Genomic DNA, 56,086 nt, shown 5'->3' on the forward strand with positions numbered 1-56,086 from the left:
TGGATCATTCTCACAGACCAAATATTTTGCAAAACAGTTATCCACTCCATGGAGAGGAAACTGCATTGTGAACAGCAAATATGGTTGACGAAATTGAAATAAGTAGAAGTAAATTGTTGCTTCCCATGGAAAGAGTGTTTGGGACCTTGGACAGAGAAGAGAAGGTAATAAAAGAGCATGATCATTGTCGATTGAATGGGAAAGTATCAAGGAGGCTGGAGAGATGTTAGGAGTGATGGAGGAGTGGACCCAGGTGTCATAAAGGGAACGGACCTGCACAATGCTGACGAGGTAGGGGGAAGGCATGTTTGGTTGTGACATCATGTTCGAAAAGGATTATACTTTGAATGCAGAGCCTGGTGGTGTGGAAAGTGAGGAACAAATAAAGACGAGGTACAGGGCATGCTGGAAATCTGGAATAAAAACAGAATGCTTTTGTAACTCAGGTCTAACAGCATCTGTGGAGAAAGAAAGGTGAATGTTCAAATCCAAAGGCTGTTTTTCAGAGCTGAAGAGGGGGTTTACGCTGTTGACAAAGGGCAAGGATGAACAAATGAGGATGCGCAGAACAAAAGACAATGGGAATGCTAATGGTGGTAAAAGAGAGATTGAGATGTAAATATGTAAAATAGGTGTGAATGGTAGATTTGAATAGGAGAAAACAGGTCAGCTCTTCTGATAGTGAAATTAATAAAACAAACAAAACGTGTTCGGAGGAAGGGTCACTGGACCCAAAACGTTAACTCTGACTTTTTCTTCACAGGTGCTGCCAGACCTGCTGAGCTTTTCCAGCAACTTCTGTTTTTGTTCAAAACGTGTATGTGTTTGGTTGAGGGTGAAGTTGGGGGAGGTGAAGAGTCAAAGTGGAGAACAGTGCTCATGGTCTGAAGTATTCAAACACGCTACTGAGTCCTGAAGGCAGTACAGTGCCTACGCACATGATGAGTTGCTGTTCCTCCAGCTTGTGTGAGCTTTGCTGGAACATTGCAGCAGGCCTAGGATGAATTGGTTGGCATAGGAACAAGATGAACATAGGAGCAACATTGAAATGGCAAGCAACGGTAAGGTTGGGATCATTCTTACAGACAGAGCAGCAATGTTCCACAAAGTTAAAATGGTGGACAATGTTTATGTTCTGAAGATGACGTACTCACTGTCGAGTCATGAATGCTGTAGTGCATAAGCAGAAAAAGTGAAGGCGAGGAAATGAGGGTAGAAATGCAGGAACTGAATCAGACAAGGGTGAAAGCCCTGTTAACCACAGTGGGGAGTGATCCTTGGTTGAGGAACAAGGAAGCTTTGTCAGAAACTCCCCTTTCGAAGCCCCACCACTCTCCATCATTGGAACATTTGCAACAGGTGGAGAAGAGAGAAGAATGAAGTTGAGTCCTTACCAGAAGCAGGGTGTGAGAAAGTTTAGATGAGTTAACTGTGGGAATAGATATTTGGTGGGCAGCCTATCTCCAGAAATGGAAGCATAGAAATGAAGGAATGGAAAAGTCAAATGCAACCTAGGTGAAGATGAGAGAAGGATGAAAATTGGAAGGAAAAATGATGAATCTTTCCGAATCTGGACAAGCAGGAAACAAGACCGATAATGTCATTGATGAAAGTGGGCAATGTTCCACTTAGTTCAAAAGAGACAAGCATGTCTGGGACTCGGGCAATTGTCCATAAGTCCCAGCTTTTACTTAGAGAAAGTGAGATGAGTTCAAAGAGAAAATTGTTCAAAGTGAGAATGCACTCAACCAGGTGAAGGAAGGCAATTGTGGATGAGCACTGTTGAGGCCTTCTTTCAAGGAAGAAGCAAAGAGCCTTCAGACCTAATGTGGGTTGGACATGTAATGGGATTGTATGTCTATTGCGAAGACGAAGCAGCTGGGAGAAGGAAACCTATGGAAAGCATCAGCAGTATCAGTATCAGAAGTGCAAATGGGAAGAAACTGCATGAGGGGAGAAAAAAGTGTCAAGATGGGAAGAAATGAGTTCAGTGGGGCAAATTGCTTGTATGAAGCTAATGCTTCCTTATTGAATAATGACAAGCTGTGATTTTATAGTCGGCATTGGGGATAAGGTAGCGCTGACTTAGTGCGTGTTCTGATGAAATGTAGCTACAGACAGATGGAAGTGTGTGGTGTGGTGGCTAACCAGTGACTAGGGTGATAGTATGAGATTTTATGTATATGGGAGTGTCACCCATGTTGCTACATGCTGTGGGTCACATAGCTTTGTGTCTGCTGTAGCACAATGTTATCAGTGAGGAGCAAAACTGGATTGGCAACATTTTTCCAGATACACAGCTTCTTTACAAAGATGGCATTGCTGCAAGGTGTGCTTGTCTATTGCAGGATATCAGCTGAGTGGTGAATTGTTCCGGGATTGCATGTGGTAAGATGGAGCCAGAATTAGACTTGGCAGATGCGAGAGAGTGGGATAGTTTGGGAAGATACAGCAAGTAACCTTGTCAGGCCTCGTGGAGGAAATACCTCCAAAACACTGTTTGGAATTTGGATAAGCTAAAAAAAAACAGTAAAATTCAGCCCCATGATCCTACACTCTGATCACATTGTTATGTGGTCTACATTTTGATGCCTTTGTTAAAGTCATAAAGCATCATCAAATTGATCTAAGTGGACACCAGGCTTTTTCTCGACTAGTGCTTTCAATGTGTGGTTCTCTTTCCTGAAGGTTCCTTCACACGACAATGTAAGTCCCCACCTTCAGAGAACATAGAACTGTACAGCACAGGAATGGGCCCTTCAGCCCACAATGTTCTGCCGAACATGATGCTATATTAAACTAATCCCTTCTGCCTGCCCTTGATCCATATCCCTCCATTCTTTGCAGGTATGACTATTCTTGTCTGAGCCCACATAAATAATTTCAACCATATAGGATTATAATAATAATATAGTAGCATAATAATAATAATTTAGAATCACAGTTAAATTTAGTAGTTTTCCCATCTGAAGTCTGTGTGTTTTTGTTAGTAGGCACCTAATAGTAATCAAGTGGGGGCAATCCTGATTAACTTTATCCCTGCTATAAGCTCATAACAGTGAAATAAGTTTATAGGTTTCAATGTCTGTCCTGGTCACTATAACTTGACTCAAAAGTTAGTTGTTCAGGGAATTCTTTTAATGTACAGAGTTTTAATTGTGTGCCTGCTGAAGCTTTAATTTCTGAAAAACGGACTTTTTTTTAACAGTTATTTCAATTGGGGCACGTTAACTTCTCGGATTTGATAGGTCTATGCAATCCTCATTAAAAATATAGAGCCGCAGCACATTTGAGTTCCAATCATAGTTGAACTTGTAGAGATTCAAAGTGGATGGTATTTTAGATGAAACATTATCTTTTAGGATAATTTTGATGAGCTCCTGAAACTAGGTCAGGTTTTAAAATAAATCTGCTTTACTGTATCAGGTAAGATGGACCAGTGTGTGAGCCAGGCTCATTTGGCTCAGATTATGACAACCTGAATTTCTGACAATGTGGAAGTTTTTGAGGATGTTCAGGTAGCATGGAGAAGTTGACCTAAGACCCATAAAAACATGATTTACCATTTTGACAGTAAAAGGACAATGTGTGGTAAAGCAAGCAATGTCCAGTGAAAATAATTAGTACATCAGGGTAATTCAACATTGATTATAATCCACTTAGGGAGAAGGTATTCTGATTTAAAAACTCTGAGGAAGGTAATGGGAAACAAACTTAACTATTCTTTGCTGGTAAATATATGTGAGACTTGAGTTAGGACCTGTGCTAGAGAAGAACACATTGGGTAGCTGGAGGAATGTAAAAGGAGATATCAGCGACTGGTCCGGATGGAGTCCCCAGCCCGGCTGTCAGATCCTGTGCAGTCCAGCTTGCGAAGCATTCGCAGACATCTTTGAATTCTCCTTACTCCGAACTGGGGTTCAAATTTGTATTAGCTTTATTATTGAGTTGGCTTTATTGTCACATGTACTTAAATGAGTACAGTGAAAAGTTTATAAGTCACCACTTACAGTGCCATCATAGGTACAAAGGTGGCTAGATGCAATCCTTAGTTACAGAATAGGGAAACTAAGAAGAAAAAGTTACATTACAGCTATATATGGATAACCATAGGTCAGAAGAATAAGAAGCAAAGTTAAAAACACAAACATCACAGCAGGTTCCCACCTGCTTCAGGAATACCACCATCATCCTGGTGCCAAAGAAAAAATCAGGCAGTGTGTCTGAATGACTGCCGCCCAATGGCTCTGACATCCATCACTGTGAAGTGCTTCGAGAGGTTAGTAATGGCACACATCAGCTCCAGCCTCCCAGATTGCCTTGATCCACTGCAATTTGCCTACTGTTGCAACACGTCCACAGCAGATGCCATATTTCTGGCCCTACACTCATCCCTGAACATCTGGATAACAAGTTTACGTACGTTAGACTCCTATTCATTGACCTTCGCTCTGCCTTTAGCACCATAAGTACACCCAAACTCCTCTCCAAACTCCGAGACTTAAGACTCTGCTTCCCCCTCTGCAACTGGATCCTTGACTTCCTGACCCGCAGACCACAATGAGTAAGGCTAGTTGACAACACCTCCTCCACAATTATCCTCAACACCGGTGCCCTGTAAGGCTGCATTCTTAGTCCCTTACTATTCTCCTTACACACTCACGACTGTGTGGCCAAGTTCTGCTCTCACACCATGTACAAATTTGCTGATGACACCATCGTAGTGGATTGGATCTCAAATGCCAACGAGACAGAGTAGAAGAAAGAGATAGAAAGCTTAGTGGCATGGTGTAAAGACAACAATCTCTCCCACAATGTCAGCAAAACGAAGGAGCTGGTCATCGACTTCAGTAAGCGGATTCAAGGTCATGCCCCTGTCTATCAATGGTGCTGAGGTGGAGTTGGTCGAGAGCTTCCACTTCCTAGGAGTAAATATACTCTACTTCCTCAGAAGGCTAAGGAAATCCAGCATGTCTGCAATGACTCTTATCAATTTTTATAGATGCACCATAGAAAGCATCTTGTCCGAATCCATCACAGCTCAATATTGCAACTGCTGTTCCCAAGACCGCAATTACTGAGAGTTGTGAATGCTGCCCCTTCCATCTCGCAAACCAACTTTCATTCCATCAACTGTGTCTGTACTTTCCGCTGCCTTGGGAAAGCAGCCAGCATTATCAAAAACCCCTCCTAACCTGGTTATACTGTCTTTCACCCTCTTTCATCAGACAGAAGAAAAAAGTTTGAAAACATGTACCAACAAGATTCAAGAACAGCTTCTTCCCTGCTGTTACCAGACTTTTGAACGGTTCTCTCAAATTTTAAAGTTGATCTTTCTCTGTAACATTACACTGTATTCTGTTCTAATACCTTAATGTACTTATGTAAGGTACGATTTGCCTGGATAGCATACAAAGCAATACTTTTCACTATCTCGATACATGTGCCAATAATAAATCAAATTAAATCAAAGTTTTTGAGTACTATATTTACAAATAATTGCTGTTGTTATGAGCAAGACTGTAAATATAATTTCACAGAATAGTTGACGTCTGGAAAGTAAGTTTTATCAATTGAGTTTTGAATATTAATCTGCATTTTCCATTGTAATTTCCCTCCCCATAAACCTTAGAGAAAACCTGCAGTTCTTAAAGGAATTCCCCTCGGCTCGTGCACATCAAAATGGACAGTTGATTACCTGAGTACGACTGGAGGAAGGCAGGAGGTCAAGGTTCATGTTGCATCAGTACCACAGATGGATTTTATCAACAAAAATTTTAGCTACAGGTACTAATTTACTTGTGTTGTCATAGATTGCTTTTTTTGAATTTAAATTTATTTTCAATCGAGTGCATCATAGTTAGTTTCAGGGCAATATTTAATGTAATGAAAATGTTTACAGAGTTATGTTTCTGCTCTGATTCAGTATTTAATTGTACGTGTGTTTGACACCAACAAATGCTAGATTATAAAGATTTTGATGTTGGATTTAGATTATGTAGCTTCATATAAGCTATTGAGCATGATTCAGTGATAAATTGTGGAGTTCCTAATTTTAAATCATGTTACCAAGAGCTCCCAGTAGAGAGAGATGTGGAAAACAATATGGTTGGTCTTCCTGAGTTTTTCCTCTCACCACTTAGAGTTTTTAATGAGACTCAATTGTAGCAGAAGTTGTAGCACTGGCACTATCAGTTGCCATCATACTTATTCTGTCATGTATGCTACCCCAGCACCCTTTCCCTCCTTCCTTTCTATCTTTTCAGAAAGTCATATATCCCTGAATATGTAGTTCTTAGCTTTGATATCCTTATGATCATACCTCTGAAATGGCTATAAGATCATGCCTGTTAACCTGTATTTGTGCAGTTAATTCATCTATCTTTTCCCAAATACTACAAGCATTCATGTAAAGAGCCATTATCTTTGCTTTTTTACCATTATTTTCCCTTTTGACCCTATATACTGACCTTATCCAATGTTTGTCGACTCTGTCCCTTCTTTACGACTCTGTCCCTTCTTTACAAGTCTGGGCATCGTTATCCACATAGCTGTCCATGTAATTCTGCCATTTCCTCTTGTTTTGTAAACCTAAACTTCCCCTCTTTCAAACCTGCCTCCACCTCCCCAATTAAGCTAAAGCCCTCTCTACAGCCCTAGTTATTTGATTTGCTGCAACACTGGTCCCAACCTGCTTCAAGTAAAACCCATCCCACTAGATCAATTCCATTTCACGCCAGTACTGGCGCCAGTGCCACATGAACTGGAAGCCATTCTACCCACACCAATCTTTTAGCCACGTTTAACTCCTCAATTCCTTAATAATGGATGATAGCATTTTCCCAATGACAGATGTTAGGCTGACTTACCTATAGTCTCCTGCTTTCTGTTTTCCTCCCTTTATGAGCAGGAGTATCACATTTTGCCAACCCACTGGAACCCTCCAGGAATCTAGTTCTGAAATGTTTTGACTAATGCCTCCACTATTTCTATAGCCACTTCTTTTAAAACTCTTGGTTGCACATCATCAGGTCCTGGCAACTTGTCTGCCTTTAGTGCCATTAGTTTGTCCAATACACTGTCTTTTGTAATAGAGACTACTAGAAGACCTTTCCTCCCATTAGCACCTTGTATCTGTTAACTTGAGGATGATAATGCCCTCCAGCATGATGATCAATGCAAAATATTATTTTAAATTATGTGCCATTCCCTAATCCCTGTTATTTATTCCCCAGTGTCATCACCCAAGGGTTTCACATTTACTTTGGTTACTCTCTATTCTTGCTGTTTGGTTTTATATTTCTTACCAGTTTAGTTTCATAACCCATTTTCTTCCTCATCAGGTTTTCAATCATTTGCTGCTGGTTCTAAAATAAAATTCCAGTCCTCTGGTTTACCACTAGTTTTTGACACTTTGCATGCCTTAGGTTTTGCTTGAATACTTTCCTTGACTGTCTTTCTTAACAAGGGGTTGTTCATCCTTCTCAGTGAGCCCTTTTTTTACCAGAATAAATTTTTGCTGAGCACTATGAAATATCTTCTTAAGTGTTTGCCACTGCTGATTCACTGATTTGCCCCTTAGTCTATTTTATCAGCTTGCTTTAAAGATCTCTTTCTTCATACCAATGTAATTGCCCTTATTTACATTGAGGACAATGGTTTCAGACCTGAGTTGCTGTCCCTCAGAATGCATTTGAAATTGTACCATGTTGTGATTGCCACCCTCTAGAGGATCCTTAACTATGAGATCTCTTCTTAACAAAAACAAAGTTGCTGGAAAAGCTCAGCAGGTCTGGCAGCGTCTGTGGAGGAGAAAACAGCTTTTCCAGCAACTTTGTTTTTGTTGCTGATATACAGCGTCCGCAGTTCTTTTGGTTTTTATTTAGATCTCTTCTTAATCCTATCTCATTGTGCATTACTAGATTTTAAATAGTCAATTCCTGCTGAGTACTGCTCTAAGAGACAATCCCTGATGTACTCTACAGATTTGTCTTCGATGTTACCCTTGTCTGCCTTACTCTGGTTCCAATTTCTGCTGCACTCTTGTATATGTATTTTCTACCTTGTTCTATCATAGTTTGATTGTTGTCCATTTCTTCACCACCCTGTCCCACTGCTGTCTCTCATTTCTTTTTGGATTTTTTAAACTTCCCTTCAATAGAATTGTCTCCCATCCATTAATTAGTTTAAAGACCTATCTAAAACCATTGTTTTACAGTTCACCAGAATACTGATCCCAACATTATTCCACTGAATAAAAACCAAAAGAATGGCGGATGTTGTAAATCAGAAACCAAAACAGAAATTGCTGGAAAAGCTCAGCAGGTCTGGCTGCATCTTTGGAGAGGAATCAGAGTTAACGTTTCTGGTCCGGTGACCCTTCCTCAGAACAGTTCTCAACGGAACAGCTCTCTCTTTCTCTTCTCTGCCACTGCGTTCTCACCCCCAAAAACAGTTGCTAGTGCTCCAAGAATTGAAACCTATTTTGCCCTATGAGTTCTATAATCTTATTTACCCTAGTTCAATTTGCACATAGTTCGGGTAGTAGTCCTGCCATTATTAGATTTGTGATTCTGCTTTTTAAAGTTTTTGTAATAGGCAAGTTATAATGAGCAGTGTTCCTCCGGGATCAGTCCTGGGCCCTCAAAGCCTTGTAATTTATATAAATGACCTAGATAAACAGACCGAAGATATGGTATGTAAGGGGTGACTTGACTGAAACATACAAAATCCTAAGGGTCCTTGACAGGAAGCATGTGGAAAGAATGTTTCCTCTCTTGGAAAATCTTGAACTCTGGATCACTGTTTCAAAGTAAAGGGTTGCCCATTTAAGACTGAGATAAGGAGATTTTTTGAGACTATTGAGAATATTTGGAAGCCTCTTCCTCCAAAGGGTGTGGGAGCAGAATCCTTTAACATTTTTAAGCAAAGGAAGATTCTTGATAAGGAGTTGAAAGATTATCGGGTAAGTGGGAATGTGAAGTAAGCAGGTCAACCATGACCTTATTGAGTGATGGAGTAGGCTTGAGGACCAAGTGGCCTGTTCCTGCTCCTAATTCATACGTTTGTATGTACTGAGATGAGAGGGAGCCAGTGAGTATCCTGCCCAAATACAGATAACTTCGAATGCTGCAGCAGGGTTCAGACTCATGACTGCCTTGTGGAGCAAGGTTTGGGCATTAAAGGTGCATAATTAGTTTTACAAGCTGTCACACAAGTATGAGGGATTAAAGCTGTATTGTTCAAACAATTAAGAGGTTAAATTAGAAGTGCAGTTTTTTCATTGTACGAAGCCTTAGACTGGCCGCATCTGGAATACCATGTCTTAATTTGTTTCTCTCACATTATGAGCGATATCAAGGATCTAGAAAAGGTTCAGAGCCACCATTCAATATAGCACATAATTTAACCACTTGTGGTTAACAAGCAAGGTTATAGAACTAGGACTTTCTAAGTTGAAAATATTAGCTTGTAGGAGATATAATTGAAATCTTTAAAACTGTACAGGGATTAGATGCTGCCCGTGGGGAAATGGAGAACTGATAGGATGTCAGTACAAATTGCGAAGTGGAGATAGGTTCAATGCCAGGAATGAACAACCTCTGTAATAACCTGGTACTGAATACATTAAGTGTGAGTTCACTGCAGACAATTGAACAAGTTCCTGTGAATGACGAGTATCTTGATTATTAGCAAACAGGTAATTAATGGATGTTTGTGATACTAGCTGCTACGAATAATTACCTGGAACTAACTTGATCACCTCCTTTTCACTCTGTCAAGGTGGAATAAATTCATGGGATTAATTGGTCTTTTGCTGTTATTTCTTGTACGTTCAAATGTTCTTGGTCTCTGAATATTACTGGAAATGACTTACTTAAATGATTAGTTCATTGTTTGTGGCTTCAGAATCTAGTTTAATTGCTTTTGATTCTTGTTTACAGAACTTTACCATTTGATGTTTTTGTGAAGCGAGCAGCGGAGTCAGTCCACACAGAATATTTCATATCTAAGGTATTAATTCAACCATTCCTAAAATTTGCAGAAACTCAACATCTCTAATAACACCTGTGGAGAGAGAAACAGAATTAACGTTTCAAGTCCGATATGACTTCAGAACCAAGGTTGGTTATGGCAGTGTCATATCAATGGATTAAAGCTAATTGAAAATTGTTGCCAACTGATGAGGAAGTTACATCTGATGGTAACAAAAACATTTCTAAACTTTTTTAACTTTGGCTACTGCAACTTTGCAAGTTATACTGTGCTTGGAAAAATGAAAAATATTTCAAGCAAACATACTGTTTAGTATTGAACATACCTAATTATATAGAATCATAGAATCCCTGCAGTGCAGATAGAAGCCATTTGGCCCATTGAGTCTGCACCGACACTTGGAAGAATATCCCACCCAAATCTACCCTATCCTGTAACCCCACATTTACCATGGGTAATCCACCAGCTTGCGCAGCCCTAGACACGATGGGGCAATTCAGCATGACCAGTCCACCTAACCTGCACATCTTTGGACTGTGGGAGGAGACCGGAGCACCCAGAGGAAACCGACGCAAACATGGGTGGAACGTGTAAACCCCATACAGACAGTCACCCAAGGCTTGAATTGAACGTTGTGTCCCTGGCACTTTAAGGCAGCAGTATTTTTGGTTTGCATTGGCAAAGACAGAAAAAACATCACAGTAGGAAATTCTATCAACTTGAAAGTCCTAGTAGAGCAGTGAGATACTCTCTTGATATATATATATATATAAACAATATACACTTGTGACTGAATCACGGTTAGCAGAATCATAAGGTACATAATAACCAAGAGAAATGAGATATGTAGAAGATCTGGATGATTAAGTTGGTGGGGGGATGATTAAAATAAAACAAAATTATTCTGTTTGCAAGTTCGTGGAGGGGCATATGGTGTTAACTGTCACGTTAGGTACACAAGAATGAACTTTTGAGTCAGACATGTTTGCTTCAATATGGATAGGGGAAAGAGCAACTTTGTATATGCAGCCCTGTTCTATATCTGTACTTCGCTGATGTCAAAAAGAGATACAAAGTAAGTTATGAGAGGCAGAATCTTGGCAGATGAAGTATAATGTGGCAACCTGTCTACTTTGGCAGGCAAAATTTAAAAAAATATGTAAATGAAGAATTATTGCAGAAAGTGGAGGTACAGAGGAATCTGGGTGTCCAGGTACATGAATCACAAAATTATTTTGCAGGTACAGCAAGGCAAGTAGAATAGTGGCGTTTATTGTAAGACGAATGGAATATAAATTTGGAGAAATTTTACTGCTGATGTACAAGACCTTGGTGAGACCATCTGGAACACTATACAATTTTGGTCTCCATATTTGGAAAAAGGAGATAGCTATTGCTAGAAATAGTTTGGATAAGATTCATTTGACTTATTCCTGGGATGAAAGGCCTATTTATGAAGAAAGTTTGAACATGTTGAGCCTTTACCCATTGGAATTTAGAAAAATATGAAGTGATCTTGTTGAAAGTTAAGATCCTGAAGGGACTTGACAGGGTAGATTCTGAAAGGATGTTCTCCCTTGTCAGAGTGATTATAACTAGAACATAATATTTAAGGAAAGGAGATTCTGCATTTATGATGTCAGTATTCTGTGGATTCTTCCTCCCCAGGATACACTGGAAGCTGGGTCATTGAATTTATTCAAGGCTGAGTTAGATTTTGGGGGTTAGACAGGAAAAAGGAGTTAAGAGCACAACTAGATTAGGTAGCCCAGACTCAAAAGAGCCAAATGACCTAATTCTGCTCCCAATTTCCTATGGTATGTTGTGATGAGTAAGTCTTAATATGTCGTCTTGAACTTAGCTCATGCCTCTTCCACACTGCAAACTTCTACGATTGAAATTGTTATCTATCCTGTCTCCAAATCTTTCTCTGTTCTTGCTCCTGTCCAGAAAATACATGCTGGAATATGAATGATGAATGGGGCAAGAAGTCATTTTTATCTGGGCAGTGAATATTAGTGGACAGTTCTGATGTACTGGTCCATCAGAACCAAACATGAATAGAGATCTACACAAATGCTCTATCAGCAACAATGCTTGTTTCTCCTTGTTTCTCTAGCCCAGTCCCAAAAGATAAAGCCAGTTGAATAGCATCACTACAGAAACCCTGGTTGAGATCTGTTAGAATGAATAGACATTTTAATCTACATGACTCAGCATGTGGTGCTATTATTTTCTGTGCTACAGGAGAACTGTTAAGATTTCAGATTGAAGGATATCAAAATTGCAAAGTAAATACAAATACGAATGACCTTTGCTGATGATTGTATGCAAAAATTATTTAAGTCCTGAAACTTGATCAAAATAATTTATTATACAAATACAAAAGCAATTAGTTTGACTGACTTTTCAAGATATGTCGCAGACAGAAAAATTGCTATTGTCTTACCTTAGAATTTTTATGGCTTGTGTATTAGTTTGTATGGCTGTGATCATCTACATAATTCAATTGATTTAGCGCTTCAACAGACTTGGTTGAAGTTGAAACACATTTGGTTTAACCTCTTTAGGGATTTGCTTTACACCCATTTGCCTCGAAAATAAGCCTGTATATTTTCTAATGTATTTTTGAGAACTCCGCAGAGAGCAATCATTGAAGAGCTAAGACTATAGATGAGTTTATTCCAGAACTTTTGTTAACATTTGATTGTACGACAAGTTTAATGACTCCTGTAACTTGCACAGATTTATGAGCTGAATGCTCTTGTGACTAATTGAATGATTGTTTCTCATTCAGGATGAAAAATATTATTTAAGATCATTAGGAGTAGACCCACGGAAGGTGAGTGAATAGACAGTGAAGTGTTTCACAATCTACAGCTCCCGAACCACTACCTTTGCTTATTTTATTTATAGTTTTCTCTTTTGCTGTCATGAAGTCATGTTTGGTTCCATTCAATGGGCTCTGGTATCTATTAATATCTCACACAAGTGCTCATGCTGTCAACTGACACATCCAGTGGTTTGAGGTTATTTATCTATTAATTAACAGCATCATCATCAGGTCTGATCCCATCCTTACTGACTTCCATTCATGGAGAATATCAAACCAATGTCATTGAATAGGGTGCAGTGCTGACTTTATCCCTCTGGGAGCAGGTGTGGAATCCGTACCGTCACCCAGCTGTGAGCCATTTACCACATAGGCCATGGCTACAGCTGTGACCTTCTGAGTCAGTATATTCATTGAGTTGGCAGGGCAATTTTTACGAAAGGACCACAACTAAATAACTGCTGGTAGTTAGAAATCACTTATGTTATTTACTTTTGACCGTATCCTGTTAAATAGACTCGTTGTACAGTTGTTTGTAGTAAGCCTTCTGCACACTGCAGATAATTTAGCATTTCTTTGAATCCATATCAAATGCAGTAATTAAACAATACAATTAGCAAGCTCTCAAATATCACAGGTAATTAATCTGCTGTTGTTTAAAGATGCATGAGCACAAAGGAAATACAGAAATATGGACTTCAGGTCTCACATTTAATATTATTAATAATACACTTCATAACAGGGAACTTTGTAATTATAGGACATTTGAAAACAACAATTTCATCACAAACTCTAGTTTATTGCAAAACTTTAATATGCTATATATTAGTGCAGCAACTTGAGTTCATATTTTAAAAATTACTTTAGTCACTTGTAAAATTATATATGTGATACTTCAGGAATTATAAATGATCTAATAACCATGATGCTAGAGCCCTTGCTGATTTTTCACTTTTTAAAGTTATTTAATTAATTTTAGTTTGGAGCTGTGAACTGAAAATGACTTTTGGACTGTGGGTAGCAGCTAGTGTTAAAAGGCAAACAGACCAACATGCTTTGATTTATTTGTGAGGGCAGGCCTGGAAGTTAAATGTGGGTTGGTTCCTGATCAAAAGGCTTTCAGACACTTCATCACCAGGGAAGAGCATTTTATTTAAACAGGTAACAAGGTCATTACCTGGGATTTGATACCAGCAAGTCTAGAAAAGACTTTATGCTCAAGCAGATGGCAAATGTTGAATGGTAACTGGGATCTTGTGGAGGAGCAGTCTGTCAATGAGTGGTCAGTGTTGGAATTAGTTTTTGGACTGTTTTTCAATGGAAAAAGAAACCTGACTATTGATGCTACAACATGAACATTCTAAAGCTCCCTGCCTAACCTCCCATTACCTCTGGAAGCTCTAAGAAGGGAAAATTAAGTAATCAGTATTGCTGCCTTTGTCTGAGTGAACTGTAAAGGTGACTTTGATCAACATCTTCAGAAAATCAATCAAGGAATGATCATCTGTGCCTGTAGAACAACACATCATGAAAACCACTTAAGTAATCTGGCCAGTTTTGTTATTTTCTTTTAGATATCTCTTAACTATGTTTGTTTGTTTGTTTGTCTCTTGTGTGAATAGGGCTGTAAATAAAGGCTATTGAGCTTAAAGCACATGCCAGTTAGATTACTTTGTTATTTAATTTTTGCTCTGCTAAGGTTATGAAATTGTTACCAAATCACTGGGTCTTTCATTTAAGATAGAACCAGACCCTGAAATTGATTATTCACAGAGTCTGGGTTTGGTTGTACAGTAGTCTAGTTGAGAACTATTAAGGTCAATTTTGATGGTTTTTGAAGGTCTTAATTTTATTACATTGCAAATACAGAGATAGGAATGCTGATTTGGTTTGGCTGTCTGTCTGTATCGCAACAAGAAAAATGAAGTCATTTTTACAAGTGGCTCAATAAAAATTGAAGTATGTATTTCTGTGGAAAAAGAATATCTAAACTTTGATCTATGGTAAAAGTTGCATCCTAGAATATATTTATATGAAACAGCAATTCATTTGACCTGACTGACATTTTAGTAGGCTAAAAAAAACTATTCCTGTAAAATGTAAACTTTCAATGGCCTACATCTTCATTCATTTTACTGAAAATTTGTGTTTTTTTGAATCAGTGGGCTTGGTGTTGAGGAACCCTGAATGGTTTTAAACCTGTGGTCACAAGAATCCTCAATTAAGCTCTGGTGAAGATCACTGTAATATGTAAATTCTCTATGTAAGTTGAAATGATCAAGTAAAATTTACAAAAATTGGGGGAGGAGAAATTACAATAAGCAATGTTACCTTGTGAACATTTAACAGCTTGGATTGGATTTCCCTCTCCTACATTGATTTCAGTCTTGACTTTAAAATTTTTGTCCTTGTTTTCAAATCCTTGCAGGCCTCACTCCCTATCTCAGTTGAGTCCTTCAGCCCCTGAAATAGCTGAGCTTCCTTAATTCATACCTCTTGTGCTACTTCAATTTTAATTGATCCACCATTGGTAACTGCAGATGCTGAGGCCCACAGCTCTGGAATTCCCTCTGTCTACCTCCCCATCTTCCTTTATCCTCTTCTAAGACACATCCTAAAATCTACCTCTTTAACTAAGCATTTGATCATCTCCTTATAAGGCTCAGTGATCCCTTTGTTTTATCATTCTCCTGTGAAGCCTTTTAGAGCATTTTATTATATCGAAGGCACTATAGAAGTACTAGATAACACAGTGTGGAGCTGGAGGAACATAGCAGGCCACAGCAGAAATTTTTTTGAAGAAGGGTCCCGACCCGAAAGGTCAGCTTTTCTGCTCCTCTGATGCTGCCTGGCCTGCTGTGTTCCTCCAGCTCCACACTGTGTTATCTCTGACTCCAGCATCGGCAGTTCTTACTGTCTGTATAGAAGTACTAGTTGTTTTATCAGGAATCAGTTTTTCTAATACTTTAACAAAGATGTCAAAGGCTCATGTAAATTGTTCTCATTTACAAAGGGTGTGAATCTAGTCAAAATAAAAAGATTAATGTTGCTGTCAAAGTAACAGAGAATAATTTATTGAGTGTTAAATCGGACAACTGTCACAGGATTTTCAGGTTTTGATACAATTCAGTTGATTTCTAATCCTACATACTTCCACTACACCTGCAAGTTTGGAATGGTATAATAACGACATTTGTATACATTATCAAATTCCAATGCTATATCATTTCCTAAGGTAGCCATTTTATACAAAGCTAGTTCTATTAGTTTTTGGATGAAAGAAGACCTGATTACATCTTTGTTGATTTAAAAACAGGATGTAGCAGATATCAGAAAACAATTCCCATCTCTGGCTGAGGACATCAATATCCCGGAGTTTTTTGAGAAGGATCAGTTTTTCTCCAGTGTTTTTCGAATCAGCTCACCGGGCCTGCAGCTCTGGACTCATTATGATGTATGTAGCATGACCAATATACCCAACATAATGAATAATATAGTGTGTTTTTGCAGTAGATATTCATTTGTCTGACAGTTGAACGAGCATGTGTTCATGCAGTGAATATGTTGATGGACTGTATGAATTTGTATTATTCTACAAGCGTGTTAAAGATTTCCTAGGTTAAGGCTGTTTCCGTATTTGAAACCATGTGGTTAGCTAGCTAAATAATACCTACATGATATAGATTTTCAAAACAAGTGTTTAATCTAAACTTAAGTTATATGTTACCTCACCTGCTTTAATATCTGACTGTTAGGCATGCAAGATAGCTTAATATCACCTCAGCTGAAGGCAGAATTTTTATTTCCATCATAACCTTACGTTCTGAAAGTCACAAAGCACTTCACAACCAAAATACTTTTGTAATGTAGACAAAAGCAAGAACCAGCCTGCACACAGCTAGGTCCCACACAGCAATGAGAAAAATTTCCACAGTAGTTCTGAAACATTGGGGCCACAGTTCCCTGGAGGGTCATAGGGACTTCCCAGAGGCTTCATGAAATAAGCAAGTGAGCAGCAGATGTCCCTGGTGCTGTGAGACAGCAATGCTAACAACTGAGCTACCATGCCACCCACTAAGTGCTCAGGAAATGGGACTTAAACCTTCTAACTGAAGGAGAATGCAGATCAAAAATAAAGTAGAATTTTCTTTACTCCAAGAGTAGTGCATTCAATGAATTATGTACCCCAGAATTAAAAAAGCATGGAATAAGTTAATTTTTTAAAAACTCTTTACGATCTCATAAAGTGAGGCCTTGTGACTTTGAAATTGCCAACAAGATAAAAGGGATGTAGATTGCAATCCCAGGTGGCTGTGAAAGCTCAGTCGTGGAGTATTTTTAGAGAGTAACAGATTTCTAAATACCAGTGACCAAAAGGGTCATAGGGATATTGTGGGAAAAAGCACTGAATTGGTTGATTAGCCATGATAGTATTGAATGGCAGCGCTGAATGGCTTATTCCTGTTCCTACCTAATAGTGCTGCATGTTTGATCAAATTGAGGTGAGGGTGAAATGCTTTGACAAATGCAATTCTGAGACATTAAAAAAATGTATAAAGTATTTGAGCCATCTCCTGGAAGACCCAGCACAGTAGTTTCATTCTAACATAGCCAGTGTCCCAAATAAGCTGAATCAGTGGCCGCAGGTCTAAAAGAGGATCGAACTTACAACTTGAATAATAGGTCAGTCTGAGCCAGGAAATGACTATTTATCTTGAAGCATCCCTGGATTTTCCTGGCTTAAGTAATTGTTGATAGCAGCTGAGAGAGTGAAAGTGACTTCTACTCAGTCTCAAACGCCATATCTCCTCTGTGTGTTTGCACAATACAGTAGTCCCATCCTTCTAACAGAATTTTATAAAATAAACTGCATGTGACAAAGATAAAAGAGCCTAAGCAGTTTACCTTGAAAGTATTTTCCTGTACAACATTACTCCCTACTAATGCATACTCATTACTGAATATTATTGTATATATACTGAATATATCAGATTCCTTGCTTAATGATGCTGTTAAAGGTAGGAAACCAGTAACAAGAAATGGATGAGTCATGGTGCCCTTTCTAGTGCATCTATCATATTCAGCTGACCACGTCATATAGCTGTAAACCCACCTTGGGTTTAACAGGTTTAACACTCATCATGCTTTATATTATTAAAGAAGCATAAAATAAATTAAGTTAAATAACCTTTATAACCTCATAAAATGAGGCTTTTTTAACTTTGAAATTGCAAACAGGATTAAAGGGATGTAGATTTCAGATATAAAAATTGCTGTGATCAAAGAAAAATGTCGACCTTGTGATTCAGCTGTTGTTTCTGGCTGTTGGCTATAAAACACCTCTGTTATTAATACTATTCTGTGGACACACTAAGAGTTCATAAAATACATGTTCATAAAATGCATTGAAATAACGTATAAGCTTGTTTATGAAACAAGTAATTCAGTAAAACCGGCTTTGGGCTTATGAAAAAGGACTGTGTGGAACTGTTGAAAACTCAAGTAATTCCCATATATTTCAGGTTACTGCTGCCGCCAGAGAAAATTGGATGTTATGTGAATTGCCAGTAGTTCCACATGGTCCTTTGGCCTTGCTGATGGGAGACATCAATGCCTGGACAAAGTTACAATCTGAAATAGTCAGGTCATGTGGAGTACTTTCATAAAGCAGCATTAGTCCCACTGGATGACTTTTTGCTAATTTAGTAATATGTGGCTACATAATAATGCAGCAAAATCAGATTGAATCGAATTCAGATCATCCAAAATTCCAGTTGTTGAAGTTGTCGGCCATTCCACCAGCAGAATAGCAAATTCAGTAAGATGCTGTTCGTGATAAATTTAAGTTCTGGACTGGTAACTCTGGATCGTCTGAGCTCTTGTCATGTGACCATCCCAAACAGTCAGATCTGAGTTAAGTAACGTAGGACCGTGAAATCACTGAGTTCTTGGAACACCACCATTTGATATCAAGAACTCCTTGTGAAAGAATGTCCAAAGCCTGAAGAATGGCTATTTGCTGTTTTGCTGCATTTTTATTTGGAACGTTTTTTGACATGAAACATGTTTGTAAAGAAGTCAGGTTACATAGAAGCCCCTTCAGTTAATTCATAGCTGCACTTATGTGTTAATGCTCATTTAAAATCGAATTATGAACATGAATATTTGTCAGATCTCCAGCATTTTGACTCGTCTCAATTTTTCAGTAATATTAGCAAAATGATCGTGTTAGGATTCAGATGTCTGTTGCCTGAAGTCTGTTGCTCTGGCAAGTTATCAGTTGTGGTATGAATTGACTGGTATCAGTGAAACAGGTACTCCAGTGTCTGTATGAATGAAGGTTCAAGAAGAAAATCATTTTGTGTGCATTTTAAGGAGGGCAAACAAGTTTTTACTCCTGAGAGAGAAGAAGGAGATATAGCAGACTTAACAGTTTTCCCTAAACCATGGACTCTTCGGCAGACTTTCCTTCCTGATTTGGTGAAACTGTAGATGCCAAGATCCACATTTTACAAATCTTGGCACAAAAAGCAATGGTTTTCCAGGCTGCAGCAAATCTAGTCTTAGTGAGAGATGTACCAACCTGCAGATTTTTGGAGGACGATACTTAAATAAGTTGGAATCTAGAGGTTTCTCATTTGTGCAGGGCTGGCTAATCCAATTAGAAATCAGAAATCCAATTGGAATGTAACAGGGGAATATTTGGAGTGGAAAATCAATTAAGGCTCCCATTCCTGCAAAGAAAGTATAAATATGTGGAGACTTGAACCATTCTTGGGTATGATGGTCCCGTGGTCAAATAGTTTGCCAGTACTTACTCGCTAGACTGTCATAGTTTGGTGAAATTCTAGTGAATTTCTGACAACAAAGTGCTGCCTTTCACTCAATACATTAAAAGGAAGGGGAGAAAACTGGCAAAAAAAAAATAGGGAAAGAATTAGCAGAGCAGTATTTAGGTGTGGTTATGTATAAACAGTATAATGTTATTTTCAGTTTGGATAATGTCTGTCATTTATAATTTTGGTACTGGAGTTCCTAACTAGTTCCATTGTGAATTCATTTGTTCGAAGGATAATTGTGCAGCTGCATTAACTATCATTACATTTGCTTCAGTATTGTACCAGGGCTCTCTTGGGACAATGATAATGTCCTTGTCCCTGAGCCAGGAGGCCTGAATTCAAGTCCCACCTGTTTAGAAGCGTGTCTTAACATCTCTCAACAAGTTGATTAAAAAATATCTTCAGCGTTGTATCAGCATCGTTTGGTGGCTGACTTCCTCCCCTCCCAGTTCAGGTTCTAGTCACTGCTTGTTAAATGTCAGATATAGCTACCTGCGCTTGTAGCTGTCTTCCCAAACAAACCTGCATGTTTGATTATTCCTCTGCCTATTTCTTTAACCAGAATTGCTGCTTGAAAATCTTCAGCAGTGACATCACAGGGAACATCTTCTAATTTCTGACTTCTCAGCTGCATTTGCTGAACATTGTCTTCATTTCTCAGCAGATCTTTGGGTGATCATCGTATCCTAGTTTGTTAGAGAATGGCTTTTCTTTTCATTTTAAAAGCAGGAAAAGTCACAGCAAAATACAGCCTCCAAGATACTGTGAAAATCATTCTCCACGAATACTAAATATACAATTTATCTAGAAACTCAGTGGACAGAACCTTCTTGAAGCTGCAGTCACAATGAAATAAAACTGAATCTCTATCTTCCTAAAATAATTATTTACAATGTGCTGTTATCTGCTGTAGGTTATGGATAACCTTTTGATCCAAATAACAGGCAGGAAGCGAGTGATACTCTTCAGTCCTCAGGATGCACCTTATTTGTACCTAACAGGTAAGACATGTAGTAAGACATTAAAAGGAATACATTCTTGCTCTCTGTTTGGAAGAGTTCCTGGCTCTGTGCACCCAACCTTTAAAAGTGGCTGCCAGATATCAGATTTTCAGTCAGAGGGTAAAGTTTAGATTAGAAATCAGGGTGGATGACCTTAAAAGAACAGAGGACTGCCAGGTATTTAAGTGGGACGGGCAGAAAGCCTATGTCAGGACCTGGCACTATGCCTAAAAATTAAAACAACAATAGAAAACATGAAACATTCCTCCAACCCTAACTCCCCTAATTCTCGCTCAAACCCCATGCACAGCTATGCCCCTCATACCCTCCATGTCAACCCAAACCCCCAAATTAGTTTCAAGTCATGGTAACCTGTGCCATCCACTGTCCTTTGCCCTTATATGTACCATGCCAACTCCCCTAGTATCCACCATGTTATTGGATAGTTATAGATAAAGATTGGACTGGTCCTTGGGTGAAAATGCTAAAGTGGGGGAAGGCTAACGGCAACAGTATTATGCGGGAACTGGAGAAATTAGACTGAGGGCAGCTGTTTGAGGGTAAATCCACACTTGACATGTTGGGTCAGTTGACCAGAGTTCAGGACCAGCATATTCTTACGAGGATGAAAGATAAGGATGGCAAGATTCTGGAACTTTGGATGATGAGAAAGAAAAAGGAAATATATTTAAAGTTTAAGAAACAAAAATCAGAAAAGGCTCATGGGGAATTTAAAGAAATCAGGAAGAATCTCATCAGGAGAGCTAAAAGGGGCCATTAAATGTCCTTAGCAAGGAGGACTAGGTAGAAGCCCAAGGCATTTTATACATCTATTAGGAGCAAGAGATTAGGTATGAAAAGGGTAGGTCCGCTCAAAGACAAGAGTCAAGAGTATTTTTTTCCCCAGGATGGAAATGTCAAATACTAGGGGGCATAGGTGAGAGGGAAAAAGTTTAAAGGAGATGTGCAAGGCAACTTTTGTACAAAGAGGGTAGCAGATACTTAGAATGTGCCGCCAGGGAAGGTGGTTGAAGCAGAGATATTAGCAACGTTTAAGGGGCATTTAGACAGACAGACAAAAGGGGCAGAGAAGAGAGGGATACAGATGATGTGCAGGCAGAAGGGACTAGTTTAGAATGACATCGTGAATGGTGTAGACGTGGTGGATGAAGGGCCTGTTCCTGTGCTGTACGGTTCTATGGTCTGTGTGCAGACCTCAGTACAAATTACGTTTTAAACGCCTGTTGTCAACATAATTATATTGAAAGAAAATCTCATTTGTTTGTAAATGACCAGCTGCATTTTTTCTCTTTATGGCCTTATGATAAAAAAATATCGCATTCAAATGTACAATCCTTTATTTCAGGCATTGAAATTCAAAGCACCACATCAAAGAATGTGTTATCACTTGTAACTGTCAGTGAAACTGAGAAATTGCAGGCAGTCTACTGTGATAAAAGATGGTTATGAAATCAGTGAAGCAGCAGTAATCCAGTAAGGAAGACTTCCAGCTTCTGTCAGACAGAGTGAATTAACAAGCAACTGTTTTATCTAACATTTCAGGTTTTTTTTGGAGATTTAAAGAGTAGGACATTTAATTAACTTGATAGTTCCTTTTCACAGGTCTTCCTGACAGTTTTTACAGCTCCCTTAGACTGATCCTGTTGAAACTTTTGACAATACCCTTTCACAGGTCCTGTTAACAGGTGCTTCAGACATTTTGACGGGTTTATGCACAGTTTACGTACATTTATGAGTACTTTTAACAATTCCAAAGGGCATCAGACTGACCCCAAAGGGCACCTAAGGGTGACCTCCACCAAAGAGTACTACCTCTTCTCTTCTCCTCCTCTGCCTCCTCTCTCACTCCACTCCAACTCGCAAAAGTATCCAGATCAACGGGCTATCCAAACAAATGCCAAAGTTCAGAACTACCATTATTCAGCACACTCGGCATTTCACACTCCTGGGCTACCATAATCCCATTTCCATGAAAACAGCTGATGATGTAAATTGTCCACTGGTGCTGTGAATTCGGCATGTACAAATCCAACCAGACCCCCACAAGAATATGGAGAGCCATGCTCACGGTGGGATCTCTGAATTCCAGCTCATCCTTGACGGTAAACTGGACCACTCTATTTTCTCAGATCTTGCAGGGGCTGTTAAAAACTCATCCTAAGTTAAGTATCATCAAGTGTAATTTACATATCTTGCCAGAACTAGAAAGTTTAATGATTGTAGCTGATGCTGTAAGGGATAATTAGTTCCATCTGCTTAACATGCATGATTTTTGTTGAATATTCATGTAAAAGTCGAACACCAGTTATAAGAACAAAGTGCTTGTCAAGTGTTTTCAATTCACTGTTACTGAGACAGCTGTTCTCATTCTTTAATTTTTTAAAAAAATTGCTCTAATTTTCACTGCCATGCAATGACAGTAATTGATAATGATCAATATAAAGTTGTGTATTCTTATATAATTAGAATCTACTAAGAGGAGCTTATCCTCCTATAAATACAGTTACATCATCACATAATCCCCTTCGTTTGCAATGAAGCAAATTTGATCAGAAGAAATATTTCTGATAAAATATTTACCCTAAGTGGATTTTGTTTGGGAATCTAATTCACCTGCTAGCCCTAAAAGATGCATTCAGTATCTTTTTATACCATGTGAAGACAGAACCTATCCTCTGTACTGGTTTTACTCCTAATGCATTGTTTCTGTTTTTTTCTCTGTTCACTCCTCCAAATCTAACTTATTCAGCTACTTTTGTTCAGGATATGTGTCTTTTGGATATCAAGGATACTATAGAGAATCATACAGAGGATGGCATCTTTTTTTTTCCCCAAAACATTTTGAATTCAAAGTGTATTGCTATAATTTGGGGAATTATTTGACTGGCTCAGTTTCTGACTTCTTCTAAAACTTATTTGCTGAATCTCTAGTCCACAAAGATCTGTGCTGGGGCATCAGTTATTCACTTTTTTTAATTAATGACTTGGGTAACCCAGTAACATATCACAGCATGAGTAAGTGGTATGAATGCATAAAATTACAAAGAAATGTTAATGCATTGAAAGAGTGAACAAGACTATTGCAGGTGGATTTCAACACAGATATGGATGAGGTCATCTATTTTGCACTAGAAAAGACAGATTCGAGTACCTTTAAATGATGAAAAGTTAGGAAAGGTGGTAGTTAAAAACAATTTAGGAATCCATGTACACAGTTCATTAACATGTAACAGGTACAAAACTGAAATTACAAAGGCTAATGGAACGTTAAACTTTATAACTAGGCTCAGCTAAGTGTAGAATATAAAGGAAGGTGATGTTTTGTTGCATCTACATAAAGCACGAGGAGAACTGTACACAGCATCACATCTTTGAAACAATAAGTTGGCCTTTGGAGGGTAATGCAGATTCATCAACATGTTATCGGACTCTAAGGGCTAGGTTATTTGAAGACATTATGTCAACTATGCTCGTATGCACGAGAATATTGTACAGTTGAGGAATGATTTTGTCTAGGATTTTGAAAGAAAATTATAGGGTAAGTAGAGAGGAGCTTTTCTCCCCCCAGCGGTGGGGGAGTATTTAGGTCAATGGGACCTTAAAGTCCAAGCCAGGCCACTGGGAAGTGAATTTAAGAAACACTTTATCACACAAAGAGTAATATATTTTGAGCTCTTTCCCATAAAATGCATTGGATGTCGGCTAAATATGAATTTTAAATCTGAGATCAACGGACCTTTGCTTGGCAAGAGTATTAAAGAATATGGAGCAAAGGCAGACAGATATGTGGAGTTAGGAGGCAGACATGGTGAAACAGGCATTAAATGCAGAATGGCCAAGTTCTTTTGGTCATTTTTTTTAAGCTATTGTTGTTTATTAACAGTAACAATTGGCAATGGTGATAAAATCATTGCATAACTTTATCAGGACTTTGTCTCTTTGACTCAGTGGAAGCATTTTTAATGAAATGAACATGGCAAAAGAATGAGTAGCAAAAGAAAGGGAAATAGGAATACATTTCTTACAAGCATTGAATGTTAGAGCCAATAAGATCATTATTTAAAGCAGGCCAAAAGATATCCCAGCAATCTAAAAAAATCACAAATGCAATCTGGTAAATACCATTGAGTACATAGACAAGAAGTATTTCCCTCTTAAGGATTTCCTAACCCACATTCATTTATGCAACTTGCTGCTTTCACAATTGATATGTGATGCACCAGTAATGATATCTATACAGTTCTGATATTATTTCCTGTTTCAGTGGTAAAATGTACAATCTATGAGATCAAAATCAATCCATGCGTAGACTGAAATTTTAAAATGTTAAAAATTCCTCAAAATAAATAATTGATTTTTAAATTGATTAATTGATTGTTATAGTTTAATAATACACTGCCATCATCACTTTGTTTCCTAATTTTGCACAGGGGATAAGTCTGAGGTCTTGGATGTGGACAATCCTGATCTAAGAAAATATCCACAATTTGCCAAAGCTCAGTGCTATGAATGTCAATTAGATCCAGGAGATGTGCTTTTCATTCCAGGTATTTTGTCTCAAAATCAACTACCACAACATTAGTGAATCCTTCTATCATTATTATTAACAGTAGATGATAGGAAGCATTGTACTGCTGTTAAAATTAACTAAATAATGAAGATGTCACTCTTGTCTCTGATTCAAAAGATCAATGGGTTCAGCTCATTCCAGAGGCTTGGGCATCCAGGATTACATTAGACTACAGGATTGTTTGAGGAGCTGTCAGAAATGCTGTCATTCAGGTCAGGTATTAAGCTGAGGTCACATCTGCTCCCATAATTGGATGTAAAGAATCCTATGGCAATATTCGAAAAGATCAAGGAAATTGGCTAATTATCATGCCCAATGATTATTCCTAACTAACACAAATAAACATATATTGTCTGATCATGTCCTTGCTATCTGCAAATTGGCAGCGACATCTTCCTACACTGCAGCATGACAACACTTCAAACTAGCATCCATCTTTTAGAGGATATTGTCTTGTAAACATGTTACACTAAATCAGGTCACATGGTGCCATTCGGTCCTATCTCTGAACACTTTCACTGACACAGGTGGAAAATTTCAGAACCTTTGGCCACCATTTTATTTAAACTTTAAATAGGTTACTCATATTTTTAACATACTGCATTTTAACATACTGCATTTCTTCATTTGCAAAAATCTGTTAGCCTTTACGTTGTTTTCTCTCATATCAAGTAAAAGAACCTATTTTCTCAGTTCTGTATGAAAGAATCTGTCTCCCATTTATCAAATCTAACATTGCCCGTCAAGTAACTGGCTAATTCAGAGCTTCTGAACCAAACTCTTGGATTAAGAAATAACAGTTCCAAAGAAGAGTCATATCAGACTCAAAACATTAACTCTCCACAGAGAAAACATGAAAAACAAGGCTTTAGAGGACATTTTATTTTACATTATAGTGTTTGCTACTTTAGAAAAGTACTGCAATGCACAATTACACCATGCTGGGCAATATAAGGGTCAACGTACCTTTGCAGGACTAATTCCAATGATGCATCACTGCATTAAAATCCCACCTATATTACAACATAGCACTGGAATAATGACATTTAAAAGTGTCAAAACATCTCACAGTTACCTTTCAGAATGTTCCTGATTCCACAGCAGGCTTTACATTTTCTTTATGAACTCTCAAACCTGATGTGCTTTTAATAGGTTTCCAAATGGGTTTCTGCCCCACCAGATAAAAGTTTCCAAGACGAAATCTGATTTTCATCCCCACTTAAAATAGGGATCCCAAACTCAATGGTGGCAGCTGAGCCTTTTAGACACTAGGCAGTTCTGAATGCAAAAGAATACTGGTGAGAAACAGTGCAGGTCAAAGAACGAAGAAATTCCTCCATTTAAAAAATTGTTGCCATTCACCAACTGAAACACACCTTCACCCCTAGACAATAATTGGATTTCAGAAGTTGGAACAGACCTAATTGTATTCAGATTTCATGGAAACATGAATTCCTGTACATGTGAGCAGGAGTAGGGTTCTTGTGGTGCGTCCGTAGTCTCCCTACCTCTGAGGCCAGATTCAAGTCACATTTGTTCCAGAGCTGTGTAATAACATCTCTGAACAGGTTGATTTTTTTAAAAATGCAAGCAGAAGTAGGCTGTTCAGCCCTTTGAGCCTGCTTTTTCAGTCAATATGATCATGGCTAATTATCCAACTCGGTACCATGTTCCTGCTTCCTCCCCATATCCATTGATCTTTTTAGTCTTCAAGCCATATTTACATCTTTCTTGAAAGTCGTCAGTGATCGGCCTAAACAGTTTTCTGTGGCAGATAATTCCCCAGGCTCACTGCTCTCTGGGTGAAGAAATTCCTCCTTATTTCTGTCCTAAAACACCTATCCTTTATCCTTAGACTGTCAACCCTGATTCTAAACTCTGTGATCATCAGGAACATTCTTCCTGGATCTGCCCTGTCTAATCTTATTTTCCAGTTTCAATGAGATCTCCCCTCATTCTTCTAAACTTTAGTGAATATAGTCCTAGCCAATCCAGTGTCTCCTAGTATATCAGTCCCAACATCCCAGGAATCAGTCTGGTAAACTTTTGTTGCACTCCCTCAATAGCTAGAACATCCTTTCTGAGATAAGGAGACCAATACTACACAATACTCCAGATATGGTCTTAACAATGCCCTGTACAGTTGCAGCATAACATTCCTACTGCTGTATGTGAATCCTCTCGCTATGAAGGCCAACATACCACTTACCTTCCACAAATTCACAATGCAGGTGCCCATTTTATCAGGCACATATAAGAGAACTTCGTTTATATTTGTTGTTGTCTGACAAAACAGGACCTTACTGCATTTTATAATGGTTATATAACTGAACCAATACATACCACTTTAATGATTATCTTAAAAAGAATTTAATATTGGGTATTAATTTGATTCACAGTTCATAACTTATACTGATTTAATATGCTTTCATGTGAATTGTTCTTTGTAATTTTCATGTAAATAATCATCTGAATTACTGATTGCATTTCTCTCTCAGCACTGTGGTTTCATAACACTATTGCGAAAGAGTTTGGAGTGGGAGTGAATGTATTTTGGAAACACCTTCCTGTAAACTGCTATGATAAAACAGACACCTATGGAAACAAGGACCCTGTGGCAGCCTCAAGAGCTATGCAGATTTTAGACCGAGCCTTAAAAACACTGGAAGAGCTTCCTGATGAATACAGAGACTTCTATGCAAGGCGAATGGTTTTACGAATTCAAAGTAAATCATACAGCAATCATTATAAATAGAATATAGAAATAAATAAGTTTAGCGTATTTATTTGGCAGTGTAACAATTTATAATAAAAATAGTTTTTGTATTTTGAAAATAGTTTCTAATTACTACAAGTTGCTAATTTAAAGTTATGATGAGTAACTACATTAGCAATAACCAGTTATAACCTTCATACATAACTGTTTAGTTTGCAGTTTGATACTTAAAGGATTTATTGCCCTAACATTCATTTTCCAAAGCACCACTGAAATACAAAATACATCAAGCAGTGTTTTCATTTGGCATCTAAATACCTTACATAATCGTTATGGCAGTAAAGTCCATGGTGTACATATCAAATGGTGTAAAAAATATCAGATTTATTATCTTGTGTAAATAACTGGCCAGTTCTTACATGCAAAATTATATTTCAAATTGAGAATATTTATATTAGAACATCTCTCTAGTATATTTAACCAAATACTGGGATAATATTTCTACAAATGTATTAAGATCTCTCTCTCTCAATATATATTTCCAAAGGTATAGAAAATAAGCAGTTTTAAAACATTGATGGTGAACCTGGCTTGCTCTTTAGTAATGTCCAAAAGAGATGTTTCTAAAAGGTGAGAATTCTTTCTGTAAAATGAACTTGTAATTTATGCATAAGACATAATGAGACAGTAAACTGTCATACCTAACATTAAAGGAAGATGGTTGCAATTATTGTGACCAATCACTTCCTCTGTTAGTTTTCCTTTAGTGGCTGGCAATAGAAGGTGAAATCATGTAAACCTCACCTGGATCCATTTTATCTATTCAGCCAGAGCCAATTGTTCCCCTGCAGTGTCTTCTTGCCTAACTTTTATGCTACTATCTCTGGCATACCCCAAGCATCTGTGCACGGTGTTTCCTACCTGTGACCATTGTATATGCCATACTTCAATTGCATTGTCTGCAAACAGATTCCGCATTGATGACACACAACTTTACCTCTGTCTTGACCCTGCCTGGTCCCCCTCATGTATATGTTTTAGCCCATTTATCCGATTTCCATGAATAGACAACTTGTCCTGTTAAACGTGGGAGAGAGGAGCAACTTGGATCCTCACCACAAACTCTTCACTCTTAGGTCGAAATTCCAGCACTATATTCTCTTTATTGCAAAGAAAACCTACTTTCTTCCATAACATCCAACTCCATCCCACTCTCGAACTGATGTTAAAATCCAATCAGGGGTTCATCCTTTCCTCATCCCTACAATATTTATAATACTACTATTTATAACTCTACTTTCCTGTTATTGTGGCCTCTTACAAACAGACATGTCCATTTGCATCACTGCCCACTGTGCATTCAGTTCTCTGTACTGACAGCAATGCATTTTTCTCCCTAAACTTCTCTGTCCCCCTCTCCTTTAAGATGCTTACCAAAACTCATTTTGTAATTTTTGGTCATCTGTTCTCTACTCTCCCCTTTGACTTGATGTCAGTTTATTGCTGATTCTGCTTTCATGAAGTTTCTCAGGATATTTTACCATGTTAAAATTCTTGTAAAAATATATAATTTTTAAGTGGCTGCTAACAATGTAATTGAAAAACTAATGACAGTTTAAATCTGGTAGCTTCATCTGGTTGTTGACAGAGAATGAAACATACAGATGTACAATATCTGTTTTCCTCACATGTAATATGTAATGTAAATATAGAACACTTGCAAAGAAGGATAATATAAATCAGGGATGTAGGCAATCTGGTCCACAAAATCTGGATAACTTAGTCCTACTTTACAGTTAAAATACACAGTTAGTCATTTGTTATTTTTGAATGTTACACGCTTGAAAATTTGGATTGCGTGGTTCTTAACAGTATTGCTTCTTTCTGGATCATTTCCAAATTTGAATACCTGTCCGTTGGGGTTAGGCATTTCAAAGCCCACTGAATAAAACAGAACATAGATGTAGGTTGGCATTTGACTCAAAAGCTTCAAGGGTTGCAGCTAATCAACACTTCTCATAAAGACAATCCTTCAACAAAATAAACTTTTTGAATTTTTAAACCAAAAAGAATCATGGACCAAGTATATTGGGGATGCTTGGGTCAGAACACAATTTGTATCCGATGCCTTGGACAGAAAGTGCCTTTATTGCCAATGATCAATATATTTGTATGTCAAAGGCTTTTGTACCCTTGACAGTATCTCTCAATTAAATAATTCCAAAAGCGAGCTTTTTGAGTTTTAAAATAAAGGTTATTTATTCTCTTCCACTTACCTTGAAAATAAGGCAACATTTCACTCACTCATCTCTCTCACGTATATTCTTACAGAAAGATTAGATATGCATCAAGGTAATATACTGTAACAGTTATAATTATCTCAGTTTCTTTTGTGGTAGGTCTGTAGCTTCTTTGTTAAATTTGATGCTTTAAATTTGAAGTGAAGGTCTCAATGTGAAGAATTGTCTGTAAACTGAGAGATTTCTTACAGTTGAATTTCCAAGTGGTTGGTTTCCAGTAAACTCTATGTTGGAACAGGTTGTGCGAGTCCTTTCCGTTAGCATTGCCCCATTTTCGAATTGTGCTACTTACTACATTGATTGCTTAGATCACTTACAATTCAATGAATTTAGGTGGAACTCTGCAGAACTGCTTCCAGCTGATGCAAAGGCAGGCAACAAGCTGGCTTTCTCATGTGATTTCCACAAGTTTGAAGACCTTTTATTCCAAAGGCTGGTATGTATTTTGATTCCAATCATCATGTTATTGTTTGACACATTTAGAGTTTGAGGCAGCCAGTCTACTTTTAGACGAGGCAAACCATCATTATAGAATGGAAGGTTAATGGGATCTATTCACATTTGCCTTACACACATTAAATTTCTATATTCATTTTTGTCCAGGATGAAAACAGGGACACGGGTTGCCTGGAATTCTTTAGTTGTTTTGTATTGATCGATCCTTAAACAAGTGGACATACGAATTTCCAGCATAGCCGTAAATGGCCGTATTTAACTAGGTCTTCACGAGAGACAGCATTTTGAGTTTCAGACAGTGCTAAAGGTCATATGATTTGCTGAGACTATTTGAACGGTTTGTATCCAGTTTCATAACATACTGGGTCATGATAAAATACAGGTTCATTGGTGAACTTATTCATTTAGCATGATGGGCTAGCCATAGGGAGGGGAGAGTACATTTAGTGATTGATTGGAGAGTCCTAAAACATGGTTCTGTGCTGCTTTTGGCTGTTAGGTAGTTAATGCTACTGACTGCAAGTATAAACCTGCAAAAAAGGATAATGTAAACTAGGGAAGCTGACCCACTGATTGGAGCGGGGCACAATAGAATTTGGTCAATGAGTCTTTACCCTAGTTTGACTACACACATGCACACCATCCTTAAGATAGAATTGTTATAATCTGTAATACACTGCCTACAATGGCGAACAAAATTTTAATAGCACAAAAAAATTGAAATATACAATGAAAGAGCAGGGCACGTAGTATTTGCTCAGGGACAGGCATGCTGCATGAAAGCTCACCTTTTACCATTACCTCCTTCAATTCTGCCACTTTTCTCGTATTGGATGTGAAGAAGTTTCCTCCAGTTAAATATTAGCAAGACTAGAGCCATTGTCTTTGTTCCCTGATACAAATGTATTTTTCCAGCTACAAACTCAGATTTCTAACCATTAACTCACCCCTTCTCCCTAGCAATGGTCTGAGATTGAACCAGAACGATTGCAACCTTCTGTGAAATTTGAGACTGAGAAGAGATTCTGGCCATACCTTTACACCATTACTAAGATTGACTATTTTCAGATCAGTAGCAGGACTTGACCCAATTCCTGACAGCTCATCTGCTATTGAAATTCTAATACACATCTTTGGAACAGTCACATTTAGAAGTTACAATGCACTTGTGGCTGACTTCCCACATTCTGTACTCTGTAAACTTGAGGACACCCAAAGCTTCTATTGTTAATGCCCTAACTTGCTTCAAGTTCCTTCACCCATCATCCCGTTGTCCTTGCTAATTTATATTGGTTCTCAATAAATTAACACCTTGATTTTTTAACATCCTTGATTTCAAATACTGTCATGGCCTCAAACCCTTTTATTTGAATTTTTCAGCTCCAAAACCATCCACAATATCTGAGTTCTAATTTTGACCTCTTGAGCACCCCTGATACTTAGTGCTCCACCAATGGTTGCTGTAGAAACATAGGAACAACAGTAGGCAATTCAATCCCTCAAGCCTTCTCTACCATTCAGTGTGATCATGGCAGATCATCAGCCTCAATACCTTAATCCGTTCTCTTCCCGTATCCCTGTAGTCATATGAGCTATATCTATCTCCTTGAAAACACAATATTTTGACCTCAATCACTTTCTATGGTAGTGAATTCCACAGATTCACCACCTTTGTGTGAGGAAATTTCTCCTTATCTCAGCCCTGAAAGCTTACCCTTACCCTTAAGCTATGACCCCTGGTTCTGGCCTCCCCCACATTGGGAACATCCTTCCTTCATCTAATAGTCTAGGCCTATTAGAACTTAATAGGTTTCTTGCACACATCTTTCATTCTTCTAAATTAGTGAATACAGTCGTAACCAACTGAACTTCTCTTTATACTTCAGTCCTGCCATTCCAGGAATCAACTTGGTAACTTTGCTGTACTCCCTCTATCGCAAGAACATTCTTCCTCAGGTAAGGAGACTAAAACTACACACACATTCTAGGTGTAGCCTCATCGATGCTCTGTGTAATTGCAGCAAGACATCCTTGTTCTTGTACCTGAATCCTCTTGCTTTAAAGGCCAACATACAGTTTGTCTTCATTAGTTCCTGCTGCAGTTGTGCGCTTACTTTCAGCGACTGGTGCTCAAGGACACTTGGGTCTCAGTGACCATTTAAATCCTTCAAATTACAGCCATTCAAATACTAATCTGCCTTTAACCTCACATTTATCCATATTAAACTACACCTGCCATGTACTTACCACTCAGTTGGTTTGTCCAACTCACACTGCAACATCTCTGTATTCCCCTCATAGTTCACCTGTGTCAACTGCGATTTTGTGACATTACATTTCGTTACTTTACGTAAATCATTAACATATATTGTGAATACCTAGCGGCCTAGTACTTATACTTGTGCCGCCCAACTAGTCACTGCCTGCCATTCAGAAAAAAAATTGTTCCTGCTCTTTGTTTCCTGTCTGCTAACCAATTTTTTTAATCCATCTCAATACACTTAATCCAATCCTATGCAATTTAGTTTTACACATTAATCTCTTATGTGGAACTTTGTCAAAAGCCTTCTGATAGTCCAAATAAACCACAATCATTGGCTCCCTGATAACTCATTACATCCTTGAAGAATTCCAAAAGATTTGTCAAGCATGATTTCCCTTTCATAAATTCATGCTGCGTGTGTCTGTTTCTACCACTGTTCTCAAAGTGCTCTGCTGTTAATTCCTTGATAGTGGACTTCAGCATCTTGCGGACTACCACAATCAGACTCACTAGTCAACGATCCCCTGTTTTCTCTCCACCTCCCTTTTTAAACTGTGGCGTTACATTAGCTATCCTCCAATGTGTAGGAACTGTTCTAGAGTCTATAGAACCTTGGAAGATAACGGCTATTTATGAGACCTTGGGTCTCACCCTGAATATCCGCAAGATGAAGTTCCTCCACCAACCTGCCCTGGCATTGCAGAGCGAATCCCTAATCATCAAGGTCCATGTGGAGGTCTTGTAGGCTATTGGTCACTTCCAATATGTGGAGAGTGTCCTGTCGACCAAAGCAGCTATTGATGAAGAGATCCAGCAAATCATCTCCAGTGTGTTAACGCAGCCTTCGGCCACCTGAGGAAAAAGGTGTTTGAGGACAACAACATCAGATCTTTAGGGGCAGGCAACTATCTAGTGGTGTTATCACTAGACTGTTAACCCATAGACCCAGGTAATGTTCTGTGGACACAAGTTTGAATCCCACCATAACAGATGGTGGAATTTGAATAAAAAACCTGGAATTAAGAGTCGAATGATAAGCATGAATCCATTGCCGATTATCAGGAAAAACCTACCTGGTTCACCAATGCCCTTTAGGGAAGGAAGTCTGCCATCCTTACCTGGTCTAGCCTACATATGATTCCAGACCCACAGCAATGTGATTGACTCTTAACTACCCTGTGGGCAATTAGGGATGGACAATAAATGCTGGTCTAGCTAGTGATGCCCTCATCCCATGAATGAATTTTAAAAAATACTGACATCAAGATCATGGTTCACAGAGCTATAGTGGTTCCTGCACTCCTGTTTGGCCCTGAGATGTAGACTGTGCACGACAGACACCTCAAGGCATTGCAGCAGTACCACCAACGCTACCTGCAAATCCACTGGGAAGACAGATGCAGCATCCTCAAACAGGCCAACATCCCCAGCATTGAGGCACTGACCATTCTTGATTGGATGGGCATGAGACTCCCCCAAGTCGGTGCTCTACTCCCAGCTTGGAAATGGCAGGCAAGTGCCAGGTGGATAGAGGAAATGCATCAGGGATATCCTCAAGGCCTCACTGGCGAAGTGTGGCATTCCTGCCAACAGTTGGGAACCGCTGGCCCAAGACCGTCTAAAGTGGAGGAGGGGTGTCCGGGAGGGCATCGCATACCTCGAGACTTGCCGTTGGGAAAAAACAGAAGCCAGGCGAAAACAATGTAAGGACTGCACTACCACACCAACGCCCCCATTGACTTCTTCCCACGACCACCCTATGCCCCAAGTGTGGCAGAGTCTGTGGAAGCCGCATCGGTCTGTACAGCCAGCTATGCCTTCACCCCGAGAGTGGAAGAGAGTCATTTTCATCAATGTCACCCACAGAAGTACTTTGAGCAGCAAGCCAAGGGATTGTTGCTCTCTCTCTGTCAGCTGCTGTCTCTGGCGCTGTTTAAATCTGCATAAAGGTGTCTCCCATCTGGGCCTCGTAGTTGGTAAACTTGCCAGGCTATATGCCAATAAAAATCCAAGCTCTGCATTAACAGCCGGGTAATTTCCAGCTTGTGAGCCTGGAATCAAATTGCTTTTGTGTCAGTGTCTCAGGTTTGTAATCGAAGCTGTTTATAATGGTAAGGATGTCAAAATCAAATGCGTGCCTTTCCAGAGACTTCATTTTAGCAGACGTTCTACTTGAGTGTAGGTTACAAACCCCGTTAAGGTAGCGTCAGCGTTTTGAATCTCAGTAGTTATTTGACTGGTTAGATTGCTGAGTTAATGCTCCTGCCACATTGCCGAGCTAGCATCTACTCTGTTGTTAACTTGTCGCGTAAACTGCAAACAGAAGGGATCCACGTGTTGGACAGTTTAAGGGCTGTTTCAACATGGTTTGCAACCTCAGGCAGTCAGCAAAAGGAAGGAGAGATAGTAGGAACTGCAGATGCTGGAGAATCTGAGACAACAAGGTGTGGAGTTGGATGAACACAGCAGGCCAAGCAGCATCAGAGGAGCAGGAATGTTTCGGGCCTAGACCCTTCTTCACAAATGCTGTGTCCATCCAGCTCTACACCTTGTTATAGCAAAAGGAAGGAGGTGAGTTGGCAATTTTTGGTCCACTCCCGTCTCTTCACGGATTTTTACCGCGCCGCTTTACAAAATCGAAAGAATAAACTGATATTGCATCTCCAATCAATACTTAACTATGCCTTTAATGAGTCAAGTCTGAACAACACCAGAGAAAAAGAGATTAATTACAAAGACCGAGTGGGGTCATGTTTACATTGCAAAACCACAACGTGTTTTCTTTTCGGATTATCGGTTGTGTGCTGGATGACTATACAATACAGAGCAAGTGTTGGACAATATCAGTGAGGGAACTGCAATCAGAACAACACAGTAACCATTACCGCTCTTGATGTCTAAGGGGCACAACACATCTGTTGTAGGTAAAATATTACCAAGTATAATTCTGTAGTGAGTGAGTTAGACACAGCTTTATTAACAAAAGCTTTTGGGAGAAGCAGGGGCCTCACCAAACTTCTCAGCTATTACAGATGATTTCAAAGCTTATATACATTTGCTGTTACTCGCCACCCTCCCTCCAAGTCATGTACACAGTTCTTTAATCTGTTCCAGGCGTCTCACAAAGCGGGTGAAGGTTAGTGCTACCTGCTGTTCTTTTTTTTCGCGCGCAGGATCTTGCAGTTTCAGCGGATGTTTACTCCCCAGGTTCGGTCTAAAGGTCCACTTCCTTATCAGAGTTGTTGTGTTGTTAACTCTTTACTTACTCCTTCACATCACTTAGCAAAATAATCACAACCACTCAGCGGGAAACCTTCTGCCAATCCCAGTGTTGAGGGTTTGGTTTGAGAAGCTGCTGGAGACTTGGTTGGAGCTGCAGACACGCAGCCCCCGCTCTCTGCTCGGGTCACTGCCGTCCTGTTTCCTGGTCGATGTCTGCAGCAGAGGATCTGACGACCAGACGGGGGCCCCGCGAGTGCCGAGCCCCGTTTCCCGACCATGAAGATGTCAGCGCCGTGGTTCCCTGCGCCGCACAGGAGTTGGCAAAGTTTGCAGCGGCTCTTCATCGCCCCCCTGGGGTGGCGGCGGCAGCAGCAGCTTGGCTACTCCGGGTGTCCAGCAGAGGGAGGAGGAGGAGAAAGGTCACCAGCAGAAACAGCTCGCAGTGAACCTGGAGAACCAAGTGCAGCCTGAGATGTGAGAGCAATACCGAGACACACACACCCCCCCCCCGCCCCGCCACACACACACATTAACCACTTCAAGCACTCCAGTTTCCAGCAAAGACTGGTTCCTGCAGTTAATTCCACAAACAAAAACATTGCAGCTGTCACATCGGTCAATAATGCGGACAGAGGTCAACATTATTTTAAAAGCAGTGTTATTAAATAGCGGCGCATTTGACGACAATAAATGGTTAACTTTAGTTTTGTGCGTACTCTGACAACGTTTTTACAATGAAAAATCACAATAATGTGAAATGGTGTGTGTATGACCCACCATCCCGTTTGTTGCCAATGCAGGTGATGATGGTCAGTCTCTCATCGCTTTCCCTGTTCAGGCTACGCCGGGAATCTCCTGTCTTTGCTGAAATTTGGAAATTCGGTAAAGCAAGCCCGGGGGCGGGGAGCAAGGGAGCGTGTTGAGGTGTGCGTCAAACAGCAGTCCTCACAATGGAGTTTCAAAACTGCCAAAGTACACTTCCATTTAAAATGAAAGGCGCTCCATTGATGTCAGCGTGAAACCTTTGTGGAATGTTTCAATCCCCTTGGCGATGAAATAAAGTAGACATCCTGGACTGTGGCAGCTCAGCACTCTAGTGAAAATAGGCAAGATTCAATCTTATCTGCTGCCAGAAGTGGCAAGGAGATGATCCATCCTGATGTTCCCAGCATCATTAAAATTAGTTTCCAATCCACTCCATATGATACCAAGGAATTAGGCACAGCTAGAATTTGTGGTTTGCGATGTGGTGCATCCCTGGCAGGCTCTGTAATATAGGACTCAGTGCTTCACTACCAGTTCCCTGGGCTGCTAAGCATCAGCTGGTGAAAGAGTCTACTCAAAACTGGCCATCTTACCAGTGCAAAGGGTTGTCCATGATGGGGTGTTGTAGACTAGCTGTTTCCAAGCGCCAGGTCTATAAGCTAGAGGGTCCTGAACAGACTGGCCCTAATTCTCAGAGAATTCCCCCAAGTTCTAGAATCCACAACCAGTGGTAATAGTTTTTCTTTCTCTAGCCTATTTTTTGCTGTTATTGCCTGTTTTACTGTCACAATTTTATTACATTTTCTTGGGGTTAGTAGGTTGTAAAATTCCTTTTAGTTCAATCCAGATGAATGTGAGGTATTGCATTTTGGTACAACAAACAAGGGTGGTGCTTATATAATGGTAGGGTCGTGGGTAGTTTTGTAGAACAGAGGCACCAAGGGATTCAGGTACATAATTCTTTGAAGTTTGCATCACACATAGACAGGGTGGATAAAAAGGCATTTGGCTTGCATGTCTTCATTGCTCAGTCCTTTGAGTGTATGAGTTGGGAAGTCATGATGAGGTTGTACAGGACATTGGTGAGGCTTCTTCTGGAATACTGTGTCCAGTTCTGGTCGCCCAATTATAGGAAGGATATTATTAAGCTGGAGAGCGTTCATAAGAGATTTACCAGGATGTTGCCAGGCCTGAAGGTTTCAGTTGTAAAGAAAAGCTGGATAGGCTGAGACTTCTTTTCACTGGAGCATAGGAGGTTGACAGGCAACCTTATGGAAGTTTATAAAATAGTGAGGGGTATAGATAGAGTTAATGGTAGTTGTCTCTTCCGTAGGATGGAGTATTTCAAGACTAGGTGGCACATTTTTAAGTTTAGAAGAGAGAGATTTTAAAAAGACATGAAAGGCAATTTTTTTTACACAGAGGGTGGTTCGCATTTTGAATGAACTTCCTGAGGAAGTGGTGGATGTCTGTACAATTACAATGTTTAAAAGACATTTGGATAAGTACATGAACAGGAAAGGTTTGGAGGAATATGGGCTAAGAGCAGGCAGGTGGAAACAGTTTAGTTTGGGATTATGTTCAGTGTGGACTGTTTGGACTGAAGGGTCTGTTTTTATGACTCTATAACAAGAAAGCCATGGTGATTGGCTGCTTCACTTCCTACCAAATTATGTTGAAATTAAAATATGATAGTTGCACAGTAATAAAAGTAACAAAAATATTTGTTGCAACTGCCAACAGAGGTTCAGAAGAGGGGAGCCAGTTCCCCCTTCTCACCTGGATGTAACACACTGACACAAAGTGGCCATCTACAACATGCTGTGCAACAGCTCACTCAGATTTCTTCAAAGGCATCTCCCAAAGTTCCACCACTCAGATAAATAGAACTGTAGGCACACTGGAGCATCATGACCTACATGTTACCCTCCAAGTGACACACCATCCCGATTTGAAAATATATCATTATTCCTTCCAGCACGATTGGGTCAAAATGCCAGAATTGTCTGCCAGCACTTGGGGGTATCAGCAAAAAAGCTGATCTCACAGTGACATCTACATCTCAGATATGATTTTTAAAATCTGCAAAGGGAAAAAAAGATTCAACTGTAACTATCAAAAGCAAAGAGAAAAATAAAACTTTTGCAGAGATAGGGACAAATGTCAAAGTTGTTAGGTTAGAGTCATAGTGTTGTACAGCATGGATTCAGACCCTTTGGTCCAACTTGTCTATGCCGACCAGATATCCTAAATTAACCTAGTCCCATTTGCCAGCATTTGGCCCATATCCCTCTAAACCCTTCCTATTCATGTTCTCATCTAGTTCTCCGTAATCTCTCACATCCAGCAAGAAGAGCACATCACTTTACTAAAGGCCATCTCTGTGCCTTAATCTACAGACCCAGAAAATAATAGTCTTACTGCTCTAAAGCTAATTGGTAGTATTTTTGTAGAAACGATGGGCTGCATGGCCTCATTTTGGACTGAAAATTTAATGATAAATTGCAGAAAAAAATTGCGTTCATTTCTTTCCTATTCTCTTTTGGGAATTAAAACTGCAAGATAAGTACATTACTACTCAGGAAGATATGCTTCCTAAATCTGGACACATTACTAACAGGACTTATTGCTGATCGCTTACAGCCATTCAAGTTAATTTGCATGAAAGAGCAAAGATTTTACATTAGTACACTATTTCTGTAGAATACCCTATGCTGGCATTGGATTTGCATAATTCCTCTGGATAGATACCAGCAGCCACCTAGCTGCATATTAGGAGTGATGTAATGGACAGAGTTTATATGCTTTATTGGTGTCTGTGATCAAAGCATTCTAATTTGTGAGCTTAGTTTGTGTGTTTTTTCCTATCCTCCAAGCGAATAGTCCAAACCTAAATTATTCCAGTACAAGCATGTGAATTTTAAGATAATGAACATATTTTATTATCTCTCATTTGTCCCAGAGGTTTAAAACATGATACATCTTTCACACACATTATCACATATCCAAAGACTGGAAAAAGGTTACAGTTTGGAATATTTCACTCTCTGTCATAGCATTCCCATTGTTTATTAGATTAATCACTGCTTGAGCTAGAGTGGGGTCTTGTAAGAGTGGAGGATTCTGCTTTAATTACATTGTAACTATGAGTGCTCCACACAGTGAAAGAGAATTGATATGTCTACATCATGTACAGATGGATAACATGTAGCAGTATTCCAATTTTTAAACTTACAAATCATACAAGAAAGAATGAGGTGAACAATTTTTGAACAAGTTCTAAGTTCTGATGCAGAATCCATATTGAAGGTCCTCTGTCCACAAAAGCTGAACAGCTTGGTTTTGTTTTCAGAATTGGCTGCTTCGAGTTTCCAGCGCGCATTCTTTTTATTGTTTGATTTATGTGCAACATTTTTTTAGTAAACAATGAATACGTTCAAAGTCCATTTCGAGATTCAAGTTAATGTATTATTATTGACTATGACAGATGATAGAATCAAATATTCTATAATTCTTTCAATTATTAAGAACTCATGTTCAGTTACAGTGTAATTGGGAGCTGCTGTTATCTATGGAACTGATCACTATTCCACAGTCAACCATGATTATAAAAATAGCATCTGACTTCTTTCCTGAGAATTATTTTTTTAACACCTGGCCCCTACCCTCACCTTGATCAGCAAAAATAAGCACCTCATAAATATATATAATCTATTTAATTGATCAATATTCATATGGTAAACACCCTTGTATCCCTCGGTCCGTAAGACTCACCTCCCACTGCCTTGACCCTATTCTCACTAAACTTCTCACCATTGAACTTTCCTTTCCAACATGGCTTCCATGTTGGCTGACATTGTTTACAGTCCTCTTTCCTCAGGTTCTGTCCCCCACTTCTTCAAATCTGCTCTCATCATTACCTCCTCGAAAAAAAAACCTTTGATTCCTTTGTTCTTTATAACTATTGCCCAATCTCTATCCTCTCTTTCCACTCCAAAACCCTTGAACATGTTGTTACCTTCTAAATTCACATCCATTTATCCCTCCAGGCATGTTTCCGCCCCTCTACAGAATCAAAGCTCTTTAGAGTCACAATTTCCTATGTGAGGCTGACAAAGTTTGTTGATTCCTCCTCATCCTTCGTAGCCTGTCTGCAGTCTTTAACATAGTTAATTACACTATCCTTTTCCAATAGATCTCCACCAGCATTTTGCTGGGTGGATATAACACAGGTTTGGTTACATCTTTCTTTATAAACGCATAGGTGGAGAATCATCTGCAATAGCACATTTATCCCTGGTGTCCCTCAAGAATCTACATGGTCCACTTCTATTTCTCATCTACATGCTGCACCTTGATCACGTCATCTGAAAACATGTCATTTTCCACATATATGTCGATAACACCCAGATCTACTTCACCACCATCTCCATTGGACCTTCCTATGTGTGTAAAATTTCAGATTATTGAATGGAAATGTCTTTCAATTAAATATTGGGAAGCTGAAACCATGACCTTCAGTTTCCATCACAAGCTCTGACTAACACCATCTCCCTGCCAATTGGCTGAGGCTGAGCGAAACTATTTACAACCGTAGAGTCATACTTGCCCCCGTGCAAAGACCACATGTTCCCACCTCCATAGATTGTTCATGCCTGCAGCCCTCAGCTTCCCTGCTACTGAAACCCTCATTCACATCATTGTTACCTTGAGATTTGAGTATTTCAACACACTATTGGAAAATATTCAATCTTCTACGCTCTGAAAACTTGAGATGATCCAAAACTCTCTGGTGTCCTAACCAACATCAATCCATTCATCTATCACCGTGGTGCTCACTGACCTGTACTGGAGAAGTCTTGCCTTGATTTTAAAATTATCCTTTTATATTCAGATCCCTCCATGGCCTTGCCTTCTTCCATCCCTGGAACCTCTGCCAATCCCATAACAGTCTGACAGCCCTGTGATTCTCTAAGTCTGAACTTTTGAGAACCTTTGATCTTAATTAAGCCATTATTGGTGATGTTGCCTTCAACTGACAAGGCTCTAAGTTTGCAAACTCCTCCTCCACCTCTCTAACTCAATTTCCTTCTTAAGGACACTCCTTAAAATCAATTCTTCGATCAGACTTTGGTCACCTTATCTAATAGCCCCCTTATGGTGTTACATTTTATTGTCCACTACCACCCTGTGAGATACTTTGGAAGGTTTTATTACATCACTGATGCTGTATAAACATAATATTGTTATAGCAAGAACGTATGTCCTCAAAATAATGATTTTAGTGAATACAAGTTGTAGAAGGGTGCACAGGCTCCATCAGATGGCTGGAATAGGAATAGCAGAGGATGATATAAATCTGCATCTAGACAATTTAAAGCATTCGTAGGTGACTACCGCTCTTACAGCTGCTCTGGAGCCACTGCTTGTGGGTTCCCAATAAGGGGAAAAAACCAGCATATTTGAAGCAAAAATTATTTGAGTTTTCATTTCAGACTAGACAACAGGGAGATGGGTTTACATCAGATGTTTTGCCCTCTGTGGCATAATTATGGTAGTTTGTGACACAATGGATTTTTTTTCATAATGGAATAACAATGATCCTGTTATAATTGTTATAATTGAGGTAAAAATCAGACAGTAATGTCTGCTGGGAAAAGATTCTCTCTATCTTTGTCTTAAATGAGTGACCCCTTTATTTCCAATTCTGTCCTGTAGTTCTAATCTTTCCCACAAGGGGGAGCAACCTCTCACCATCTGCCCTGTCAAGTTCCCTGCAGCCTCAAACCCCCAACCTGCTCACGGTCTCATTCCCTGATCCTGTATTATTAAATTGGACACAAAGCTGAAGGCCGGATCACAAAGCCAGGATCTTGAATTGGAAAGGTCTTGTCAGAGCCGAATGCACCATTTAACTGGGTTTATTAAAGGACTTGGATAAGAGTTACTGGAGCATTTGTGCCATCAAGACTGTTGTGAATCTAGCTAAAGGGATTGTGTGGAAATTTGCCATTTGGGTGAACTGGCCTCATTATGTCCTTGGTTCATGCAAAAGAGCTGAACTCCAAAGTGAGATGGACATCATATATGAACATCATATAAACTGACATTTTCCCAGCCACCATCAGTTCTGAGGAAGGGTCACTGGACCTGAAACATTAACTCTGTTTTTTCCTTCACAGATGCTGCCAGACCTGCTGAGCTTTTCCAGCAACTTTGTTTTTGTTCCTGATTTACAGCATCTGCAGTTCTTTCAGTTTTTACAAAGCAAGATGGTTCTGGTTGTTGGGGACCAACAATCTCTTCTTTAGCACATCATTGCAGGAATTTCTCAGAATAGTAGTGTCTCAGGCTCAACCACCTATAAGTGCTTTATCAATATCCTTCAATTAAAACATCAGAAATGAGAATATTCACTGATGATTGGACAGCATTCAACACTCTTCACAATACCTCAAATCCATGGAAATCGTGTCTCACTAACTTGACTGACTTTTTTGATGCAGTGGCAAAGAAGATCAATGAAGGCAGAGCAGTAGATGTTGTCTATGTGGACTTCAGCAAAACGTTCAACAAGGTTCCCATGGTAGACTGGTTAGGTCACATGGGATCCAGGGGGAGCTAGCTAACTGGATACAAAATTGACTTGAAGATAGGAGACAGAGGGTGGTCGTATAGGGTTGTTTTTTGCACTGGAGGTCCGTGACCAGCAAAGTGGGGTAGTGGACAGTGAAGAAGGTTATGTCAGAATACAATGGGTCCATGATAAGAGGTGTCCTTGATCATAGGCCAAGGAATGGCAGATAGAGTTCTATTTAGAGAAATGTGAGGTGTTGCATTTTGGTACGGCAAATCAGGGGAGGACTTAGACAGTCAATGGTATGGTCTTGGGGAGTATTGCCAAACAAAGACACCCTGGGGTGCAGGTGCATATTTCCTTGGAAGTGGAGCTGCAGGTAGACAGGGTGATGAAGAAGGTGTTTGGCATTCTTGCCTTTATTGGTCAGTGCATTGAGTATAGGAGTTGGGATGTCATATTGTGGCTGTGCAAGAAATTGGTGAGGCCTTTTTTCGAACATTACATTCAATTCTGGTCTCCCTGCTATAGGAAAGATGGTGTTAAACTTAAAAGCATTCAGAAAAGATTTACAAGGATGTTTCTGGGATTCGAAGGTTTCAGCTATGGGGAGAGGCTGAAGAGGCTGGGGCTTTTTTCTACGGAGCGTCGGAGATTGAGAGATGATCTTAAAATCATGACGGGCATGGATAGGGTCAGTGGCCAAAGTCTTTTTCCCAGGATAAGGGAATCCAAAACTTGAGAGTATATGTTTAAAATGAGAGGGAAAATATTTAGAAGGGATCTAAAGGGCAACTTTTTCATGCAGAGGGTGCATGTATGAAATGAGCTGCCAGAGGAAGTGGTGGAGGCAGGCACAATTTTGACATTAAAAAGGCATCTGGATAAGTACATGAATAGGAAGGGTTTAGAGAGATGTGGGCCAAATGCTGGCAAACGGGACTAGATCAGTTTAGCATATCTGATTGGCATGGATGAGTTGGACCAAAGTTCCATGCTGTATAACTCTATGACTCTATACGCAGAAAGATCTAAGTTATATATAGGCTTATAGTAATACGTAGCAAGCAATGTTCATGTCTCACATATGACGTACTCTGATCATCTCCACAAACACAGACTCTAACCATCTCTGCTTGAAATTCAATGGCATCACTATCACTGAACCCCACCATCAACGTCCCTGTGAATACTGTGCTGACAAGAACAGGTCAGAGGCTAGGAATTCTGAGGTAAGTGATTCACTCTTGATTCCCCAAAGTTCATCCATCATTTGCAAGGCACAAGTCAGGGGTGTGATAGAATACCATCCACTTTGCCTGGACAAGTGCAGCTCCAAGAACACAAAAAGTTCAACACTATCCAGGAGTGAACAGTGTGTAGAATATAACTATGACAGCTGCGCTGCAGTAGTTCAAAATGAGCAGCTCACCACCACTTTCTGAAAATCTACAAATGCTGGCCATGGCAGCAATGCTCACATTCATTGCTTTTGTACCTAAGCCCCTATCTTCAAACCTGTGATCCCATATACTTCATTAATCATTCTCTTAACCCGTCCTGCCATGAGATTTTTTTTCACAAATACTCCCTCTTTGTTCCTGCACTCCGTTACAATTTATACCGTTTATTTTCAGATGGCTATCCTCGTTCCATAATGCCATAGCGAGTCAATCCACATTTCTCTGCATTACTTTTCATCTGCCAATACAGACCAATCCCCTTGCCTGTCCCATTGAAGTTTCGCATTATCTTCCTCACAGTTCACAATACTTAAAAGTTTAGTTCCATCCAAATTCCGTGGGCACATTGGAATATATAAATATGACATTAAATGTCCACAGTACACTTTTTCTCATTTGTACATAATAGTGCTTCTCCTACTAATTCTAATTAAGGCTAATGCTACTTTAATTACTGCTGTACCAATATCACTTAAGGGAAATACTAATGTTATGAGTTTATCAATTATCCCTCTCTCTATCTTAAATGTTTTTATTATTAATGAGATTGGTGATTTTCTTTGCTATTAATGAACTGCTTTCAACTCGGTCATAACTCATAAACAGTAAATGAATTGGAAATGTATTTTACTTTTACATTGATTAGTTTCTTAAGAAACCTTCTTAAAGACAATCTGATGAAGCTGACTTAATGAAGCAAAGTTATGACACCTTGATATTTAGACCTTGCTTATTCTAGGTTTTATTGCTTCAGGGTTCTTTCAGATCATAATATGTGACCACATTTGCTTCAATCACTGACCTCTAAATTGTCATCTAACACAAACAGATTAGTGACAACAAGGTGCAGGGCTGGATGAACACAGCAGGCCAAGCAGCATCATAGGAGCAGAGAGGCTGACGTTTCGGGCCTAGACCCTTCATCAACAGATTAGTTGCATTTTTGTCAAGGAATAAGCTTAAATTGGATGGTTAATATTTTTAGTTGATTGAAAAAGTCAGCGGATGTGAAATGTGACTAGTTTGTGCTTATCGTCGACCAGGGTGACATTTTGGGCAAGGGTTAGTGTGCGTGGAGTGAACTTTGGCCAGAAGTTTGTAAAATTGACAGGTCCTGATGTTAATTGTGTTAACGATGACGGTATCAACTGTTTGGCTATCCACCCAACATTACCATCCACAAGTCCCATATAACTGCACCTAGCCATGGAACCTCACTACCTTGTGTTAGTTAGTTATCCTGCTTATTTGATTGCCACCATTTTTAATATTGGCAACAGACCTGTTTAAAAGTACATGTGCCAGTACCAGGTTACAGGCAAGTGTGGTTTTTGAAGTAACAAAAACAGAAGTTGCTGGAAAAGCCCAGCAGGTCTGGCAGCACCTGTGAAAAAAAAAATCAGAGTTAACATTTCGGGTCCGGTGACCTTTCCTCAGAACTAGAACAGTTCTGAGGAAGGGTCACCGGGCCTGAAATGTTAACTCTGATTTTTTTCTTCACAGATGCTGCCAGACCAGCTGAGCTTTTCCAGCAACTTCTGACTTTCTTCCTGATTTACAGAATCTGCAGTTCTTTTGGTTTTTATTTAGTGAGTTTTGAAGTAATGACTTAATCCAATAAACCTGTACCTTAGCACTGAGGGGCCTCTGCACTAAAAAGCATTGCAAGCCACAGAGCTTAGCAGTCTCGAAGTAAGTGCAAAGAGAAGAAATGAAGCTAAGAGCCAGAAGATGCATTCTGCATAAATGCAGGAGATATATGTCTGTCCCTGTGTGCAAAAGGAATCTGACAGAAACATGTAAGTCATACGTATCTCTGAGTTTCAAAGTGAAGTCTTGAATAATATAAATGGTGTGAGAGTTGGTCCGAGAGCAGCCATGATTGGGTGGCGAGGCTGGTGGTTTCTGTATGCCCACTTGTGTGGATGAACAATGAGGGCGATGGTGTCCATGGACCATGTAGCGATGATAGAGTTGGATGAAGACCCGGAGAAGCAAGTGGTGAGCTGCAAATACCAGGCACCTACTCTGACTTCTATGACAGGAACTGGTGCCATCTAGTTTCTCAAAGATAATTAGAAACTGCATAGAAATGAGTTAAGTTGGATATAATGAGACGCAAATGCAGGAAAATAAGGAGGATTTTTTTTTAGTGACCAGATTCTGAAGTCACTGTTTAAGCTTAAGGAGAATATTTGGAAACTTTTCTTAATGTTGAGATTTGATGTTCGCCCACACTGCTCCAGAAGATTCCACCCCATGTTTCTATCATTCACTCTCTCTAGTTAAAAAAAATCATGTTTTACAAGGAGGAGAAAACAAGCCTAACTGCATGCTAGTTCTTGATTAAAAAAAGAACATTAGCTCTCAAAATTCATGACCAGTGATTCCAGAATTTATAGTGACTGTGTCTGTTGCGAATCTCCACCATTGATCAAGGCAAATGTTTTGAGAAATCATTGAATAAGCCTGAAAATAATGGGTGCTCATGGTATCAGGGGTGCACATAACTTCACCACTCGAAAGAACGCAGAACGTCCAATTTGATGTTTCAGATGAGGGAAGATGTCAGACCCACTTCAATGACACTGGCTATTCCCATTCCAGAAACAGGAGCAAAGGGACCAGAACTGGGTTATCTGGGGCCTAGCCTAACTTCCGGTCATTCCAATAGACTGGCACCAAAGTTGTGGATGGCATCCACTGGAACATTCATGGATTTTTTTGGAGACATTAACTCATACCCTCACTCTAATGAATACTTTGAATCTCATTAAGCACTCCATTAGTAATTACACTGTCTGAAATAGACTGGGAAAGTTCCATGTTTAGTTACTAGTCTGTGCTGAGTTGACAGATCCTCGCAGGGTCATGATGCATTGTAAAAATTTACCTTGGCACTGAGATCAGAAATGGTAGATAACAAGGGGAACAGGGTCACTGTTCATGATTTCAATCCAGTTACTTCTTTGAATCAGGAAAAGTATCTGGATATGAAACTGAGAAATAATTTATTTTTTGTGATATCCTTCACAAATATAAATCTGACTGTTTATCCAATCTCATCAAGAAAAATGTCCTGTTGGGCAATGGACCAGAGCAAATACAGAGACTTTGGAGCTGTACCCTCAGCACCTTCAAAAGGGAAAGGGTGGGCAGTGTGTGGTGGAGTGGTTGGTGGTGAACGGATATTGAGTAAGTAGGTCAAATAAAACAACAGCTGTGAGTTAAAAAACCAAACTTAACCACTGATGAAAATAATCATCTTTCCATAAACATTGAGCCAAGTAATTGTTTACAACAACTTCCTGTTGGGACATGAATTTCTTTCAAAAATGCATGATGTTTGACAACATGAAGTGATCGTGAAAACTAATTTATTGCAAAATGCAGTCTGGTACTTGTGTTTAATTTTCAAGTTGAGCCACAGATGTTTATCATTTTCTGTAAATATTTAACATTCTTCCTCTAAAGGCTATGATTTTTTTTCTCTATTCATTGGGATATGGGTGTTACTCTCTAGGCAGCATTTATTGTCCATCCTAATTGCCCAGAGGGCAGTTAAGAGTCAACCACATTGCTGTGGGCCTAGAGTCACATGTAGGCCAGACCAGGTAAGGATGGCAGTTCCCTTCTCTAAAGAATGTTAGTGAACCAGATGGGCTTTTCTGACAATCGACAATGGATTCATGGTCATCATTAATTTCTTAATTCCAGATATTTATTGAATTCAAATTCCATCATCTGCTGTGGCAGGATTCGAACCCAGGTCCCCAGAACATTGTCTGGGTCTCTGGATTAACAGTCCAGCAATAATACCACTAGGCTATCACTTCCCCATAATCAATCATTTAATGAGAACTTAAAATTAAGCTTCGATCTGTTTTTTTCTATATTGCATTTTGTATTTGATTAAGCTACAATTTAATTGATGTTTTAGGGAATATTTACAGTAAACAATAAAAGCTTTACAGTATTTTCCAGGATTTTCCAATCTTCCAAGCATATCCTAAATTAGGAGAGTTACTCTGTACTCAATAATAGTTATAACATTGTCAATCACTACGTAAATCAAAACTCAGGTTTGATAATCCACTTGTTTGATGGCCTATTGAAGCACTCCAACATTCATAACTGCAAACTATTATTGACCCAATGTCCAAGTAATGTAAAAATGAAGACTACGAATAAAGCAGTTAAACTCTCTCCGGCAAAGAAATTTACTTTCTCCATTAACCATTTACATTTTTGTTGTGCTCTTCATAATTAAAGCTATTTCTCTAGTGTTTTATGGGACAGTGACAACAGAGCAGTGTCAAAGACTCAATATTGAACAGGAATGAGAGGAAGCACAGATAGATTGGGATGGAGGAATAACCCGAAGCCAAATATTCAAAGGGAAGTCTTTAGGAAGACTAGAAAGCAGTTAAAGAGGTGACAAGGCATTGATGATGTGGTAGAAGATTCAGAACGTTGGGTTGGGGGTGGGGGTTGGGGGAAAGGGAGGCGGGGATAGTGCTGGGAATGAGTGGCTTCTTGTTATGAAATGGAGCAAGAAATAAAACTTAGACAAAGTGAATGCACATATGACTGGAGAAGAGTGTGTAGATGGCGAAGTGTGAACCTGTGGACGATTTGGAAGAATAGATAAAAATTTAGAAGCAAATGTTCTGGGGGATGGGGAGCTAAAGGATAAAGATAGAGCTGTTGCAGATTGGGGTCATTGTGGATGTCTTGTAACTTATGGAAGATGAAGATGGCAAGGTCACCAACTAAAGGATTGGTTAGAATTCAGCGTCAGAGTGATAAATGCATGGATTAGGGTTTTGGTGGTTAATGTGAAAATGTATGGTTGGAGGCAGGTAATGTATTAAAGGTGAGGGAAGCAATCTTGTCAATGTAATGGACATGAATAAGGAGCAGAATTTAGGATCAAGCAGGAAGCTAACATTCTTCACTCCTGTGTATGATCTAAGGCTATAGCCCATCAGATTGGTGAGGCTGAAGCTGGAGGCCTTGAAGATGCTTGCATGACTGAAGAGAATGGCTTCTGTTTTGCTAATATTTTGTGGTTGGAAGTATTGGCACCTGCAGATCTTAATGTAGAAAGTGGCAATACCTTGAAGGTCTTAGGAGAGCTTCCCATCAACTCCCAAATTGAGAGGTAAAGCTGAATGTTGTCAATGAACAATCAAAAACATATCCAATGCCTCTGTATGAGATAATTGAAGAATTACATGCAACGATGAAGCTGTGGGGTCGAACATCAAAGTGGGAATCAATGGCTAGAACTAGAAGCCAAGAGGACAAGCCATTGAAAACAAAGGTGAGTGTGGGACAATAAATAAGAGTAGGATAATGCCACTAAGGTGAACTGCAGAGGGAAGGCGTTTCGGGTGGATGGAATGATTAACCAGGCAATACTGGGAAGTTATGAAGCACTTACAATCACATCAAATGTTATTGGTGAATTTCACCAATGAGGTCTCAGTACTGTGAGTCAAGTTGAAAGCTATATTGAAGAACAATGAATAGATAGAAGTGTGACTATTATGAGGTGGAATGTTTCACAATATTAAATACATGTAGCTGGAGGTGAAACGACTATAAGAAAGAATTGAACAGTTAACTGTGAGTTTTAAAAAGGAGTTATTGATGACCACATTTGAGGGGAAAGAGGCAGTTTGATAATGTCAACCAATATGGTAATGAAGCAGAAAATTTCATCGTCTGCCACTGATATGATCAGATGCAGGAGAACAAATATATTTAGGAATGCAGGTTTTGGAAGGGAGGGGATGGTGGTGGCAGGAGGAGTAGAGTAAGACTGACAAACCATTTGAATGGGAATTGAGCAAAGGGGAAGTCTGGGGAGAAGTAGCATCCTAGGAAAGAGAGTCAGCAGATTGGACAGTTTGAATATTGAACACAAGATATCCTCATCCTGGATGAGGTCCTTGGATTCGATGTGAGACATACACTTACATAGTGCAGATTAAAAGGTTAAGTTGAAGTAGTTAAGAGTTGGGAAGTTTGGAATTACATCAGCTTTTGAGGATAATCTTAGTGCAATATAAATACTTTGATCTGGAAAAGCAGTAATGGGAAATTTAAGATCAAGGTACTTGGTGAAGAACAATCACCAAGTGTAAGCAAGCTTTTGGCTAGTATATCAAAGCACAATCAGGTTACGGTTGAATGGGTGAGAGAGATGAAGCTGAGAGACTTCCCCGAAACCCATGGAGACAAAGGTGTTGAAAAAGCAGGTGAACAACCGTGGAGAAGATTTACAGAAGTATTATTGTCATCCTAAATGGTAGGCCAGGGTTTAGGATGTGAGGCACCCAGCCTTGAGGAATTATGTAGTTATTTTCAAAACTGAGAGTTAATTGTTCTCGGAAAGGTGTGACAATATATAGAAGATTAATGTACAATGTCAGAGAGGGTGTGAAGCTAATCATATTAATAAGATCCAGGGTGTCATAGAATAGCAGATGTTGAGAGTGACAGAGTTAAGAAAGTTAAAGAAGTCAATTATGGCAAATTTAAGACGGAAGTTGAAGGACAAATTGTGAGGAATCTCTCAGTGCAAGATGGGGAGCAACAGGTGAGAAAAATAAGAGGAAGCAAGGGTAGATCGATGTCATGCCAGCACAAACAGTGAATGTTAAAATGAATGAATTTTAAACATTTCGTTTGATTCTTTTTTAGTCATCTCTCTCAGAATAGGAATGGTTGTTAGAAGCCTTGCTACCCAAATCTGCACTGTTTCTATCGTAAACCTTGTAATATTATCTTGGTGATTTTAGATAGTTATTTCTACTTTGAATGCCATGAACTTTGATCACATAAATAGATTATATATATTTATTTTTTATACATATACTGTACAGTGATCTATCGATAGGGCCATATTTAAACTTAATATTGACCGAGTGATGCAAGGGTGTTTACCATATGAATATTGATCAATTAAGTCGATTTTATATATTTCAAAGTGAACACTAAACAGTGATGTATTAGGAGGGCCATATTTAAACTTAATATTGACTCAGTGGTACAAGGGTATCATTTTGCAATACAGAATGGAACTAATACCTCTCAGTTCTGATCACCTAAAGCTAATACGCCTATTCACTTAATTACCCCATTAAACAAACCACAAATACTGATTTAAGTGCTTTGTGGATCAACTCATCCTTGAAAATGCTCTGTATTAAATATGCAACCATTACCAGGTCCTATTTTATGGGAACAGCCGTACAATATAGGTCTCAAGGGCTGGTATTGTGGTTTGTGTTCAAATAGTTCATTAACGTCAATATTAAGTCGGATACTTGAAACGGTAATGCTAAGCTTATTCTCGCTTCAGAGCTCCTGAATAGATCTTGGAAATCTTTAATTTTAAGCAACAATTTAATATTATAACAAAAGCAAAATTCTATAGATACTGGAGATCTGAAATAAAAATAAACAGAAAGTGCTGGAGAAACTCAGCAGATCTGGCAGATCTGGAGAGAGAAACATAGCCAAGTCAAATATACCTTCTTTGGAAATGAGGTAAAATTTAATATTGCTGTTACCCGACATCAGGTGTGGAGGCTCACAGAGTGCTGATAATCAATACTAAATTTAGTGAAGTTTCTTTTATTTGTAATCAAACGCTGTTAGTTCAAATTTGATGCTGCTTATTTGGACTTCTTTCTTGATTATCCGGAAATGCCCAGGGCATGAGAACTGGAACAGTCTCTTGAAACAGCAACATTCTTAAAATGATAAAGTTTAGTGAGGATTGTCAGAAGACAATACTAAATCTGTTGCAGATAGACTTAGCATTTTAGATTAAAGAATTAGCAAGATTATGAAAGTCAATTATATATCTGAATAGAAGGAAACACAGTAACACGTAAAAATGATGGATCTGGTCCAAACTCATTTTGTAATATGTGAAAATGGAACTCCAGTTCAGACTAGTCCTTCATTTCAGACTTGTACTAGACTGAGTAGCAAATAATTAGCATCTGTTCTGAGCACGCATTTTGACCATCACAACTTTGTAATCAAATAGTGCAGCCAGAAACAAGGTAATAACATGATGTTTCAAAGAACCCCTAGAGTGTGGAAGCAGGCTATTTGGCCCATCAAGTCCGCAATGATCCTTCAAAGAGCATCCCACCCAGACTATCCTCTCATTTTCCATGCCAAACCTACATATCCCAGGATACTATGGGCAAATTAGTGTGGCTAATCCACTTAACCTGCACATCTTTGGACTATGAGAGGAAACCCACACTGACATGGGGAGAATATGCAAACTCCACACAGCCAGTCACCCAAGGGTGGAATCAAACCCAGGTCCTGTTGCAGTGAGGCAGCAGCATTAACCACTGAGCCATTGTGCCAACCTATTTTACGAGAGGATTTTTTCCATTTTACCTATTTCAATGACGTGTGATTGGTGGAATGGTTTAGTTAGTGGAGGATAATTCTTAGAATTAACTAATGTTTTCCAGTTCAAAACCACTATATTTTAGAATTAATTTTACATGTGAAACCATTTTGTGCAATCAATTCCAGACCAATTAAATAGCAAAGCCACAAAGCTGCTTTTGTTCACTAATGTTATTGGAATGCGATTACCAACCAAATGCTCATAATAGAAGAGTATTACTCACTCCATGATAGTGTAGCAAGGCCTACAGCTGAAACGTGAGTCATTTCAGTTTCTGTTAGCAGTGGGCAGCCTGAATAAAACCAGCCTTCAAGACAGAATCATACCATATTGTACCATAAAATGTTACTTAATTATGATATAAAATGTTACTTAACCATGAGCCATCTTGCTGTATAACTTGTCTTTATAGAAGTTGCATCTCAATGGATTCTCTAAATCGTTCAACTTCCATGGAGAATTCTTTTCTTCCAGGAACAGCTAAATATTGCAAATTACCTGCATCTTTCTTTCAGTTTTTGAGGTTCCTTTATCAAGATTGTTAAACCTATTGGGATAACAGTGTAAGGAATTATATTGATGAAAATATGAATTGTTGATAGAATATTATTGGTGCAATGTTTCTTAAATATTAGTAGATCTCACGTAATGTTAGGTAACAGTGAATCAGATGATGCAATATGAAGAATGGATCATGTAATAATATCATGCACTATTATACTGCAGTACTGCAGCTGTGTTTTATCAGGTTTATTTAAGTCAAAATACTCAGAACTGTTGTGAATTAGGAGCTATTTATTATTGGTGAGTTAACTGCAGATTGGCACATGCAGTAAATGTTCACATTCAGGTAAGGCAATGGACTGGGTTAATTTTTATAAACTTAATCACACCACCAAGTAGAAACAGAATTGCAGACTACCTTTTGCTCCACAGATGTTGTGGATATTTAAAAATGTTGATTTTCATATTGTAAAAGTTGCATTTAAGAAGTTACCATGCAAAGCTACCTGGGGTATTTCTCAAAGGAAACATCAACTCAAGAGACCAGCTGCCTGTCAATAGAGGACTTCACAAATTGTGAGCTACCAGAGAAAGCATGAATGTGTAAAATGTTTAGTTGTTCAAGTGACAAATATCATTACATTCAATCTTCTTAATCATTGTTAAAGAGTGATTATCTATCCAATATCGATAAAAAACTGAAACCTTCTGTGAATACCAGTTCATTTATGAGAAACATTCATCTATTACCTTTTGTTTCTGTATAGTCCCAATAGGGTTAGAATTGTTTGTGCATGGGAAAGCTTGTTTTATTTAAGAAAGTTAGTTTTAGTTTTCCAGGCATTAGTAAATGTTCTGTGTTTTATTGCCTGTGCAAATTAGCAAAAGAGCTTGGTTAGTTTTCAAATTACAGCTTATGCCGCAAAGCCAGGAAATGATCTTGTGTTTCACAAGGTAGTTGCAAATGAGAAGATCATTTGACCAGTCTTAGGTTATTCACTGAGAAAATCCTACATTTACCTAACTTCAAAATCCAACTGTATTTTATTTTCAAAAACAAAATATCCCGATTGCTGGAAATAACAAAGAACATATTAGAAATAATCAGCAGATGTGGCATATGTCAACCCTCACAACTCCAGAATCAACCTAGTGAAACTCCTCTGCACCCCCTCCAGTGCCAATACATCCTTTCTCAAGTAAGGAGACCAAAACTGTACGCAGTATTCCAGGTGTGCCCTCACCAGCACTCTTTACAGCTGCAGCATTACCTCCTTATTTTTAAACCCCATCCCTCTAGTAATGAATGTCAGTATTCCATTTGCTTTCTTAATTACCAGCAGCACCATCTTTTTTCCGAGTCCTTCTGCACAGCAGCATGCTGCAATTTTCCACCATTTAAATAATCATCCATTTTGCTGTTATTCCTACCAAAATGGATGACCTCACATTTACCAATATTGTACTCCATCAGCCAGAGCCTTGCCCATTCACTTAATCTATCTAAATCCCTCTGCAGACTTAGCGTCCTCTGCACACTTTCCTCGACCACTCATTTTAGTGTCACCTGTGAACTTTGGCACGCTGCACTTGGTCCCCAACTCTAAATCATCTATCTAAGTTGTAAACAATTGCAGTCCCAACACCGATCCCTGAGGCATGCCACTAGCCACTGATAGCCAGCCAGAAAAACACCCATTCATCCCCACTCTTTAAGGATCTTTAGTGAATTTCTGGAGTGCATCCTGTAGTTAGTACACACTGCTGCTACTGAGTGTTGGTGGTGGAGGGAGTGGATACTTGTGGATATGCTACCAATCAAGTGGGTGGTTTTGTTCTGGATGGTTACTTGAAGATTTCACAGAGATCTATCAGACAAAATCTTCTCTTTCTGAATGCATTAATTTTTGATCAGTTATAATTGCACAGATAATTCTCAATTTATTTTCTGAGTAATTCATTCTATTAATTAAAATGAAATGTGAGTAAGACTGAGATAACATGGTGTAGAACTGGATGAACACAGCAGGCCAAGCAGCATTAGAGGAGCAGGAAGGCTGACGTTTCGGGCCTAGACCCTTTTTCATTTCTGAAGAAGGGTCTAGGCC

General features: G+C 39.1%; 1 protein-coding gene across 5 annotated transcripts; it reads left to right on the forward strand.

The window, feature by feature from the left end:
* Window positions 1-5,622: 5,622 nt before the first annotated feature.
* On the forward strand, window positions 5,623-35,056 carry tyw5 (tRNA-yW synthesizing protein 5). Of its 5 annotated transcripts, XR_007262414.1 has the most exons (11): window positions 5,623-5,787; window positions 9,945-10,014; window positions 12,794-12,838; window positions 16,146-16,283; window positions 20,582-20,669; window positions 25,121-25,237; window positions 27,759-27,986; window positions 28,524-28,606; window positions 30,610-30,712; window positions 32,619-32,688; window positions 33,565-35,056. XR_007262414.1 is itself a non-coding variant. In XM_048598606.1 (8 exons), exons 1-8 carry the CDS (start codon window positions 5,756-5,758, stop codon window positions 28,544-28,546), a joined length of 741 nt encoding a protein of 246 aa, XP_048454563.1. In that variant the 5' UTR covers window positions 5,623-5,755; the 3' UTR covers window positions 28,547-30,349. The 5 variants fall into 5 exon arrangements, 4 of the variants coding, with proteins under 4 accessions (XP_048454563.1, XP_048454565.1, XP_048454561.1 ...); XM_048598606.1 differs by lacking the exons at window positions 30,610-30,712; window positions 32,619-32,688; window positions 33,565-35,056 and having other exon boundaries at window positions 28,524-30,349; XM_048598608.1 differs by lacking the exons at window positions 28,524-28,606; window positions 30,610-30,712; window positions 32,619-32,688; window positions 33,565-35,056 and adding an exon at window positions 25,378-25,472 and having other exon boundaries at window positions 27,759-27,864.
* The last annotated feature ends 21,030 nt before the right edge of the window (window positions 35,057-56,086 follow it).

This window comes from Rhincodon typus, chromosome 7 (genome assembly GCF_021869965.1).
Source record: "Rhincodon typus isolate 14 chromosome 7, sRhiTyp1.1, whole genome shotgun sequence".
NCBI lineage: Eukaryota > Metazoa > Chordata > Chondrichthyes > Orectolobiformes > Rhincodontidae > Rhincodon > Rhincodon typus.

What these genes read in the sequence shown, in the direction of transcription:
- tyw5 (XM_048598604.1), top strand. Translation starts at nt 5,756, where the DNA reads ATGGATTTTATCAACAAAAATTTTAGCTACAG. An exon ending in AGCTCTGGACTCATTATGAT is followed by an intron (nt 16,284 to 20,581) that starts GTATGTAGCATG and finishes TATCTGCTGTAG; the next exon opens with GTTATGGATAACCTTTTGAT. An exon ending in AGATGTGCTTTTCATTCCAG is followed by an intron (nt 25,238 to 27,758) that starts GTATTTTGTCTC and finishes TTTCTCTCTCAG; the next exon opens with CACTGTGGTTTCATAACACT.